This window comes from Chlorocebus sabaeus, chromosome 16 (genome assembly GCF_047675955.1).
Source record: "Chlorocebus sabaeus isolate Y175 chromosome 16, mChlSab1.0.hap1, whole genome shotgun sequence".
Classification (NCBI taxonomy): domain Eukaryota; kingdom Metazoa; phylum Chordata; class Mammalia; order Primates; family Cercopithecidae; genus Chlorocebus; species Chlorocebus sabaeus.
Window position 1 is genome coordinate 71,695,154 of NC_132919.1, and position 69,381 is coordinate 71,764,534.

General features: G+C 50.4%; 3 protein-coding genes across 3 annotated transcripts; all 3 read right to left on the bottom strand.

Annotated features, from left to right (window-relative positions):
- Positions 1-9,443: 9,443 nt before the first annotated feature.
- PSMD3 (proteasome 26S subunit, non-ATPase 3) lies at positions 9,444-26,429 on the bottom strand. The gene is made up of 12 exons (XM_008012824.3): positions 26,041-26,429; positions 23,054-23,244; positions 20,995-21,132; positions 18,877-19,013; positions 17,778-17,968; positions 17,513-17,616; positions 12,384-12,498; positions 12,157-12,276; positions 11,925-12,028; positions 11,111-11,266; positions 10,022-10,072; positions 9,444-9,896 (listed from the first exon to the last, which is right to left on the bottom strand). The coding sequence occupies exons 1-12, from the start codon at positions 26,258-26,260 to the stop codon at positions 9,819-9,821; spliced, it is 1,605 nt and encodes a 534-aa protein (XP_008011015.1). The 5' UTR covers positions 26,261-26,429; the 3' UTR covers positions 9,444-9,818.
- A 3,643-nt stretch (positions 26,430-30,072) lies between these two features.
- Positions 30,073-43,140, bottom strand: GSDMA (gasdermin A). Its single transcript, XM_073005339.1, has 12 exons — positions 41,945-43,140; positions 41,420-41,597; positions 40,790-40,792; positions 37,243-37,408; positions 36,302-36,398; positions 35,765-35,812; positions 35,333-35,359; positions 34,086-34,106; positions 33,488-33,642; positions 32,826-32,940; positions 31,844-31,917; positions 30,073-31,024 (listed from the first exon to the last, which is right to left on the bottom strand). The coding sequence occupies exons 1-12, from the start codon at positions 42,156-42,158 to the stop codon at positions 30,782-30,784; spliced, it is 1,341 nt and encodes a 446-aa protein (XP_072861440.1). The 5' UTR covers positions 42,159-43,140; the 3' UTR covers positions 30,073-30,781.
- Positions 43,141-61,808: 18,668 nt separating this feature from the next.
- On the bottom strand, positions 61,809-64,174 carry LRRC3C (leucine rich repeat containing 3C). The gene is made up of 2 exons (XM_008012826.3): positions 63,976-64,174; positions 61,809-63,375 (listed from the first exon to the last, which is right to left on the bottom strand). The coding sequence occupies exons 1-2, from the start codon at positions 64,172-64,174 to the stop codon at positions 62,546-62,548; spliced, it is 1,029 nt and encodes a 342-aa protein (XP_008011017.3). The 3' UTR covers positions 61,809-62,545.
- Positions 64,175-69,381: the final 5,207 nt, after the last annotated feature.

Consider the following 69,381-nt stretch of genomic DNA (forward strand, 5'->3'; position numbering starts at 1 on the left):
GCTGAGTGGGGTCTCCCTCTGCTCTGGCAGACTTGCAGGGGCAGTGTCCTTTGCCTCTCTCCTTTGGGATTCTCAAGCCTGCCCCCGAAGCCCCCACATTCTAAGAGAGAAAGAAACTGGTTTCCCCCATTCCTGCCCCCAAACTCTCCAGAGGCTACCTGTCTGGGTGACCTCCTGAGGGCCCCTACCTGAGATAAGGACATTGGGTCTTGGCTGCAGTGCCCACCCCACACTTGGATAGGCACCATCGAAAGTTCCAGGCTGTCCTGACCCAAGCTGATTAGCTGGGAACTCCCCCAGAAACCCCCCTGACCCCATGACTCATTCAGTTAAGCCCCTGGAATCCCGGTAGAGCCCAGAGGAAACCGGATGTCTGTCCCAAATGAGGCAAGACCCTTCGAGGCGATTTTTTCACCTGACCTTCACCTCCTCGTGCACCACCCGACAGCAGGGTCCCCAAGGGCTTTGGAACTGGGGGGTTGGGACACGTGACTTCCCTGGCCATTCACCTTGAAGTGGACACGGGTTGGGCTGAGAGAGGGGAAACTGTCCCCATCGTCTCATCCTAGAACCATGCAACATTCATGCTGGAAGGGACCTTGGAGTTGGTTCCAGCCCTGTGAACTGTGCCAGGGAAGGAAGTAGCTTTGCCCAAGGTCATGGTAAGTGACAGAATTACAGCCCGGGCCCCTGGCTCAGGCCTGAACATTTTCTTTTTCATTTTTTTTTTGTTTCCAGATGGAGTCTCGCTGTCGCCTAGGCTGGAGTGCAGTGGTACAATCTCGGCTCACTGCAAGCTCCGCCTCCCGGGTTCACGCCATTCTCCTGCCTCAGCCTCCCGAGAGGCTGGGACTACAGGCGCCTGCCACCACACCCGGCTAATTTGTATTTTTAGTAGAGACAGGGTTTCACCGTGTTAGCCAGGATGGTCTCGATCTGCTGACCTCGTGATCCGCCCGTCTCGGCCTCCCAAAGTGCTGGGATTACAGGCTTGAGCCACCGTGCCCGGCCTAGGCCTGAACATTTTCTACAGGCCACGGGGCCTGCCTGGGACAGTCTGACTGACCACACCCAAGACTGTCACTTTCTGTCCTAATTTACCTCAGCCTGCCAAGAAACAGACATCTCTGGATGGTGGACGTGGTGACTAGGTGGGGCCATCTCTGGTGCTTGGGGGCCCCCTGGTGGTCACCACTGGCAGGGACATCACCTGCTGATCTGCTCACACGCTGTCATCTGGTCCCCTGTCCTGCAGCTCCGCCTCAGCTCCGTGGCTCAGCACCTTGCAGTGATGGGGCCCAGTTCAGTGCCCAGCTCCCTGGGAGCAGAGGATGGGATTTTGTTGTTGTTGTTGTTTTTATTGTTTGTTTGTTTTTTTGAGACTGAGTTTTGCTCGTTGCCCAGGCTGGAGTGCAATGGCACGATCTCGGCTCACTACAACCTCTGCCTCCCTGGTTCAAGTGATTTTCCTGCCTCAGCCTCCCAAGTAGCTGGGATTACAGGCATGCACCACCATGCTCATCTAATTTTGTATTTTTAGTAGAGGTGGGATTTCACCATGTTGGTCAGGCTGATCTCAAACTCCTGACCTCGGGTGATCCACCCACCTCAACCTCCCAAAGTGTTGGGATTACAGGCATGAGCCACGGCCCCTGGCCTTGAGGGTGGGTTTTTTAACAGGACCATGGAAGGCAGAAGCTCCACATTCTTAAACATGTTGCCTGGCAACTATTGCATCGCATACCTCTTATACGTCAGGCACTTTTTTTTCTTTTTCTTTTCTTTTTTTTTTTTAAGACAGAGTTTGGCTCTTGTTGCCCAGGCTGGAGTGGCTGGAGTGCAATGGCATGATCTCGGCTCACTGCAACCTCCACCCCCGGGTTCAAGCGATTCTCCTGCCTCAGCCTCCTGAGTAGCTTGGATTACAGGCATGTGCCACCACCGCCACCACAGCTGGCTAATTTTGCATTTTTAGTAGAGATGGGATTTCTCCATGTTGGTCAGGCTGGTCTCGAACTCCTGACTTTAGGTGATCCACCTGCTTCGGCCTCCCAAAGTGCTGGGATTACAGTCATGAGCCACTGTGTCAGGCACGTTTTATTACACTTTTGTCCATTTTATTTGTGGGGGGAAACAGGGTCTCACTCTGTCCCCCAGCCTGGAGTGCTGCGATGCAATCACAGCTCACCGAAGTCTCCACCTCCTGGGCTCCAGTGATCCTCCCACTTTAGCCTCCTGAGTAGCTGGGACCACAGGCACGGACCACCACGCTCGGCTAATTTTTGTATTTTTTTTTTTTTTTTTTTTGCAGAGAGGGGGTTTCACCAGGTTGCCCAGGCTGGTCTCAAACTCCTGGGCTCAAGCCATCCACCCGCCTTGACCTCCCAAAGTGCTAGGATTACAGGTGTACAACCAACTGGTGGATTGTAACCAAGGGAGGGCCTCGGAGAAGTGAAAAAACTTGTTCAAGATCACAGAACTAGCAGGTGGCTGAGCCAGGTAGGATTTGCAGTTAGATCATCTTCTCAAGCCCCTGCTGTTTCTGTGATACTACTTTCCTGTCAAGAAAGCTGTATATCTTGAGGCCGGGCGCGGTGGCTCAAGCCTGTAATCCCAGCACTTTGGGAGGCCGAGACGGGCGGATCACGAGGTCAGAAGATCGAGACCATCCTGGCTAACACAGTGAAACCCCGTCTCTACTAAAACTACAAAAAAACTAGCCGGGCGAGGTGGCAGGCGCCTGTAGTCCCAGCTACTCGGGAGGCTGAGGCAGGAGAATGGCATGAACTCGGGAGGCGGAGCTTGCAGTGAGCTGAGATCCGGCCACTGCACTCCAGCCTGGGCGACAGAGCGAGTCTCCGTCTCAAAAAAAAAAAAAAAAAAAAAAAAAAAAAAGAAAGCTGTACATCTTGAATAACGGCTCAATCCAGACTTCAGCCCCACACGGGGGAGAATAAAGACCAAACAGAGCAAGGGCTCATTACCACCGGCCATGGTACGTGGGACTGAGCTGGACTGGAGGCTCAGAAGCCACAGTGATCTGACAGGGGGCAGGCTCCAAAGACCCCCGTTAGTCATCCTTCCAGCATCCAGAAGGCTCTCCCAGGTATTTCTTCATGGTTAGAAGTGGCTGGCAGCTTCCCCTCCCACTTCCTGTTTTCATCTGGTACTGGGTTTATAGCATCTTTGTAAAAGATCTGGAGTAACTCTCATTTGTTGCTGGGGGGAGTGTAGATTGTTAAAAAAACCTCCTTGGATGGCAACTTGGTAGTGTCTAGTTAAGGTGGAAACGTCTATGCCCCGTGACCAAGCAACTCTACTTCTCAGGTATGCCTCCGAGCAGGAGTACACAGACCTGAGTATGTACACTGAGTTAGAAATGGCTTTTACAACTTTTTTTGTTGTTGTTGTGTTTTTTTGAGACCGAGTCTTGCTCTGTCGCCCAGGCTGGAGTGCAGTGACACGATCTTGGCTCACTGCAACCTCCGCCTCTTGGGTTCAAGCGATTCTCCTGCCTCAGCCTCCCTCCCAAGTAGCTGGGACTACAGGTGTGCACCACCACGCCCGGCTAATTTTTTTATTTTTAGTAGAGATGGGGTTTTGCCACGTTGGCCAGGCTGGTCTCGAACTGTTGGTCTCAAGTGGTCTGCCCGCCTCAGCCTTCCAAAGTGCTGGGATTACAGGTGTGAGCCATGGCGCCCGGCTGGCTTTTACACTTTTAAATGGTTAGGGGAAATTTTTTTTTTTTTTTTTTTTTTTTTTGAGACGGAGTCTCGCTCTGTCACCCCGACTGGAGTGCAGTGGCGCGATCTCAGCTCACTGCAAGCTCCGCCTCCAGGGTTTACGCCATTCTCCTGCCTCAGCCTCCCGAGTAGCTGGGACTGCAGGCGCCCGCCACCTTGCCCGGCTAGTTTTTCGTATTTTTTAAGTAGAGATGGGGTTTCACCGTGTTAGCCAGGATGGTCTCGATCTCCTGACCTCGTGATCTGCCCACCTCGGCCTCCCAAAGTGCTGGGATTACAGGCTTGAGCCACCACGCCAGGCCGGTTAGGGGAAATTTTTTACAAAGATGATTTTATAAAATGTAAAAATCGGCCGGGTGCGATGGCTCACGCCTGTAATCCCAGCACTTTGGGGAGGCCGAGGCGGGCGGATCACGAGGTCAGGAGATCAAGACCATCCTGGCTAACATGGTAAAACCCGGTCTCTACTAAAAATACAGAAAATTAGCTGGGCGTGGTGGTGGGCGCCTGTAGTCCCAGTTACTCGGGAGGCTGAGGCAGGAGAATGGCGTGAACCCGGGAGGCGGAGCTTGCAGTGAGCCGAGATTATACCATTGCACTCCAGCCTGGGCAAGGAACAAGACTCCATCTCAAAAAAAAAAAAAAAAAAAGTAAAAATCATATGAAATTCAAATCTCCATGTCTATAAAAAATTCACACATGTATTGTTTATAGCTGCTTTTGTGCTAGAAAGACAAGGGAGAGTAGTTGTGACAGACACCGTATGGCCCACAAGCCTAAAAAATTGACTATCTGGACCTCTGAGTTTGCAAACTATATACATAGTATATACGTACCAGGAGACATATACAGAGCTGTTTTTTTCTGTATTATTATTTTTTTAAACACAGGTTCTCTTTCTGTTGCCTAGGCTGGAGTGCAGTGGCATGATCTTGGCTCACTGCAGCCTCGACTGCCCAGGCTCAAGCGATCCTCCCACCTCAGCCTCCTGAGTAGCTGAGAGTACAGGTGTGCACCACCATGCCTGGCTAATTTTTTTTTTTTTTTTTTTTTGAGATGGAGTCTGGCTCTGTCACCCAGGCTGGAGTTCAGTGGTGTGATCTCAGCTCACTGCAACCTCTGCCTCCTGGGTTCAAGCAATTCTCCTGCCTCAGCCTCCTGAGTAACTGGGATTACAGGTGCCTGCCACCATGCCTGGCTAATTTTTGTATTTTTAGTGGAGCTAGGGTTTCACCATATTGGCCAGGCTGGTCTCGAACTCCTGACCTCAAGCGATCCACCTGCCTTGACGTCCCAAAGTGCAGAGATTACAGGCATGAGCCACCATGCCCAGCCATAATTTTTTGATTTTTCATAGAGACAGGGTCTCCCTATGTTGCCCAGACTGGTCTTGAACTACTGGCCTCAAGTGATCCTCCTGCCTTGGCCTCCTGAAAAGTGTTAGGATTACAGGTATGAGCCACTGCACCTGGCCAGAGATGTTCTTTGGAATGTTGTTATAGTAAACCAATGGAAATGCATTTGCAATGCCCATCAGCTGGGAATAGCTAGATAGATACTGGTCCCTTTATGCTATGTATGCCTCCTAACCTGTCCAGAGACAAGACTCTGTGAGGAAAGGGACTTTGCTTTATTTGGTTGTATTCTCAGTGCCCAGAACAGTGCTCGGCATGGGCATCAACATGATTAGGTCTCAAAAACGATATTGAGTGAAAACAGAGCAAATTACATTCCTGCAATATACTAGGTACAAGAATTTTAAAATTCAATACTGACCGGGCATGGTGATTCATGCCTGTAATCCTAGCATGTAGGGAGCCTGAGATAGGAGGATTGCTTGTGAGCCCAGTTTATGATCAGCTGGGCAACATAAGGAGATCCAGTCTCTACAAAAAAAAAAATTAAAGAATGAGCCAGGCATGGTGGTGCAAGCCCTGTAGTTCTAGCTACTTGGGAGGCTAAGTTGGGAGGATCACTTGGGCCAGGGAGGTTGAGGCTGCAGTCAGCTGTGATCACCCCGCTGCAGTCCAGCCTGGATGACAGAGTGAGACCCTGTACAGGCACCACCACCACACACAGCTAATTTTTGTATTTTTAGTAGAGACGGGGTTTCATCATGTTGATCAAGGATAGTCTCAATCTCCTGACCATGTGATCTGCCCACCTCGGCCTCCCAAAATGCTGGGATTACAGGCGTGAGCCACCGCGCCCAGCCGTCATGAATGTTCTTAATGGCATCTAGAATGATGAATGCTTTCCAGGTTTTCAGTTTACCCAGATCCATCAGGGGAATCACTATGGCAGCTCTAGCCTTACAAAATGTATTTCTTAAATAAGACTTGAAAGTTGAAATTACTTCTTCATCCATGGGCTGCAGAATGGATGTGTTAGCAGGCATGAAAACAATATTATTTCCCTGGTATTCCTCCATCAGAGCCCTTGGGTAATCAGGTGCATCGTCAATCAGCAGTAATAACTTCTAAAAAAATCTTTTTTTCTGGCCGGGCGTGGTGGCTCATGCCTGTAATCCCAGCTACTCAGGAGGCTGAGGCAGGAAAATCGCTTGAACACAGAAGGCAGAGGTTGCAGTGAGCTGAGATCGCGCCACTGCACTCCAGCCTGGCCGACAGAGCGAGGCTCTGTCTCAAAAAAAAAAAAAAAAAAAAAAGACTTTTTTTTTTTTTCTGAGCAATCGGTCTCAACAGTGGCTTAAAATGTTCGGTAAACCATGCTGGGGACAGATGGGCTGTCATACAGCCTTTGTTGTTCCATCCATAGAGCACAGGCAGAGTAGATTTAGTATCATTCTTAAGAGCCCTGGGATTTTTGGAATGGTAAATGAGCATTGGCTTCAACTTAAAGTCGCCAGCTGCATTAGCCCTAACAAGAGAGTCAGCCTGTCCTTCCAAGCTTTGAAGCCAGGTATTGACTTCTCTTTTCTAGCTATGAAAGTCCTAGGTGGCATCTTATTCCAACAGAAGGCTGTTTGTCTACATTGGAAGTCTGTTGTTGAGTGCAGCCACCTTCATCAGTGATCTGAGCTAGATCTGATGGATAACTTACTGCAGCTTCTCCATCAGCACTTGCTGCTTCACCTTGCACTTTTATGTCACAGAGACAGCTTCTTTCTTTCAACCTCACAAACCAATCTCTGTTAGCTTCTGAGTTTTCTTCTGCAACTTTCTCACTTCTCTCTACCTTCAGGGGATTGAAGAGAGTGAGGGCCTTGCTCCACATTAGGCTTTGGCTTAAAGGAATGTTGTGGCTGGTTTGATCTTTCCAGACTCAAACTGTCTCCATATCAGCAATAATGCTGTTCTGCTTTCATATCATTCATGTGTCCACCAGAGCAGCACTTTTTTTTTTTTTTTTTTTTTTTTTTTTTTTTTTTTTTGAGATGGAGTCTCGCTCTGTTGCCCAGGCTGGAGTGCAGTGGCCGGATCTCGGCTCACTGCAAGCTCTGCCTCCTGGGTTTACGCCATTCTCCTGCCTCAGCCTCCCGAGTAGCTGGGACTACAGGCGCCCGCCACCTCGCCCGGCTATTTTTTTGTATTTTTTAGTAGAGATGGGGTTTCACCGTGTTAGCCAGGATGGTCTCGATCTCCTGATCTTGTGATCCACCCGTCTCGGCCTCCCAAAGTGCTGGGATTACAGGCTTGAGCCACCACGCCCGGCCCAGAGCAGCACTTTTAATTTTATTTACTATTTTTATTTATTTATTTATTTATTTGAGACGGAGTTTCGCTCTTTTTGCCCAGGCTGGAGTGCAATGGCGCAATCTCGGCTCACCACAACCTCTGCCTCCTGAGTTCAAGTGATTCTGCCTCAGCCTCCCAAGTAGCTGGGATTACAGGCATGCGCCACCACGCCTGGCTAATTTTGTATTTTTAGTAGAGACGGGGTTTCTCCATGTTGGTCAGGCTGGTCTTGAACTCCCGACCTCAGGTGATCCACCCACCTCGGCCTCTCAAAGTGCTGGGATTACAGGTGTGAGCCACTGCACCCAGCCTTTATTTTTTATTTTTTTGAGACAGAATTTCACTCTGTCACCCAGGTTGGAGTGTAGTGGTGCGATCCTGACTCATTGCAACCTCCGCCTCCCCACTTCAAGCGATTCTCCTGTCTCAGCCTCCTAAGTAGCTGGGATTACAGGTGTGCACCACCACGTCCAGCTAATTTTTTGCATTTTTAGCAAAGGTGGGGTTTTACCATGTTGGCCAGGCTGGTCTTGAACTCTTTCAAAAAAAAAATTTTTTTGAGACAGAGTTTTGCTCTTGTTGCCCAGGCTGAAGTGCAATGGCATGATCTCAGCTCACCACAACCTCTGCCTTCCAGTTTCAAGGATTCTCCTGTCTCAGCCTCCCGAGTAGCTGGGATTACAGGTGCCCATTGCTATGCCTAATTTTTGTATTTGTAGTAGAGATGGGGTTTCACCATGTTGGCCAGGCTGGTCTCGAACTCCTGACCTTGTGATCTGTCAGCCTCAGCCTCCCAAAGTGCTGGGATTACAGGCGTGAGCCACCGTGCATGGCCGGCTAAGTTCACCATCTTTTTTTTTTTTTTTTTTTGAGACGGAGTCTCGCTCTGTCTTCCGGCTGGAGTGCAGTGGCCGGATCTCAGCTCACTGCAAGCTCCGCCTCCCGGGTTTACGCCATTCTCCTGCCTCAGCCTCCCGAGTAGCTGGGACTACAGGCGCCCGCCAACTCACCCGGCTAGTTTTTTGTATTTTTTAGTAGAGACGGGGTTTCACCATGTTAGCCAGGATGGTCTCGATCTCCTGACCTCATGATCCACCTGTCTCGGCCTCCCAAAGTGCTGGGATTACAGGCTTGAGCAACCACACCCGGCAAGTTCACCATCTTATATGGGTGCGATTTGTGGTGCCCCAACAATGACAATAGTAACATTAAAGATCATTGATCCCACATCACCAGAACAGATACACTCATGACAAAGTTTGAGATATTGAGAGGATTTACCAAAATGTGACCCAGAGGTGCTAAGTGAGCATATGCTGTTGGGAAAATGGCACCCACAGATTTGCTTGATGCAGGGTTGCCACAAACCTTCAATTTGTCCTTTTCTTTTTCTTTTTTTGAGACACGGTCTCACTCTGTCTCCCAGGCTACAGTGCAGTGGCGAGATCTCGGCTCACTGCAAGCTCCGCCTTCCGGGTTCAAGCAATTCTCCTGCTTCAGCCTCCCAAGTAGCTGGGATTACAGGCGCCCACCACAATGCTCAGCTAATTTATTTTTAGTAGAGACGGGGTTTTGCCATGTTGGCCAGGCTGGTCTCAAAACTCCTGACCTCAAGTGATCCGCCCACCTCAGCCTCCCAAAGTTTTGGGATTACAGGCATGAGCCACCATGCCCGGCCAAACCTTCAATTTGTAAAAACCATAATATCCATGAAGCACCACCGGATGCCTGTATTGGGATGTGAAGGTCTGCAGCTGGTGATGGACGCATGGTACACCTTCCCTAACAAGACCTTACCAAAGCCACACAGGTGCGAAACAGAGTAAACCTAGGCCCCTGACCCCAGCTCAGGATCCCTTCATCCTGCCCTGGGCACCTCCCCATCTGCAGACCCATCAGGCCCTCAGATTACACACCTGGGGCTAGTACTCTAAGGCCAAAAAACCCAAAATCTGAGCCTGCCAATATTGCAGTGAAGTATAGTAACTGATGCACAAAGCGCTTTGGATAACTTTTTATTGTTTAAAAATCATAATCGAAGCTTCAAAAAACATACAAGCCAAGACATCCCAGTTCCAGTCCCCTACTCCCAAGAGGAGTACACAGAACTATCCTTCCCCTCCTGCTCCCACACCACTGGCCAGGACCCTGCCCGGGGAGGTCACCTGCCCACCCTCCTGCCCGCTGTACGGTAAGTCACCGGCTGGGGAGGAGCCCTGGGGGAGGTCAGGGTGGCTGGCTCCCAGCACCCCCACCCCCTGCACGAGTGCAGCCTATGAGCTGTGTGTGGGAAAATGGGGACAGTGCTCTGGGCAGGGGACCCCCAAGGGGGAAAAAGCCTGTCCCCATTTCCCCTACCCCTCCCCAGCCCCCCAGCTCAAGGGAAGCTGTCATCATCATCTTCTGCCATCTCCTTGGCAAACTCCAAGTCCTGCTGTTCTCGCTCACGCCGTTCCTGGGCAGAGAGGCAAGTGAGGCCAAAGCTTCAGAGCAACTCCCAGCCCTTTCAGACACTTCCCCACCTCCCCTTCTGTGTGGAAGTTTGACCTTTCAGTCTCACCCAGAAAGCAGAGAGCTTACCTCTGCAGACTCCAAGTCCTTGTTGTATGATTTGGGAGGAAACCTCATGGCCTGGCGCACAGGAAAGAGAGGAGATAAGGGAGGGAAGGACGCAGGTGAGGCAGTCATGCAACCTGTACTCCCTGCATCCCCTCTGTGAGCTAGTCACCGGGCAGGAGACAGCGGCCCTCCAGTTACTCTAATGGGGGCTAGGCGTCACCGGGCAGGAGACAGCGGCCCTCCAGTTACTCTAATGGGGAGCTGGGCATCAAAGGAATTATTACAGTGCCCTGTGGGAAATGCTGAAAAAACGAATAAATGACCAACTCTCTCGATTGGGCAGGGAGGAGGAAAAGGAGGAACACAGTGGATGTGGGAATGGGGAGAGGCCTTCCCAGTGGAGGATTCCATGTGGGAGGGGCCTGGCCTGCACTCACTGGGGCTGGCTGCTGGGTGGTGGGGCAGGAGCGGGAGGGGAGGCGAGACCTAAGGGACCAGGTCACAAAGGGCCTTGCATGTCACATGGAGTAGGGCTTAGCCAAATTTTAAGCAAGGCAGCAATATCCTAGTTTCCTGGGAGGAGACCAGAAAAAAACATGGCAACCAAATAGTAACAGCACCAAACTCAGTGCTTAACTGAGAACGAGGGCTCACCCTTTTGTGGAGCTAGATACCAGCGCCATCTTTTTTACAATTTAAACTTCGCTAAGTGCCTCAATACAGGGACTTCTTTTAATCTTACCAACCCTGTGAAGCGAACAAGACAGGTAACACCTCCCTACCAGCTTCAGAGATGGAGAAACAGAGCTCTGAGAAGTCAAATGACTCAAATTTGGAACCAAATGTAGAACCCAAACCTCTGAATCCCTGCCTGGTCCTCCCTGGTGACCACATCCTCCCTTAAACGCAATAGGAGAAGGCAACTGGCTATGGAACTATGGCCAAGTCCCCTTCCCATTCTGGGCCCCCTGTGCCGCAGCTCAGTGATTATTACAGAGACTGGATGGAACCTGGGCCACAAATAAAGCCAGTCTTCTCTGAGGAATCCATGAGTGTGGAGGGAGGGGCGTGCTGCTGCCAGGTGTGACTCTGCAGCCACAGGCTTCTCACCTTGACAGACATGTTGTGGATATCTAGGCAGAAGGAGATGCGCTGGTGGAAGGCCAGCTGGGGCTCTCGGGTGGAATAGATGTCAATCATCTCCTTGGATTGGACATAGCCCTTCTCGTGGTTGATGCTGGCCTCAATGACACCATCCCGGATGGCCTGCAGGCCCCCAAAGAGGAAAGTTCACCAGCATGCCCATCTTCTTCTTCTTTTTTTTTTTTTTTTTGAGATGGAGTCTCGCTCTCTCACTCAGGCAAGAGAGTGCAGTGGTGCGATCTCGGCTCACTGCAGCCTTTACTTCCTGGGTTCAAGCGATTCTCCTGCCTCAGCCTCCCGAGTAGCCAGGATTACAGGCACCCGCCACCAGGTCTGGCTGTTTTGTATTTTTAGTGGAGACAGGGTTTCACCAAATTGGCCAGGTTTGTCTCGAACTCCTGACCTCAGGTGATCCACCCTCCCCGGCCTCACAAAGTGCTGGGATTACAGGCATGAGCCACCGCGCCTGGCCCAGCATGCCCATCTTCTAAACCAGAGAAAATCTTGTTCCTTCCCATTCCTCTGCCCTCCTTATATTCTCACACTCACAAGCACTATCATAAACTCAACATGTGCACACACCTACACTCACACACTCACATGTGCATCCGTTCTCTCTCTGGCAACTTCTTGGCTTCACTGCAAACGAAAGGCCCTCCCTGAAATGACTATGCCATTGCTTTACCTATTCCCCTCCTTGGCCAAACTCCTCCCACTCCTGCCTCCTGAGATTGGCAGGAAAGTGACAACCTGGTCACTGTGGTTCCTGAACCAGCCCCACCTTGGCAACAATGAACTCTGCATCTTCGGGGCTATCCAACTGCAGCTTCTGGGCGATGTCGGCCAAGGAGATTCGGGAATAGGAGAGGCTGATCATGCGTACACCTGGGAGAGGAAGGAGCGATGGGGTGGGCAGGGCGGGCACAGACCCTTCACTTGCCCAAGGATACCCACTAGGTTTGCCCCGGCCTGGCTTCTGCTCCTCCAACAGCCCCTCAGATCCTGATCCACACCTGTCTTAATCACGTTGTGCCGCAGCCGGATGATTAGGGTGTAGGTCCCATCTGCTTGAAACTTCTCCCCAAACTGATCCAAGACCTGGTTGAACTTGGCTAGGTTTCCTGTCCTGACAGCTGCAGGGAGAACAGGAGTAGACTGGATGATGCAAATGGGCACAGGCACGTAAGAGGCCCCAGTGAAGGGGGCCTAGTGGCTGCTGGGGTCGGGAAGCCAGCCTTACCTTGAGTCAGAAGGAAATAGGGCATGAGTGAGCGCTTGAGGGAGGGCTGGCGAAACTGCAGCCGGTCAGGGATCTCCCCCAGCAACAGCTCCACCACGATGAGAAGCTTGTGCACCTGGACAGAGTGACAGGGGAACACAGTGGGCAGGGAGCCCCATGGGCGGAAGAAGAAAATGAAATGTGGCCTGAATTCTGCCAGATGTAGTGGGAAACAGGGAAAGGGATCGTTGTTTAGGCCCAGAGAGAGGAGGAAGCCCTGAAAACCTGTGCTGGGCATGGAATCCAAGCCCAGTTGCCTTTGGAGCTGGTTGCTGGGAATGTGGCCCTTTGGTCACATTTGGTCGCAGAGCCCTCAGTTGCATTTCACCTGGCCACCCTGCACACAGTCTGCTCTGAAATGACAGTGCTCTAAAGTGAGGCCAGAAGGGCAGGTGCTGTGGTTCAGCAACAGCGAGGGACCAGGGCTTGCAGGCCTGGAGAACGGAACATGCGTCAGCCAGAGATGCTCACTAGAGAGGCAGACTGTTACTGGAGGAGAGGAGGTCATCAGTGGGTAGAATTCGTTATCTGGGTAGAGGCAGAAGTGCAGGAAGGGGCCTGGCTTCCGTGAATGAGCAGAGTATCCAGACATAGAAAGGTGGCTGGAAACCCGGGCCTGTCTTCCTCCACAGGACTGTGAGGTATTTCTGAGTGGTGCATTTCAGTGGAGTATTTCAGCACCACGCAAGAGAACTAGAGTGCAGGGCATGATGGCCCCCAACTCAGGAATTCACCAGGCGCGTAACACAAAGCAGTTAAATTGTGGGGCAGCAAGTTTCACGGGGAGGCAGGGGTTACAACGGGAGTGTGTGATCACACCCACAGCCAGGCCCACCCTTCACCTTCCACAGGCACCCACGAGGCTGCCCTGTCCCTTGGAGTAACCCATGCATGAGGGGAAATCCCTGGAAATGGTAATTTATGAAGTGCCCTAAGGAGTCTGACAAAGCAGAAAAAGGAGGAGGGTCAAGGGTACAGATTGAAAAAGAGGCAGAAACGTGTGTGTGCCTGGGGAGCTGTTAGGAAAGAGACAGTTGGGACCACGGTCTGGGGACTATGCCATTGCCATTTTGCATGCCAGGCTGAGCAGTTTGAAGTCTGCATGTAGAACACTTGGTGTCTAGTCTCTATTCACTAGCTAGGAAACACTGAGCAACTGGGTCCTTGCTTCCTCATCTCTAAAACTACCAAATAACAATATCAACACCTAGCCTGTCTACCTCACAAGACCGTTATGATGCCCTCCAGCAGTGGGGAGCAATGGAAGCTTCCCAGGCCAGAGAAGGACAGAGTTGGAGCTCTGCTTAGTAAGGCAAGTGAGTGTAAGCTGGGCTGGTGGAGAGGAAGATGACCAGGCAGAAGTGTCTGGAAACGTTACTGGCTCGAACCACGGTGCTGGCAATATCAAGGAACAGGCAAACACAGAAGACGTGCAGATAATTTAACAGACGACCCAGTGACGGGAAGGACGGTGGGGGAGAGTCAGAGATGATTGCAAGGCCCTGATCTCCACTGGGAAAGCAGGAGGAAGGAATGGTAAGAGGGCCAGGAGGGGTCTCTTTGGGACATGTTGTAGAGAGAGATATGGGGGGTGGGAGGGGGAGCTGGATCTGCAGGCCTGATGCTCGTGAGAGGGGTCAGAGTTAGTGTGATGGGCTAAACTGTGTCCCCCTCAAGTTCATGTTATAGACCTAAATCCCAGTACCTCAGAACGGGACTGTATTTGGACACAGGGCCTTTAAAGAAGTAATTATGGTAAAACAAGGTCATATGGGTGTACCCTAATCCTACATGACTATTGTCCTTCTAAGACAAGAGCAGGACACAGACACACACAGAGGGCAGACCATGTGAAAGCACCAGGAGACGGCCATCGGCAAGCAGACGAGAGAGGCCCTCAGAAGAAATCAATCGTGTCACACTTTGCTCTTGGACTTAGAGCCTCCAGAATTGTGATGAAATCAATTTTGGCTGTTTAAGCCGCCAAGTCTGTGGAAGCCTGCAGTAGCAGTCCCAGCAGAGTAACGGAGTTAGTAATGTACAGGCTGAAGAGCATCATGCAGGCGAGAGCTGAAGCTGGGAAAGCAAACAAGGTCACTCAACGAGAGAATGAGGGTTTTACTATCGACAGAGAAGCTCTCAGAGTGCTCTGCTGAGGCCCAGGTGGTGAGAAGGAGCAGACAGAACCCTGGAGGGAAGGGGCTGGCCAGTGCACTGTTGGGGAGGGAGCCAGGGGAGACAGGAATGGCCGCTTGAGAGGGGAAGCAGCAGGGGTGGGGGTTTTCCTCCGGGAGACTGAAGCAAACAGGTGATGGGCCAAGCCTGGAAGAGAGAGGAAGGAGTGCGATGGAAAACACAGGTAGCGAAGCTGGCATTAAGTAAAGACAAGGAGGGTGAAAATGGGTGGAGAGAGACATTCAAGTTTACAGGAGACAAGGCAGCTGCAGGAACGAATGCTAGCCGGCCTCCAGCCCTGAACAGGATGAGCCAGCACTGCCCTCCTCAGAGCGCTCTGTGCACCAGCAGCGCTGGCATCACCCAGGGCCCGTTAGGAATGCAGACCCTCCGAATCGGAATCTACAGCTTCATCAGACCCCCAGCTGATTCTGTAAGCTGGGTGGTGACAGGGGTGTGTGAGGGCAGAGGGCCGGTTGCAGGCCTTCTCCCAAACATGCCTTCACTTCCGCCCTCTCTCTCCCTGTGCTCCCTCACCAACAGCGCCCTAGCCCAAGGCCTCTCTTCCAGCTCTCTCTACGCCTTCCTGCCACTGAGAAAATTTAAATGCCTGAAATCCTCTCTCATGGTACATGACACATTCTATATATGTTAATTACTTGTATTTTTAGTGATTTTCAAAAGAAACTTTAGTCTCTCTCACATTGTAAGCAATCTAACATTTTGCTCACGTGCCCAGTGTGTCTGAAAAGCCTTCACTTTTTGTGAAAATCCTACCCATCTCTGAAAGACCAGTTCAATTCTAATGTTTCTTTTTTTTTGAGAGAGTCTTGCTCTGTCACCCAGGCTGCAGTGCAGTGGCACGATCATGGCTCACTGCAGCCTCGACCTCCTGGGCCCAAGTGATCCTTGCACTTCAGCCTCCCAAGTGGCTGGGACTACAGGTGCAAGCCATCACGCCCAGCTACGTCTTTTATTTCTACAGAGGCGGTGTCTCCATATGCTGCTCAGGTTGGTCTCAAGCAATCCTCTTGCCACAGCCTCCCAAGTGCTGGGATTACAGGTGTGCCCTGTACCTAGCCAACTTTTTCTTTAAGATCCTTTCTCTTTCATTATTTGATCAAAAACAAATCTTTCTCTGAACTTCTGAACACAAATAAAATGAATCTCCTACTACATTGACCTAATCAACGTACATGTCTCCTGTTCCCTATCAAGGCACTACGGAAGTGGATGTTGTGTGAAGGTAGGAGGAGAGGTTTAAATTTGGGAAGACTAGGTCTACATCCTGGCTACTGGGCTCTGTAACTTCACACACACCCTCAAGCTTTCTGAGTCAACATTCTTTATCTCTTTGAAATACTCTAATAATAAGAAATACCTGGCCTGGAGCGGTGGCTCATGCCTGTAATCCCACCCCTGGCCAACATGGTGAAACCCCATCTCTACTAAAAATACAAAAAATTAGCTGGGTTGGCCGGGCACGGTGGCTCACACCTGTAATCCCAGCACTTTGGGAGGCTGAGGTGGGCGGATCACGAGGGCAGGAGATTGAAACCATCCTGGCTAACACGGTGAAACCCCATCTCTACCAAACATACAAAAAATTAGCCGGGAGTGGTGGCAAAAATGCCTGTAGTCCCAGCTACTCGGGAGGCTGAGGCAGGAGAATGGCATCAACCCGGGAGGCGGAGCTTATAGTGAGCCAAGATTGTGCCACTGCACTCCAGCCTGGGTGACAGAGTGAGACTCGTCTCAAAAAAAAATATAGCTGGGCGTGGTGGCAGGCGCCTGTAATCCCAATTACTCGGGAGGCTGAGGCAGGAGAATCCCTTGAACCCCAAAGACAGGGGGTGCAGTGAGCTGAGATGGTACCACTGCACTCCAGCCTGGGAGACAGAGCAAGACTCCATTTCAAAAAAAAGAAAAAAAAAAAAAATTAGTTGGGTGTAGTGGCGGGCACCTGCCCAGCTACTCAGGAAGCTGAAGCAGGAGAATCGCTTGAACTCGGGAGGCAGAGGTTGCAGTGAGACAAGATTATACCACTGCACTCCAGCCTGGGTGACAGAGAGAGACTCTGTCTCAAAAAAAAAAGAAAGATAGAAAAGAAAGAAAGACCACTTATTATCCTCCCTTCCTATCCCATACAATGCCTAATACCAGGGTTGATGCTTAAATACTTGCTGACTGACAGTTCTTAAGTGGCCAAGTTTTATGTTTACTTGAGCCACTCAGCCTTATGGAGATTTTCTGGATTTCTCTGCCACAGACAATACAGTTTCCAAATGTGAACATGAAGGACCAGATAAGAACCTGGGGTTTATATCAACACAATCTAGGTCCATGCCTGGAATGGCTGTCAGGCATGCTGGGGAATCAGGAATATTCTAAACCTATCTGCCAAGGAGAACACTGTGAATGAACATCCACTGCCAGAGGTGCAGGTAGTGTCTGCTTTGTGACACCCACAAATGGATGTGAAGCAACCTTTTGCAGACATGGCGGCTCACACCTGCAATCCCAGCATTTAGGGAGGCAGAGGCGGAAGGATTGCTTGAGCCCAGAAGTTCTCACCTGAGCAACAGTGAGACCCCTGTCTCCACACACAAAAAAAAAAAAAAAAAAAAAAAGAAAAAGAAAAAAGTTTGAAGCTCTTCTGGATAGGAAGGTTAAGGATGCCTTTCCTAGCCCCTAGCATAGGGAAGAGAACTGAAGTGGTAGGGAATGAGTAAGAGGCAAAGAGGCCAGGCATGGTGGCTTACACCTGTGATCCCAGCACTTTGGGAAGCTAAGGTGGGAGGACTTCTTGAGTCCAGGAGTTCAAGACCAGCCTGGATAAGATAGTGAGACACCATTCTTAATAAAAAAAAGAGAAAAAAAAAAGAGGCAAAGGGATGATGGTGTCTGTGGCTCACCGTCTGTTTGAAGCCGACAGCTGTGTGCTGAGGGGCCTTGCGAAGGGCATTGGTCATTGTTCTCCGGGCCTCTGAGTACTCCAGCTGGATGGCTTTGATTCGCCCTGGGAGTGGAGGAGAGGAGAGTTGGTCAACAGAGTGGGGTCATCCAAACCCCGGACAAGCCAGAGGGCCAAATGGGCCTCTTATGCACCACCCCTTGGAAAATTTGCACCAGGCAGGCCTGAGACACCTACTGATGTGTGGGTTGGGCCCCTCTGCTCACCTGTATAGTAGAGGTACCTGGCCCACTCATTGTTGTTGGCCTGCTCTGGGAACACGGACTTGGACACCAGTTTTTCAGCCTGGTCGTACAAGCTGTAGTGTAGGTAATTCCGCAGCAGGAGGTTCAGCAGGGTGGCCTGCCCATCTGCGTCATGCCGAAGCGTCGCTGTCCGGAGCCGAGCATGCAAGAAGCTTCAAGAAGGAAAGAAGAAAGATATCAAAGGCTTCAAATCACAACTCTCTGAACTGCCTTTGACTCTTCACTCATTCTCAATTCCTTAAAAAAGTTATACAAATCGCTTTTCTGGTTATTTGCTGAGTACTGAACTATCGAGTGCCTAAGGTGTAGAGTACTATTCTAGCTGCACAAAAAGGACAAAACCCTGCCCTTAGGGAATGCAGCCCAGTGGGGGAGGCCATGGTCATGAGGAAGAAGCACAGTGTGCAGTGTGGCAGAAGATGGGAGGTCTGTGAGGCCAGGGGAACTGCAATGGGGAATGTAGGAGGTGAGAAAGATGAGTTAACTTTTCAATAGCTTGGCCAAGGCAGGACTCACTAACAAGGGATCAGTTAAGGGAAGGCTTGAAGGAGGCGGAGAGACGAGTGTTCTGGATGGAGGGGCAGCCAGTGCAAAGGCTCTAAAGAAGAGGGTGCCGGGCACACCAGAGGAAAGGCAGGCCAGTGGGGCTGAGGAACAGGAGGAGGTGAAGTCTGGGAGGTCAAAATGGAGCAGATTATGTCAGGCCTTATTAGGTAGTGTGAGGACTTTGCCTTTCCTTTAGCCACTACAGGTTTTGAGCAAAGAAGTAAAATATTTTCTAGCCTGTCCCTCCACCCCTAACCCACCCTCAGTCCTACCTTGATGTGGGGTGAAGGGAAGAACCTGGGGACAGTTCTTTATAGTCCAGCAGTGACCCACTTCATCTAGCATCAGTCTCTCTCCCACATCCCTCACATGGCACAGGGTATGGGAACCACTGCCCCTCTTTCCTGCTTGCTTCTACTGGTTCATTGCCCTCTGCAGGTCCAAAGTTGTGTGCTTGTGACTGACCAAGTCTCTGACCCTGAGGGCCCCAAGTGAGATCCCTGGTTGCCTGTACCTGCGCACCACATCCAGCTTGTCCAGGAACTCATAGACCCGGGCGTGATAATAGTAACACTTTGCGGCCACAAGGTCTAACGCCCGGCGATTCTGAGTACTGATCTTCTGCATCAGGTCGTCAGAGATCTTCTGTGCCTGGGGAGGAAGCCAAAAGATAATTAAGTGGCAGCTCCTCAAAAGGATAAACATGGAGTTGTCATTTGAGCCAGCAATTCCTATCCTAGGTATGCAGCCAAGAGAACTGGAAACTTATGTTCACATAAAAGCATGTACACGAATGTCCACAGAAGCATTATTCATAACCAAAAAGCAGAAATGACCTAAGTGCCCATCAGCTGATGAACAGATAAACAAAATGTGGCATATCCACATGAGGGAATATTACTCAGCCTTGAAAAGGAATGAAGTACTGACGCACACTACAACATGGGTCAACCTTGAAAACATGATGTGAAGTGAAAAAAGGCAGAAACCTAGGGCACGTGGTGTATAATTCCATTTACATGAAATGTCCAGAGTAAGTAAATCCTCAATAGAGACAGGGCAGATTAATAGCTCCAGGGGCTGGGTAAGGGGAAAATGAAAAGTGACCACTAATATGTATAGTGTTTCTTTTTGGGGTGATAAAAATGTTCTGGAATTAGGGGTGGATATACAACTTTGGGAATATACTAAAACCCACTAAATTGTGGTACACTTTATTTATTTTATTTGTTTGTTTGACAGAGTCTCGCTCTATCACCAGGCTGGAGTACAGTGGCGCAATCTTGGCTCACCACAACCTCTGCCTCCTGGTTCAAGTGACTCCCCTGCCGCAGTCTCCTTAGTAGCTGGGGCTGCAGGCACGTGCCACCATGCCCGTCTAATTTTTTGTATTTTTAGTAAAGATGGGGTTTCACCATGTTGGTCAGGATGGTCTTGATTGACCTCATGATCCACCCGCCTTGGCCTCCCAAAGTGCTGGGATTACAGGCAAGCACCACCGCACCTGGCCTGTAGTATACTTTAAAGGGCTGAACTATATCTCAAAAACAAACAGCCAAGTACAGTGGCGCGTGCCTATAATCCCAGCTACATGAGAGGCTGAGGAGGGAGGATTACCTGAGCCCAGGAGTTCAAGACCAGCATGGTTAACATAGCAAGACCCCATCCAATAAAAACAAAACAGTGGGCCAGGCGTAGTGGCTCACGTCTGCAACCCTAGCACTTTGGGAGGCAGAAGACAGGAAATCACTTGAGCCCAGGGGTTGGAGACCAGCTTGGCAAGAATGTGAAATCCTGTCTCTACAAAAAAATACAAAATTTAGCTGGGCATAGTGGCGCATGCCTGTAATCCCAGCTACTCAAGAGGCTGAGGTGGAAGGATCACTTAAGCTGGGGAGGTCAAAGCTGCAGTGAACTGTGATTGCACCACTGCATTCCAGCATGGGCAACAAAGTGAGACCAACCCCCAAAAACCGACCAACCAACCAACCAACAACCAAAAACAGTGTGGGAAGGAAAGGAAACAAACCAGGGAATTAAGGAGTGGGACTTATTTCCTCAGTGTGCTCCTGTGACAGTGGCTATAATGAACAAAGAAGCTGGCCCTAGCTGGGGGAGTGGTGGAAGTGCAGTATGCAAAATGGAGCTATTAGTCCATAATAACAGCTACCATTTATGAAAATATCATGAAAGCTTACTATGTGCAGATCATTGTGCTAAGTATTTCTGAACAAATTATTTTATGTAATGCTAACCATCTTGTAAGGCAGGAACTATTATCTCCATTTTACATACAGCTGGGAGAAATTAATTTGCCTAGGGTACAGCTGGGATTGGAACCCAGGTCTTTCTGTCTCCAAATGCCCCTAATTTTCCCCAAAGAATGTACTACGCTGGTATCCCCCACAGACCGGTACAGCAGGACCACTGCGAGCCCTGTCCCACAGTGCCCAGAGCAGGAGTGGGTTCTCCTGGGATGTGGGATCAAACACATACCTCTATGGGGAAAGAGTGTGGGGGACAGTTCTTAAAAATCAGTGATTATTTCCATTTCGTCACCAGGGACGCTCTCCCTGCCAAACCCCTTGCATCACTTGGGGTTTATGAATCGCTCTCACTGCATTCTGGATACCTCTTTGTAGCGCTTGCTGTTCATCATGAAGATGACCATGAGAAGTTGGAGATAGGCTTCCACTTCAGGCAGGAGGGGTGCCGATGCAGCTTTTCCTGTGCGGGGACGGAACTGTAAATCAGCCTCTGTGTCCATGGGCTAGGAGAGGACAGAAGGTACCATGGAAAAGCTCAGTCAGATCAAGTAACCAAGAATTTATTGAGCATCCACTATGTATTTCAACATATTTATTGAGTGTCTACCATGTGCCAAGATTTTGTTAGGTGCTAGGGATAAAAAAAGAAAGATGACAGTCTTTCCCAAAGAAATCAAGGAGGAGTTGGGTGTGGTGGCTCACGCCAGTAGTGCCAGCTACCTGGGAGGCTGAGGCAGAAGAATGCTTGAGGCCAGGAGTTTGAGACCAGTCTGGGCAACACAGCGAGACCCCATCTCTCAAAAAATAAAAAAGAACTAGCCAGGCATGATGGCAGGCACCTGTATTCCCAGCTATTCAGGAGGCTGAGGGAGGAGGATCGCCTGATCCCAGGACTTTGAGGCTGCACTGGGCCATAATTGTGCCACTGTGCTTTAGCCTGGGTGACAGAGCAAGACCCTATCTCAAAAAAACAAAGAAAACAAGTCAAGGAGGCTGGCAATAGAATATTAATAAGCACAATAAAGTGTTACAGGAGAATAATAAACTTCTTTACAGAACATAATGGGGACATAAAGGACAATGTAAGGAACCTTCAAAGAGGCTACAACCTAAGTGGACACATGAAACCACCACACCTGGAAGCACTGCAAATACTACTGGACAGGGCTTAATGAAATAATTCTAGAGATGAAATCAGAATAATGAGACCAAAAAATTGTTTCTTGTGGGAACAAAGAAAATTTGGGGAAAGTCAACATATACACAAAACTTATTTTCAGATTTCGTCACTGACACTGGAAAAATTAAAGTGTTACAGTCACCCACCAAAATAATCATGTTTCACGAGTTTAGAGATGTGAAGGTCAGAAAACATCCAAGGTGGAGTTGGGGGAACAGTACATTTTTCCCCTTTCCCAGACAATAAACTCTTCACTGCCCTACCTTCAGGGATGTTATGAGTTTCCCCATCCACGGAGCTGACTGAGTATACAGGATTTTAAGCAAATGCAGGTGCTGGAAGGTCAGTGGAATTGGAGAAGGCTGAGATCTGGACCATGCCATGAATAATGAGGGAGAGTTTATAGTTACAGAGGATAAGGAGAGGTCTCTTCTGGCACAGAGGCCATCATCAGCACTAAACTGACTCCGTCTGCATTCACTATGTGCCAGGCACTGTTCTAGGAGCTTTACACTCCCTTCTCTCCAATCCGTTCATCACATTTAACAAATGAAGAAAATGAGGCACAGCAAGATGAAGTCACTTGCCCAAGTCCCACAGGTACTAACTGTCAGAGTTTGGATTCAAATTCAACTCTACCTCTAAAATCTGTGCTTTTTTTTTTGAGGTAAGGGGTCACTCTGTCACCCAGGCTGGAGTGCGATAGTGCGATCTTGGTTCATTACAACCTTCACTTCCTGGGTTCAAGCGATTCTCCTGCCTCAGCCTCCCAAAGTGCTGGGATGACAGGCGTTAGCCACCGTGCCCGCCTCAGCCTCCTAAAGTGCTGGGATGACAGGTGTGAGCCACTATGCCTGGCCCTGACACCTGTGTTCCTCCTAACCACTGTTCTCTGCCTCCTCCATGGTGAAGCTTCAGAGGAAAGAGGCAGCAGCACCTTCTCTCTCCTAGAACAACAGAGAGGTCACCCAACGCAACCTCAACTGGAGTAGGGGGTACAGGTTGCAGGGTAGTGGCAAATGAGTTTGGCTAGGAACGTCCTGATCCCCTGACTCGGAAGAATGACACTACAGGGCAGTGGACGGTTCCTTTTTCACTGTGCAGATGAGTATTAAAATGGGCTGCTTTGGCTTCTCTCCTCATGCTACCACAGGTAATAAGACAGGACTTTAGGATGGAAAACAACGCTATTCCTGGGGGTTGAGACCAGGCCTGCACCCTTTAAGTTGGCCTGATTCACTCACCTCTTCCAGGAAGGGGAGCAAGAAGTCTCGAGTGGCATTATTTGAAGTAAAGAAGCCCTGCACAGCCTTATACAGAACATAGTGGTTGAGGCGGCGTGATGTGGAAGGCAGCATCCGCAGGGCCCGCAGCACGAATCTCGGTTCCTTGCCTGAAACCGCTTTCTCCAGCTGTTTCACGTGCTCCTTGATGTCTGAAGAGGAGCAGAGAAGAAAATGATGTCACTTCCATTCCTAGTCCCCTACCACTCCAGGCAAGGAGTTCTAAGGAGCCTCTCATGGAGGGGCAAAATGCGACTAATAACCTTTTCTGCCCTAATGGGGTACACAATATTTACAGAGTCCACACATTGATTTTAAGACATAACCAAGTGGCAAGAAGAAAAATACAGTGGGGGTGCAGAATGGGGTAGAGGATGACAGAGGAAGAAAAGAAAAACCAATTAACTAAAGAAACCTGGAGATTTATCAGATCTTAATGGAAAAGACTTTCTAAATGTAAACAATGGGAGAAATCACATACGCACAAAAGATTAATGAGCTTGACTTCATTTAAAAAACCCTTTTAGATAACTGTGTATACAAAAGAAAAATATTTTCAACAAATGTGATCAAAGATTCATATTTTTATTCTATAAAGAGCTTGTATAAATGGTTAAGAGATATAATGGTATAACGATTATATTGCCACAATTTCAAAACAAAAATGGAGATGAACTAATACACAAAGAGGAAAAATAGCTAACAGACAAAAATTATATTTCATTAGTATTTGAGCAATTGCAAATGGAAACATTTTTAAACTACCAAATTAGTAACATTAAAAAAATTATAGGCGGGGCGCGGTGGCTCATGCCTGTAATCTCAGCACTTTGGAAGGCTGAGGAGGGCAGATCATAAGGGTAGCAGTTCAAGACCAGCCTGGCCAACATGGTGAATCCCGTCTCTACTAAATATAAAAAGATTAGCCAGGCATGGTGGTGGGCACCTGTAATCCCAGCTACTTGGGAAACTGAGGCAGGAGAATCGCTTGAACCTGGGAGGCGGAGGTGGCAGTAAGCTGAGATCACACCATTGCACTCCAGCCTGGGCAACAGAGTAAGACTCTGTCTCAAAAAAAAAAAAAAAAAAAAATTACAGAGTACAGTGAAAACTACCTTTCTCCTGGTATAATGTAAATCAGCACAGTTTTTCTGGATGATAACTATCAAAAACCTTTAAAATGTTCAGCCTTTTTAACTCAGGTATATAGGTTTTGGTGGGAATCTGTACTGAAGAAATAATTATAAAAGTAGATTTTTTTAAGTTGGGCACAAAGATGATTGCTTCAAAGTTATTTATGATAGCAAGAAACTAGAAACAGTTTAAATGCAAAGCAGTAAGGGAATGCAATCAATGAGTAGTTTCTTAGGCACTTCTGTATAGTTAGCACTTAGCACAGGGTATCTGGGCCACACTAAGATATAATAATAACAGCTGATATTTATGTGCTAGGCACAGTTTTAAGCATTTTAATGTTCACAACAACCCAATAAAGTATTGTACTATTACTCATATTTACACACATGAGGGAATGAATTCCAGAACTTGTACTACTCTTAACCATTATATTGGGTATTCAATAAATGTTTCTGGAATAAATTGCTGATTATGTTTACGAATGTTAATGAAAACACATAAAATTCAAAATTTATATTTAGTTATGCCTTGATACAAACTGTATACATAACTTGCTCTCAATTATAGGAGAGTAGCTCAAAAATTCATAAGAAAAAATGTTAACCATGTTTTCTTCCCCCTGCTTTTAACTTCTCATACATTCCAAAATCTCTGCAATGAATATGAATTACTTTACAACAAGAAAATGAAGTGCCTGTAATAAACACACCCAGTAGGCAATGCTGAGTGGCAGCTTTGACACTGGCTGTCACTACTTTAGGTAAAAGGATCTCTATCAGATATTGATCCTGTTGCTCAACTTTACCGTAAGAGCTGTAGTCAACAGCATTACATCCTCAAAAGCACCACTTAGGAGGATAACTTTCCTTATCTCAATGTTTTTGAGCTAGTTTCTCACGCATTTTAGTGAAAAGAAAACCTAGTAAGTAGTCTGGTCCCACTTGATCCAGAACCACGAAAATGGCACCAGGATCACAGTGGGAAGCTCTCACTTTACCCACTTGAAATGGAGACAGGATGCTCTAAGTGGGAAAAGTAAAACATGAACTTGGAGGAACAAGAGGACTACAGATACTCGAAACAGGAACCTTGGAGAAAAGAAATAGGAGACACTGGTGTACAGCAGTTTAGGCCAAAGGTGAGTATTACAAAACCAAACAAAGATGACACCCAAAAAGTTTTAAGTGTGTGTGTACTTAGACCCTTTAGAAACAGAGGGGCAGTAGGGACCCGAAGGGAGAAGGAGACAGCAAAGGGACTGTTGGGACACTTCAGTTAGAGAAATAGGAAACAAGATACTAGGTCGAAATGGTTCATTCGGGGGAGTGTGCTAAAGGCAGCTAGGACAACAAAAATCTGCTGTACAGTTTTAAAAATCAGGAGTCGATATTCTAGGTCATCCCGGCCCTGTTTACACACGTAGACACAAACACTGGTTTCCAGTGGGATCAGTCATATATTGGAGGCGCTAAAACCAGTCGGGTGGGATATAAATGGAATAGGTCAGAGGGGAGGGGTTAAAAAGGGGAGGACTTAGAAGAAGGAGTCCCCAGGCCCAGTGGAACCTAGATATAGATGCAACCCCAGATATGGGGATGGAGGGGATGGGAGGGGAGTGGTTCCCAGCCTGGAGAGAAGGTTCAGTCATTGGGCCGGGAGTCGGAAGTGTCAGGGCAGCGGGGGCAGGTATCTGGGGGTAATCCCAAGGAACTGAGGGTTGTGGAGGCTGCTCTGGCTTCCAGCGAGAAGCCGAATCACAGGGGTCGCTGTCACCCGTGATCGCGGCACGTTCCCGGCTTGGGCTCCCGTACCCTCCAAGGTGACAGTGTCCAGCTCTCGCTGGGAGTGCTCAGCTGCTGCCGCCGCCGTCTTGCCGTCTGCCTCCCCCGTTGACCCGCCACCCGTCGCCGCCTCCTCTTTCATCTCCACATCCTGGGGGGCCGGGGGCAGTGGGGGTTCTTGTTCTCCTCCGCCGGGCGGCGGTTTCGCCTTGTCCGCGCCGCGGCGCCGCGCCGAGCCCTCCTGCTTCATGGCACCCGGGGTCACGGCCTAGTCCGGGGACCGAGGCCGGGGCCTCGCGTGAACCCTAGCACCCGGGACCAGGAGCCGAGCCGGGCCTACACACCAGCGCGGGCTACCGTCGGGCCGCACGATGACGGAGCAGCTGCAAACCCCTTCCCGGCGCTGGGCCTTCTGGGAAAGGCCAGGCACGGCAGGCCGATGGCCGAGTCAACAAAGGGGAAATAAATCAACAGCCGAGGTGCAGGATGAAGGAGGAGCTTCGAGGAAGGAGCGGGGAGGAGCCTGTATGGGTTCCTGATGCTTTCTTTCTAGCGCTTAAGTGTGATGCTTTTATGTTCCTCTCGAGTGCATTTCTGTGGGCGTCCACGAGAGGTCCCCTCAGGCTCCAATCTGGGTTACAAAGGACTTTAAGAGCATCTCAACCAACGTGGAGTGAGTACAGTCCATCCGAGCGCGGGGCGAGATGACGTCACGAGTTGCAGGGCGGGTTTTGCGCCCAAGTTCGCTGCATTTTCCCCGATGGGGGGGGTCTCCTTCCAGATCCGCGGGCCTTGTGCTCAACGGCTGCTGGGCGCATCCGGCAGGAGGGAAGGAAAGAAGGCTGCGAAGGAGGGACGTGAAGCTAGGGCTGTTGGGCTTAAAATAAACCGAACTGGAGAGTAGGAAGAATCCTATGGGATCCGGACTTCCTTGATTAGATTTTAGTTTAGTGCTGAAGATAAGGCATACAATTCTCTTTAGGGTGAGCGTGCATTTGCGTAGAATCACTCCAGTTTAACAAAATATAGGGGCCCACCCTATGTGTGGCCCAGGGCTAGCAAATAGGGGGGTGAAAAACAGCTCAAGAATGTAGTATACGGGGGAGTCAGATGGTTAGATAACCAGACACAGTGCTCTGGGCTGCGGTGGATTGGGAGTGTTGAGGAAAGAGGGTGGGAGCCACTACTGGCAGACGCTTTAGGGAGCCCGTTGAGAGGGCTTTTATACATCCAGACAGACATTGTGAAATGGCGAACAGAATAATAGTGTGCCTAAGGAGAGAATGATGGTTTACCTAGTGGTGTGCCTAAGGGGAAGCAAATTGGACAAGAAACCCTACCCACTTAGTTTTCAAAGGACTCCCCCACTGGTTCTGCAGGGAAGGTGGAACAAGGTGAAGGATATAGCTCCCCATTTCTTAGAACACAAAACAAAAACTCTCTCCCTACCTTGAAACTTTTCTCTCTCCCATAAGTGGAAGTCCTGAGTTTTAACCTTTCAGGGACCCTGCAAGAAAATCTAGCCCTGTTGTAAGGACTTAGAAGGCAGGAAATATGTTTTGACCTCCTCCTCCTTTACATATATAAAGGGTATCCTACATATCTTTTGCGTCCTCTTTCGTAGGATTGCAGGATGTTCCTTGCATTAAACAGCCACTTGCTAACTGGAAAGATATGTGCTCTAGTTTTAGGGAACATGCCTTGACCAGTTCCTCCTCAACTGTCCTCTCACCCTCCAGGGCTGGGGGATGGATAACAGGATTTTTGAATCATCATTGGAATAAACTCATTAGAACCTCTTCATAACACCGTATCTGCAACTGAAGGTGGGCGAGAATGGTAAGGAAGAAAACAGATGAGTTATGTTCATCCTTAACAATCAAAGGAGTTACTCTTCTGGATAGTTAGGGGGTTAGCTCATCTCTCTGTTAAGTTTACATCACAAGGAGAAAACAACCAAGTCAGCAGATAACAACCCAGTATATCCATGAGCAATAGAGTGAGGCTTTGGAAGGTGCTCAGGATCAGGGAGGATGGCGGCATAACACAAAGCTTCTGGCAGTTGGTCATAAATTCTTGGTGGTTGAGGGAACCAGGCTGGGCATCGGGCGACTAAGACGCTGGGGGAGAGTCTGACTCCAGGGACTAAAATCCTTAGAGAAATTCTTCCACTCATAAAACTTTTTTTTTTTTTTTAAACGGAATCTCATTCTGTTGCCCAGGTTAGGGAGTGCAGTGGTGTGATCTTGGCTCACTGCAACCTCCCCTTCTGGGGTTCAAGCGATTCTCCTGCCTCCTTCTTCCGAGTAGCTGGGACTACAGTTGTGAGCCACCACATCCAGCTAATTTTTAAATTTTTTTATTTTTATTTTTAGTAGAGACAGGGCTTCACCATGTTGGTTAGGCTGGTCTTGAACTCCTGACCTCAGATGATCCTCCTGCCTCGGCCTTGCAAAGTGCTGGGATTACAGCCATGCGCTGCACGCATAGAACTACTTTTTTTTGTTTGTTTGTTTTTGAGACAGAGTCTCAAACCATGTTGGTTAGGCTGGAGTGCAGTGGCGCGATCTCGGCTCACTGTAAGCTCCGCCTCCCGGGTTCGCGCCATTCTCCTGCCTCAGCCTCCTGAGTAGCTGGGACTACAAGCGCCCGCCGCCGCGCCCGGCTAGTTTTTTGTATTTTTAGTAGAGACGGGGTTTCACCGTGGTCTCGATCTCCTGACCTTGTGATCCGCCCGCCTCGGCCTCCCAAAGTGCTGGGATTACAGGCGTGAGCCACCGCGCCCGGCAGAACTACTTTTTTAAAAATTATTTTTAATTTTTGAGACAGGATCTCGCTGTGTCACCCAAGCTGGAGTGCAGTGGTGCTATCTTGGCTAACTGCAGCCTCAGCCTCCCAGGCTCAAGTGATTCTCCCATCTCAGCCTCCTGAGTAGCTGGGACCACAGACACATGCCACCATGCCTGGCTAATTTTTTTGTATATTTTGTAGAGATGGGGTTTCATCCTGAACTCCTTGATTCAAGCGATCTGCCCGCATTAGCCTCCCAAAGTGCTGGGATTACAGGCCTGAGCTACTGTGTATGGTCCTAAGACTGCTTTAAAAGAGATTGGTGAAAGATGTTCAAACCCAACTTTTAGGCAGAGGAGGATAATATAAACCCAGCAGTTTGATGAGATTGTAATATCCATATTAGTAGTAGGTCCATATGCCAAGCCTACCCACACTACTTCTACCTACAAGAACCCTAAATTTCAGGGCAGAACAGAGAAAGGTGAAACAATATCACAATTTAGTTTAGTTTTTTTTTTTTTTTTTGAGACGGAATCTCTCTCTGTCGCCCAGGCTGGAGTGAAGTGGCCGGATCTCAGCTCACTGCAAGCTCCACCTCCCGGGTTTACCCCATTCTCCTGCCTCAGCCTCCGGAGTAGCTGGGACTACAGGCGCCCGGCACCTCGCCCGGCTAGTTTTTTGTATTTTTTAGTAGAGATGGGGTTTCACCGTGTTAGCCAGGATGGTCTCGATCTCCTGGCCTCGTGATCCGCCCGTCTTGGCCTCCCAAAGTGCTGGGATTACAGGCTTGAGCCACCACGCCTGGCCCTCCACCATTTAGTTTTTAAAGTTTTGGGTTAGTCTTATTCTTGGCTCCCCCTGCCTTTTTTTTTTTTTTTTTTTCTAAAGGCCCATCTGCATTTTCTGTTCAATAAATTTGAAATTTGTCTTATTTTTGTTTCGGGCTTCTACTGCATCTCTCTAGGTCTTTCCCTCAACCCAGAGCTAGGGGACCCCCAAATGCTCTTCTTTGAAGACAAACTGCTTTGATATCTTTTCACTTGAAAATCTAGACTCCATTAAAGAAAACTAATTGAACAGAAAAAAAAAAGAATCTAGATTCCACATTCTGTACCCTCTGAGCATTTTCCAGCTTGCCTGAGGACAGTACAGCATCATATTCGTGTACATATGATCTATATGCAGTATGATAATAATTTATTTTTCTGGCACAAATTAAGAATTTCTGTATGATAAATTCTTTAAAGAAAAACACCAAAAGACATATTATCCTAAGATTGATATAATATTTTCCATTAATTCCAGTAAAGCTTGTTTTTTGGGGAAGTATAAGTAGGAGGGATTAGGATAGGAAATTAATTAATCTTTTTTTTTTTTTTTTTTTTCAGTTTTGCTGAAGTGACTCATAGTTTTAAAAGTCTGAGTGCTTCTACTTCTAGAACATTTAAGCATAGGCTGGGCACAGTGGCTTATGCTTGTAATCCCAGCACTTTGGGAGGCCGAGGTGGACAGATCACTTGAGGCCAGGAGTTCGAGACCAACCTGGACAACATGGTGAAACCGTCTCTACTAAAAGTACAAAAATTAGCCGGGTGTCATGGCACGTGCCTGTAATTCCAGCTGCTCGAGAGGCTGAGACATGAGAATTTCTTGAACCCGTGAGGCGGAGGTTGCAGTGAGCCAAGATCATGCCACTGCACTCCAGCCTGGGCGATAGAGTGAGACTCCATCTCAAAAAAAAAAAAAAAAGAAAAGAAAAGAAAATTTAGGCATCAGCAGATGGGCTTAGTGGGTTGCGGAGCTGGAGGGGTAGGGGGTGATGCATGATTGGACAGGTGGAAATTGGTTATCATGGGTCACCAGCTGCGATTTCAGATGTCGTCAGCTGATGGCTCTGAAATGCCCTTAGGTGGTAAGGACACAGCACCACAAGGTTGGGAAGGCATTAGGGAGTCATGAAGCAGACGTAAAAGGCAAATTAGGAGGCCTTGGTCAGCTGCTGAAGGAGAGAGAGGCCAGCATAAAGAGCACAGAGGCGAGGGAGGGTGTCTGGGTCCCACATATATTGGGGGCCCGATCTCTGCACTTCCAGGCCGCTCAGCCCAACTAGGGCCTCTGTGAGGGTCAGCTCCTCCTCCCCAAGGGAGGAGAGCAGCTCAGGATGCAGGGGGAAAACGCCTTCTTTATCCTGCAGGAAGTTCTGTTCCATCGTGCTCTCCACCTGGAGGGAACCAAAACAACATGAAAAGAAAGAACTGGAAACCTCTCTCCTCTCCTAACTCACAAAAATCACAAGAAGGTTACATTCCCCTTACTAGAATTTCTTACTTTACCTTACATTACAACCCCATCTGAGTCTTTGAACAGCCCTATACGTGCGCTGCACATTGATTTTTAGCCCCATTTTACAGAGGAATAAATTGAGACAGACTCAAACACATTAAAAAATTTGCTTACAGGCCAGGCGCGGTGGCTCATGCCTGTAATCCCAGCACTTTGGGAGGCTGAGGCGGGTGGATCACCTGAGGTTAGGAGTTCGAGATGAGCCTGGCCAATGTGGTGAAACCTTGTCTCTACTAAAAATACAAAATTAGCAAGCCATGATGGCGGGCGCCTGTAATCCCAGCTACTTGGGAGGCTGAGGCAGGAGAATCGCTTGAACCCAGGAGGCCGAGGTGTGGTGAGCCGAGATTGTACCATTGCACTCCAGCCTGGGCAACAAGAGCGAAACTCCGCCTCAAAAAAAAAAAAAAAAAAAAAAAAAAAAATTGCTTACAACATTTGGCTAGGAATAAGCAAGGCCAGAGTTTCTGTCTCTTCTCCCTAGATCAGGCTGATAAACCCAGATCATTGCCCAGAAATTCAGTCTTCTACTTCTTGTGAAATAACAAAAAAGGAGAAATAGAAAGGAGGACTGAGCATAAGCCCCTGTGATAAGACGGGGATCCTCCAGAATGGCTCCATCCTTAGGTGAAATCTGCATCTCCACTGGCTGCAGCTACTCCCAGACTCTCCCCAGCATCTGCTGTTTTTCCCTTACCAGCTTTAGCTGCACGGGTAGGATCTTTTTCTCCATGGATTTCACCAGCAGCTTCTGTTGAACTTCACTTAGCTCTGGAGAAAAAAAGCAGAGAAAGATGTGTGTTGCTGGTGCAGAGGGGACTACAGACTCCAAATAGCGCACTTCCAGAATTTCAGCTCCATTCATTGGATGTAATTACAACACAGGTGTTAAGGGAGCCGTAGCTGAGGGGTTCACTTTGGTCTTGGAGTCAGAGGGCAGGCTTCTTAAGGAAACAAACATTTTAGCTTACACCTGAAGGACCACAGAGTTTTTCTAAGTGGAAAACTAGAAAATGTGGAGGGAAGAAGAGCTTTTAGGGGCAAGATCAGAAAATGTTACTCCCTGAAGTTAAAGCTACCAGGTATCAGGATGGAAGTGATGAGCTTAGCTATATGCAGAAATTTTAAGTATGTTGCTGATAAAGCTAGGGTTATTCAACCTCTATTAGCAAGACTAGGCTGTCTTCTTAGATCACCCATTGTGACCAAGTGAATCCTTAGGATTGAAACCAGTTTTTTTTTTTTTTTTGATGGAGTCTCGCTCTGTTGCCTAGGCTGGAGTGCAGTGGAGTGATCTTGGCTCACTGCAACCTACCCCTCCCAGGTTCAAGCGATTCTCCTTCGGAGTAACTGGGATTACAGGCACCAGCCACCATGCCTGGCTAATTTTTGTATTTTTGGAAAAGGTGGGGTTTCACCATGTTGGCCAGGCTGGTCTTGAACTCTTGACCTCAGGTGATCTACCCGCCTTGGCCTCCCAAAGTGCTGGAATTACAGTCATGAGCCACCGTGCCCAACCATGAAACCAATTTATAAAAATGTACATATAAACTACTTAACTATGGTATAATTTGTCATTCATTCATTCATTCATTTATTCATCCATTTGGGAATTGATTCAAGCGATTCACTCCTATTACTGAAAAGGTCTATAAATGAAGACCTTATTCCCCACTTACCTGTTAGGGCTCCAACGAAATAGAGGATGGCGCCCACGACCTCCTTTGACAGCAGGACATCTTTTGGGAGTGCCTCCAGGGTCACTTCATGTCCCTTGTCTAGAGCCCCTTCAAGCTGTGGGGGAAGGTGGATGACTATTGAAGATAACATAGGAAAGGGCCCAACCCAAGGCCCAGCACATAATGATCCCTTGACACACGGGAACTCTCTCCCATTTCCTGATTTCTTTTTCGAGACCTCAAGTCCTGAAGAGTACTGGACTCCTGGGTTCCTTGGTCCCTAAGTTTTGGACTCTGGAAAGGGAAGGTTCCAGCCCCTCCAGCAGATGGCCCTTCTGGCCTGAGGGTTGGGGCGAGAAGGTGGGCCAGGATACATGTTGTTATCTAACCCAACAGTTAATCTTCCCAAGATCCCAGGTGTCATCTGATGTGCCTTGGGGGAACCCAGTGTTTGCCCTTTCCCAGGGGACAAAGGGAGGAGCAGTGGCCTGGCAGCCTGGGGGCACGTGGCCAGCCTTGGGGAAGGTATCTAAGATGGACTCCGCTGGCCACGCACCTCCTGCCCCAGTCAGATCTCCCCACCTGCTGCAATACCCGCCCCCACCAAACCTTCACTGAAACATGCCTTCTCCCACCCTTCCCCACTTCCACTAGGTCCTCACCGCGAGCTCAAGGTCTTGAAGCTCCTTTTTCTTCCCCAGAAGTTTGCTGAGGGAGCTGAGCAGGGAGCTTTGCCCTGCTTGGCTCAGCCTCTCCACTTGTTGGGTCTCTCTCTGAACTTCTTCTTTTAGTGTCCCGAAGCCTTCGTGTACGTCCCCTGTGGGGACAATAATGGGACACACAGCCCTCCATCGGGCACTTTCCCCTCTAATCAGCATCCCCCTGCAGGGCTCCTACACTCAGCCCCTTTAGGTACCCATGCTCTACCCCCCAGTTTGAGCCTGGCCCCATTTTTCTTTACCAAGGAATGCAGTAACAGAACTATCCACCAAAACCCTAACCTGAGGGTTGGGGCGAGAAGGTGGGCCAAGATACATGTTGTCATCTAACCCAACAGTTAATCTTCCCGAGATCCCAGGTGTCATCCCATATCAATACACCCTTGACTTTTCTTTGAGACTCTAGCAAAAAGTGGAGAAAGAAGGTCTGTTTTCCCTTCTCATGAGTTAGTTGACAAAGAAGAATGACTGCCTTCTCCTCTCTCTACCCTACTGCTACCTCCATGCCAAAGTCTTGGGAGAAACTCACAAAGTTCCTTACCAACATCAGATGCCTGGATAACTGAGGGAAAAAAAAAAAAAAAAAGGATAAGAATGCAATCCTTCAGAATGGCAGCCATACCCAGGGGATGAGACACTAAGGAAGATAAGGAAATACATCCTGCCTGTCTCCTGGGGAGAGCCCAGCTACCTTGTTCCTGGTGTTACTGTGACTCAATGGCTCTGGCCCCCGTTGCTGGGCGGCTGAGTTGCAGATGTGTGTGTAGCAGGTTATAGCTACTAAGACTCTTAAATTTTTTTTTTTTTTTTTTTTTTTTGTTAGGCCAGGTGCAGTGGCTGACACCTGTAATCCCAGCACTTTGGGAGACCAAGGCGGGAGGATCACCTGAGGTCAGGAGTTTGAGACCAGCCTGGGCAACATGGTGAAATCCCATCTATACTAAAAATTAGCCAAACGTGGTGGCCCGTGCCTGTTATCCTAGCAACTTGGGAGGCTGAAGCACGAGAATTTCTTGAACCCCGGAGGTGGAGGTTGCAGTGAGCTGAGATCTCACCATTGCACTCCAGTCTGCACAACAGAATGAGACTCTGTCTCAAGAAAAGAAAGAAAAAAAGGCCAGGCGCCGTGGCTCACGCCTGTAATCCCAGCCCTTTGGGAGGCTGAGGTGGGTGGATCACCTGAGGTCAGGAGTTCGAGACCTGCCTGGCCAACATAGTGAAACCCTGTCTCTACTAAAAATAAAAAAAATTAGCAGGCCATGGTGGCGGGTGCCTGTAATCCCAGCTACTCAGGAGGCTGAGGCAGGAGAATCACTTGAATCGGGGAGGTGGAGGTTGCAGTGGGCTGAGACTGCGCCACTACATTCCAGCCTGGGCAACAAAAGTGAAACTCCATCTCAAAAAAAAAAAAAATTTTTTTTTTTTTAATAAGAGACAGTGTCTCACTATGTTCCCCAGACTGGTCTCGAACTCCTGAGCTCAAGGGATCCTCCTGCCTCAGCCTCCCAAAGTGCTGGGATTATAGGCGTGAGTCACTGTACCTGGCTGCTACTAAGGCTCTTGAGGACAAAGGTCTCAGGCATCAGACCACCTGGGCATCTTGTCCAAAGACTCCCCCTTTCCACTGCTTTTTCCCAAGCTATTGGAATTTCTACCATGTTTTGGGGACAATTGTTTGCTAAGACACTCTGCCATTTCCCTGTCAGTCCTGTGAGAAGGAAAGAAAAAGACTGGAGTTTTAAAATTCTGAGTCAAGAAAGTTTCAGTGGAATGAAAGGAAACACTTACGGATGACCTTCTCCTCTCCTGACTTTTCTGAAGACAGAAAAAATGCACATCTGTCAGCACAAAACCCATTTTTGCCTTTTCATCTAAAACAGTCTTCAAGGCAGTTTCATCAGTGATCATTATGAAAACACAGAGATTATGCTAGCTCATCCACCCCCACGACTCGGGAACACACTCTGTCTCCAAGTCTTACTTCTGCTTCTGACTGTGCCTTCCGGTCTCTGTCGGTTTCTGTATCTCTCTGGGACAGTATGTATACGCCTCTATCTGTCTTTCCTAAAGTTGAGGCTAGGTATTCTTAGGGACTTGGGAAACAAAATCAGAGGCTCCTTGGGGGATTATAGTATAAGCTAGGAGAAGGTGGAGGATTTTAGCAGATAATGTCAGGGGTGGGGCGGAAGATGTGGGAAATCCGTAAGCAATTTCACTTACCTCCAGGAGGGAAGGTTTGCATGTTATCATTGCAGATATGTGGAATATCTGTGAAGGGCAAGGGAGGCAGGGCAGGAGGGCACTTAGCAGCTGCCCCATGTTCCCTTCTTCAGTCTCAAGTCAAAGGGCTCTGCTAAGGGCTATGACTTTGCACCCCAAGCGCTTCATCTAATTCCCTGCTTCAACCTCCATTGCTGGAAGCAATCTTTTCTTCCTTGATAAATTTTATACTATGAGAACACCACTTTCTACCTTCCATTCCAGTCTCTGTCTGTTTCCTCCTTTGGCCACAGACTTCTTGTTCGTCTTTGTACCCCCTCCCCCAATGACCACAATGCCCAGCACCCAGAAAGTGCTCAGAATCCAGGAGCCTCTTCACCCTTCTCTCCAGAGCAGCCTCCATGGGTGCAGTTGGATCACAGTGCAATACACCTCCCTGCTCATGCTCTGACACTGCCACAGGAGGAGACCAGGGTGCCTCAGTATTGGTGCCCGTAATTCTCATCCTGTGGGGAGAACATGCGGGTCTCTGCTCACCCCACTCATCTTTGCCTTTGACCATCAGCTGTCTCACTCGAAAGGCCAGGACGCAGCCCTTGGGGATGGCTATAGCCTCCTTGTGGTTTATGGATCCCTAGAATTAGACAATGAGAATTTGTGAATCTCTGGACATCTTAAGTATGAGATATTGGGAGTGCGAGTTGGGGGAGGTGCAGGGTCAGGGCTGAGAGCCTTCAGGGAGATAAGAAGTTGGAAGCCTTCAGTGGTGTCCCTGGTCTGGACTCTGAGGAAGGACTTCAAAGTCCTTGCGCTCATTTCTGCTGATTTTCCCTCCAGTGACCTGTATCTGTCTTCCTGGTTCAGATGTATGAAGGGAACCGGGCAGACCTGCTCCATCTCCTGCCTATACATCACCCTAGAGCTTCCATCCAAGCCCTGGCTCCTTCCTTCTCTTCGTCATCTGTCCCATGCTTACCTCTTTCAGGACGCCTTCCATGACTAACCCCTACTCCCGGCTCCACATCCCAAATCATCCCTTGAATATTTAGATGCAATAGATAGAGGTATGGAGAGCATTCCTTATTTCCATTGGTTTTTCCAAGCGTGTGTTCTCTGGGCTTTAGCCTCTGTGTCTCCTGTATAAACCTGAGGACTTTCTGAGAGTAAGGATGTCTCCTCTTTGGATTGGGAGCACCATGAGGGAAAACCCATGAATGTGACTTCCCCCTTCCCCAGTAGTTCCCTGTGGCATCTGGCGCAGGGATCTGCCCTCACTGGGTGCCACTGACCAGGAAGGGGGCCTGTGTCTGGGGTTCGGATCTTGAAGAGGTAGGGGAAGAAGTGGCCCTTTTCAGCATCCTGGGTTGGCACTGATCCAGCAAAGCTAATGAAGCCTCCAGGGAGGGGCTGAATGTAAATGTGCATGTGTGAGTGTGAGTGTGGGTGTGAGAGTGTGTGTGTGTGTGTTTGAATCAAACCTGTAGCCCCAGTGGGGCGAAGAAGGGGAGGGAGAAGCAGGCCTCTGCCTTGCCGGCTCGCTCCAGTGTGACCTCCCGCACCGTCTCCACCACCTCCATCACCACATACAGGTTCTCCCCTTGATCTTGCATCTCCTTCAGGAATGGGTGATCCGCTGCCAGCTTCCTGTGACAGGAGAAACATAAGGAAACCATTCAGAGCTCCTTCCTGCCTGTGCCACACCCTCCTCGTTCCTTCTGTCATTCCCAGGAGCTAGACATTGTGGGTGGCAGGGAAGGAGCAAGGACTCTGGACTAGGGCTGAGGTTGAAACCCAGATCTCTTGCTCACTGGCAGGGCAGCTTCTCTGAGTCTTAGTTGCCTCATCTATGAAATGAATGTAATGATGCTGACCTCCTGGGTTGCTCAGAGATAAACTCAGTAATTATCTGGGCCAGCACCTGGCCGGTAACAGGGCCTCTCAGGTGCTTCTTACTCCCTTTTCCTCCAGTTCAGGGGTAGATGCACCCCCCTTTCCTCCCCACTCATCTCTTTGGGATCCTTTCTCTCCATGTCTTATGCTCTCTCACTGTTGACGCCAGTTCCTCCTCTCCACTTGCTCCTTCTGTCTGCTTCCATATATAAATGTGTCCCTAATCCTAAAAATTTGTTTGCTTTGATCATGCTACTCCCTCAAATTACTACCCTATTTTTTTCCTTCATTTCATTGGCAAATATATCAAAAGATATGCTCACCTCCAGTGTCCACTTCCTGCCCACTCCTAAATTCTTTTTTTTTTTTTTTGAAACGGAGTCTTACTTACTCTGTCACCCGAGCTGGAGTGCAGTGGCGTGATCTTGGCTCACTGCAACCTCTGCCTCCTGGGTTCAAGCGATTCTCCTGCCTCAGCCTCCCAAATAGCTGAGAATACAGATGTGAGCCCCTGCGCCTGGTCCACCTAAATTCTTTATAATTTGCCTTCTATTTCCACTACTCAGCTGAAATTACAATGATCTCTTACCTCTCAGTCCCAATGACCTTGCCTAACTCTGTGCAATACTCGATCCTGCTGTCGAAACCCATCATGCAACGCTGGCTTCTCTTGGCTTCCAGTCACACTGTACCACCCTGGCTCAACTCCCGTGCTTCTAGTTTCTAAATCTTATCCATTCTGTCTGCACCTCATTTTCCAGTTTCTGTGGTTCTCTAACATTTTATGTTCTGTAAGATTCTGTTCTCAGTCCTGTTTTCTCAACTCCCTCCAAAAGCTCCCCCCACCCAACTCACTCCTACAGTTTTTTCTTTTCTTTTTTTTTTTTTTTTTAAGGTCTTACTCTGTTGCCCAGGCTGAAGTGCAGTGGCTCGATCATAACTCACTGCAGCCTTGAGCTCTTGAGCTTAAGCGATCCTCTTGCCTCAACCTCCTGAGTAACTGGGACTCTAGGTGCACCACCGTGCCCTGCTAATATTTGCATTTTTTGTAGAGAAGGGGGTTTCACTATCTTGCCCAGGCTGGTTTGAACTCCTGGGCTCAAGCAATCCTGCCTTGGCTTCCCAAAGTGCTGGGCTTACAGGAGTGAGACTCCTACCCTGGCTCCTACAGTTGTAATCTTTATATTGCTGATTACCTTGTGTATATCTTCACTTTGACCTCTCTCCTGAACTCCAGGCCCTTATTTCCAACCACCTGTTAAACATTCTCAGCTGATGTCTCAGCAGAACCAGAAACTCAAAACATACAAAAGGAACTCACAATCTCCAAATCTACCTCTAACCTCTGTCTTCCTGTTTGTCACCCATAATGGTACCTTTAATGTCCTATAATGTCACAACCTGGGTGAAATCTCACAGTCACCTTTGACAAAACCGTTTCCCTCATCCTGCAATCAGTCACCAAGCCCAGGCCATTCTATTACCCCTGGCAATGGGCCGTGCATCCATTCCTCCCTCTTCACTCCTATTGCCCTGAGCTCGGGTCCTCAGTTTATATCGCTCATGGGATAGAAGAGCAGTGTCTTGGCTGGGCACAGTGGCTCATGCCTGTAATCCCAGCACTTTGGGAGGCTGAGGTGGGCAGATCACCTGAGGTCAGGAGTTTGAGACCAGCCTGGCCAATATGGTGAAACCCCATCTCTTCCAAAAATATGAAAATTAGCTGGGTGTGGTGGTGTGCACCTGCAATCCCAGCTACACGGGAGGCTGAGGCAGGATGATTGCTTGAACCTGGGAGGCGGGGGTTGTAGTGACTGGGTATCGGGTCACTGCACTCCAGCCTGTGCGACAGAGACTCTGTCTCAAAAAAAAAAAAAAAAAAAAAAAAAAAAAAAAAGGATGGGTGCGTGGTGGCTCACACCTGTAATCCCAGCACTTTGGGAGGCCAAGGCAGGCAGATCACGTGAGGTCAGGAGTTTGAGACCAGCCTGACTAACATGGCGAAACCCCGTATCTACTAAAAATACAAAAATTAGCCAGTCGCAGTGGCTCACACCTGTAATCCCAGAACTTTGGGAGGCCGAGGCAGGCGGATCACAAGGTCAGGGGTTCGAGATTAGCCTGGCCAATATGGTGAAACCCCATCTCTACTAAAAATATAAAAAATTAGCCGGGCATGGTGGCAGGCACCTGTAGTCCCAGCTACTTGGGAGGCTGAGGCAGGATAATCGCTTGAACCCAGGAGGTGGAGGTTGCAGTGAGCTGAGATCGCGCCACTGCACTCCAGCCTGGGCGACAGAGCGAAACTCGGTCTCAAAAATAAAAAATAAAAACAATAAAAACATAAAAAAATTAGCTGGGTGTAGTGGCGGGTACCTGTAGTCCCAGCTACTCGTGAGGCTGAGGCAGGAGAATCGCTTGAACCCAGGAGGCGGAGGTTACAGTGAGCCAAGATCGCACCACTGCAGTCAAGCTCGGGCAAAAAGAGCGAAAAACCGTTTCAAACAAAAACAAGAAGAAAACTGTCTTGCCTTGTCTGACTGCTTCAAATCCCTGTTCTCCTTCCCCTATCTGACACACTTCCTCCGTTCAGCTGGATTAGTCATGGGACACATCAGAGCATTTTCAGGATCTTCCTGGTGCCTACAATTCAGTCTCCTGGAGCTGTCACTTGCCTCTCCGGGGTTTGGGTTCACCTGCATTTCCTGCTCGTTCTACTCACACCTCTTCTGCCCCTGCCGTGTGGCTGTTCCTGGCCCCTGGTGGCTTTGAGATTGCTTACCTGTGTGCCTTCATAATACCCTTCTCCCAGCCCTGCAGGCCCAATTTCTACTCATCTTTCAAGGCCCAGAACAGAGGCTGCCATGGCTGTGAGATCTTCCCTTATTTTCCCAGCCAGAAGTCCCTTTGACCTGCCACAAGACTCAGTCAAACCATCCCTACAGCACTTAGCAGCTCTTGGCTTTGATTATAATTACTGTTGCACAGGTTTTTAAAATTTTCACCTTCCTAGACTGCAAGGTTCTTGGACAAAGATGTTCTAGGCACACCCCAGCCCATAGCAGAGTGCTTTACTATATACATGCTTGCTGGATGACTACCCTGGCCCTTCCTTCTGGCCTTCCCAGTCCTTACCTCCTTCTTTCAACCACTACTTAACTACTTAAAAGTCAGTTCCCGTGTCAAGCCAAACATCCATGGAGCCCAGCATCCATGTGGCGCCTGCCACACCCTTTGTGCTGTGGGGCAGCATTCCCGAGGGCATGCGGAGTGTGTATTGGGGTCAGGCAGGAGGCTTCATTTACGGGAGCAGAACACAGTGCTCAGGCCTCAGCTGTGGGCAGTTAAGACCCATCCCTCCTTTTTCTAGTGTATTGCATAGTCTCAGAGTTAGAAGGAGCCTTAGAGATGATCATCCAATCCTGTCATTTTGCAGAAAAGAAAACTGAAATCCCAAGAGAAGTGACTTTTCCAAGATCACACAGCAAGCTGGTGTGGACATCGTCCTCCCTGTGCATGTGTGACAGTGGGGAGTTGGTCCTGGAGACGGTGGCAGCACTGGGAGCTGTGACTAGGAAATGGCCTGGATGCAGCCATAGGCCAGAAGGGTTGCCTTCAAGAGCTCCCCTGTGGTGACCACATTGGCAAAGGTCAGTGCAAGGGTCCTATCTTTCAACTTGTGTTTTTAACTTGAGGCCCTAAGCACTCTTTCCATGCACTGCCCCACCCACATCCCGGGCAACCCTCGGTCCTGCCCGCTCTCACCTCTCCTGCAAGGTCTCCAGGGCCTTGGGAGCCACACTGAGTGTCTGGACCTCCAGAGTGCTGTTCTGCGAGAGCCCTGCTGTTCCCTTCACCTTCACCGTCTTTGGTACATCCACATCTCCCTCCACTCGGGTATCCAGCATGTTCTTAAAGCCAAAATTCCCAGTATCTGTTGGATCTGCAGGAGGGAAAAGATGAAAGGGTGTGGGCGCAGTAACTCACGCCTGTAATCCCAGCATTTTGGGAGGCCAAGGTGGAAGGATTTTTTGAGCCCAGAAGTTTGAAACCAGCCTGGGGAACAAAGCAAGACCCCGTCTCTACAAAACAAATGAGTAAATAAAGAAAAGAGGCTGAGCTGAGAGGTATCGCCTGACCCCCAGCCTCCTCAGCTCCTGACGATGACTTTGGGCTAGATGACATCTAATCACCTCTGGCCAGAGGGAGCTCTGAGGTCCTCCTTGCAGGCCAGGTGCCCAGCCCCCGTCCCTCAGTATCCCTCAGTTCCCAGCCCTGCTCAAGGCTGACCTGAAGGTGAGCTGCCTGGCTCAAGCACATCCAGCAGTGTGTAGTCGGTGCGGACGTACCGGGCCCCCCAGAAGAGCGTGCTCTTCCTCTTCCTCAGCACCAGGCAGAAGGGATGGAAGCGCTTGAAGTCGATGAGGCTGTCAAGAGGTGTCAGGTCCCCTCGAGGGTTTAGCTGTCTGACCAGGGCCCGGGTGACATTTTCAAACATGGTCATGGTCTCTGTGGAGATGGGGAGACAGGAGAGTGTCAAGGTGGTTGCCAAGGAACCCGGGATATGGGCTGGGCCCCTGCAGAGAGGGTTCGCCCGACTCTGGGGCAGGGAGAGCTCTTAGAGATGCCTGGATTGTCTGATGTCACAGCTGGAAAGAACCAACGGAGTCTGCATTTTATGATGAGGAACCTAGTTAAAGAGTTGCCCCAAAGTCCCACAGATGGTCAGCAAAGCCTCACCTCCCTTTTCCTTGTCAAGTTTCTTTTTCTCTCTCCACACTCATTTTCTTCACTGCCACTGAGCCCAACTGGACTTGACTTTTCTTTTCTTTTCTTTTCTTTTGTTTTCCTTTCTTTCTTTCTTTCTTTCTTTCTTTCTTTCTTTCTTTCTTTCTTTCTTTCTTTCTTTCTTTCTTTCTTTCTTTCTCTTTCTTTCTTTTCTTCCTTCCTTCCTTCCTTCCTTTCTTTCTTCTTTCCTTCCTTCCTTCCTTCGTATTTCCTTCCTCCCTTCCTTCGTCTTTCCTTCCTCCCTTCCTTCCTCCCTCCCTCCCTTCCTTTCTCCCTCCCTCCCTTCCTTCCTCCCTCCCTCCCTTCCTTCCTCTCCTTCCTTCCATCCTTCCTTCCTCTTTTTCCTTCCTTCCTCTCCTTCCTTCCTTCTTTCCTCTCCTTCCTTCCTTCCTCTCCTTCCTCTCTTTCCTCTCCTTCCTTCCTTCCTTCCTTCTTTCCTTCTTTCCCTTCCTTCCTTCCCTCCACCTCGCCTCACCTTGCCTTGCTTCACTTTCTTCTGTTTTCTTCCGAGACAGGGTCTTACTCTGTTGCCCAGGATGGAGTGCAGTGGCATGATTACAGCTCACTGCAGCCTTGACCACCAAGGCTTGATTGAGCCTCCCACTTCAGCCTCCTGAGTAGCTGGGACTGCAGTCATGCACTTGGCTAATTTTTAAATCTTTTTGTAGAGACAGAGTCTCACTATGTTTCCCAGGCTGGTCTCAAACTCCTGGCTCAAGTAATCCTCCCACCCCAGACTCCCGAAGTGCTGGGATTACAGGTGTGAGCCACTGCGCCTGGTCTAGAGCATTTATTTAGCAATGGAAGTAAAGCTTTCTCTCACACCAGAGACTAGCAATAGCCAGGGTCTGAGGACACCAGGGGAGGGAAGGAGTTGCTGCTGGCACCAAGGGCTGGGGTGGTCAAGCTGTTCACCTGCCCCAGTCGTCCTTTCCGTGTGTGGGGTACACTTCCCTGCACCCTATTCTTCCCTTGTGCGTGCCTCCCAGCTCACAGGTATCAGTAGACCCACTCCCCTCTCATAGCCCCTGGGGGATGCCTGGATCCAGACTTTTGTTTTTTCTTTTTGAGATGGAGTCTTACTCTGTTGCTCAGGGTGGAGTGCAGTGGTGCCATCTCAGCTCCCTGCAATCTCCACCTCTCGGATTCAAGCGATTTTCCTGCCTCAGCCTCATGAGTAGCTGGGACTACAGGTGTGTGCCACCACACCTGGCAAATTTTTGTATTTTTAATGGAGACAGGGTTTCACCATGTTGGCCAGGCTGGTCTCGAACTCTTGACCTCAGGTGATCCGCCCTCCTTGACCTCCCGAAGTGCTGGGATTACAGGCGTGAGCCTCTGTGCCCAGCCAGGATCCAGGCATTTTGATGCGCCTCACCTTTGCCCCCTCTGCTTACAATACCCCTTTGAGATCTGAAGACTCCCTGGTCCTCTTCTAACACTCAATTCAGGTCACCTCCTGGGACCTTGTCCCTCAGTCCTCCAGGCAGCTGGTGACTGTATCTGTGTTTCCAAAGCGCTCTTCTGATGCACCTTCCTGTTACGATCTGCTCACCTGACCCTCTCAGCTCCTCGTCTGTGACTTCCCAGAGGGCAGGAAATGGGTCTTAGTCACCTCTGCAGCAGCAAGTACCACACCTGGGACAGAGTTGGAGCTTGGCAAATGTGTGTGGAAAGAACCAATGAATGTGGCCCCGAGAGATGTGCGCTAGGGTGAGAGGGCCCTGGATAATGTGGGGCCCATGGGAGCCTGAGAGGCAACATCTTTTTTTTTTTTTTTCTTTTTGACCTGGAGCTTCATTCTTGTTGCCCAGGCTGGAGTGCAATGGCACGATCTCGGCTCACTGCCACCTCCACCTCCTGGGTTCAAGTGATTCTCCTGCCTCAGCTTCCCAAGTAGCTGGGATTACAGACGCCTGCCACTATGCCCAGCTGATTTTTGTATTTTTAGTAGAGACGGTGTTTTCCCATTTTGGCCAGGCTGGTCTTAAACTCCTGACCTCAGGTGATCCGCCCACCTCACCCTCCCGAAGTGCTGGGACTACAGGCGTGAGCCACCGCGCCTGACCTGAGGGTCAACATCTTAAGTCTCTGTCTTTGAAGTTTGAGTCCAGGTGCTCTGGCTGGGTGGCCGATCGGCACACCCCAATTATCCCCGTGGGTGGAAGAGGCCACAGCAGCTGGCGTGGAAGCACCCCACATCCACCACGGGCACTTCACAGCGGCAGGGGGCAGGAAGCACGGCACAGATGTGTAGGGCTGTTCTGCCAGACAACCTCCTGGTGCCACCTGGGTGCACCTGGGAAGGGCTTGGGCAACGGCAGCCTCCTCTTCACTGGAGAGATGCCCACAGGCCTGCCTCTCCCTTCCCTCCCCAAGGCCTATCGGGATACTTATCCCACTGGACTGTAGGGGAGTTCCATGCCCTTCTTGGTCTACCCATCTCCCTGTGTCCCCAGAGCACCCCTGCCTTCCCTGCTGTCACCAAGTTCTTACCTGGGAGCGGGGCTCGGTCCTGTCCAGCAGCTGGGTCTGGGGTGAGGGCCTGGGGCTTGCTGGGTCTGTAGGTTGAGAGGATGACCGTCCCTTGCCAGGACAGCCTGCTTTATGCAGGACCAGAGGCTTCCAGGGACCCCGCCTGCCCTAGTGACCCCACCCCCCTCCTGCTCCACTTCCGGGAGAACAGCATCAACCTGTTCCACGTGTGCCCTGGCCTCCTGAGGGCTGAGGGGGTGGATAGGGAGCTGCCAGGCAGGTGCCAGCGTGGGTGGGGGTAGCCAAGGCTGATAGAGAGGTGGCAGCTGGAGGATGGCTTGTGGACTGAGAGGAGAGGAAGGCAAGTGCCTTTGGAAGGAGTGCAGAGGGAGGCAGTGGGAGTGTGTGTGTGTGTATGTGTGTGAGTGACCAGGGATGGCATCTGTGTTCTGTCATCATCACCGTCATTGGGGAGCATCTTGGATTCATGGGGGGTCTGCAGGTGTCCTGGGATAGGGAGTCCTGTATGTCCACACATTCCAGCAGAGAGCAGAGCATCTGCAGCACTGCCCTCCATCCTGGGGTCGTCAGCCTGTGTGCATCGCTGCCTAACTCCATTTGTTTTAGCTACATAGACATCTCTGATACCGCTAGAAGCAGATGTCTGAGTAGGCAGAGATGGAGTTAGACCAAATGGGTTTCTGTTATTTAGTGTTCAGCGTTTCTGCTCCTCACGGAATATTGTATACACACATGAGCATATCGGTAGGTAGGGGCACAGCTATATTCGTAGAAAAGCCCAGGAGGCTTGTCATGGGCTTTCAGATGTCGCACTGAGGTCACTCAGGTCCTCCTCTTAGCTTAAATCTCTGCCTAGAAGGAATTTTAAAGGAATTCCAAAATTTGCCCATGTGGTCACATTGCTAGAGGACAGAATAAGGGACTTACAAGCAAGGCCCGTATAGTGTTGGGCTATGTGACCATGCATGTGTGCAGGTATAACCTGACACAGCTGAGCCTGCCTGCTCCCACCCTGAGGCTCTTCTCAGTACCACTCATCGAAAAAGAAACGCAACCCTGAATGCTGTGAAGAGTAAATCCCATGTGTTTTGTTTTTTTTTTTTTTTTTAAGAAGGAATCTCGCTCTGTCCTCCAGGCTGGAGTGCAGTGGCGTGATCTCAGCTCACTGCAACCTCCACCTCCCGGGTTCAAGCAATTCTCTGCCTCAGCCTCCCAAGTAGCTGGGATTACAGGCGTGTGCCACCATGCCTGGCTAATTTTGTATTTTTAGTAGAGACGGAGTTTCACCATGCTGACCAGGAGGGTCTCGATCTCCTGACCTTGTGATCCGCCCGCCTCAGCCTCCCAAAGGGCTGGAATTACAGGATGAGCCACTGTGCCAGGCCAATTCCATCTTTACTGAAGGTTTCCTTGAGGGGCTGATGGTGAATGAGACTAGACCATTCCATACTCAGGAAAACTCCCTAGTAAACATCATTCCACTTGTGTCCCCAAAGTCTCATTCAATATGACAGATGCTCCCAAATATCTCTTCTCTATGTCTTGAAACAGAACAAAGCTAAGTCTTGCCCCTGCCTCTCTGGTCCCTGCTCACTCTGTTTTTCTTTACATCCCTTCCCATCCACCCTATGCCTTTTTGAGACAGGGCCTCGCTCTGTCACCCAGGCTGGAGTGCAGTGGCTCAATCACGACTTACTGCAGCCACCCAATACTTCATCCTCCTTCCACAGCTCCAGCCATTCCAGCAATCAAACGTCCCTTCTCCTTAGGAGAGGCAGAGTTCGGGGCTTGAGTGTGTGGGAAGGTTGTCATTAGGCCGCGTGCGGTGGCTCACGGCTGTAATTCCAGCACTTTGGGAGGCCGAAGTGGGTGGATTACCTGAGGTCAGGAGTTAGAGACCAGCCTGGCCAACATGGGGGAAACACCATCTCTACCCAAACCACAAAAATTAGCTGGGCGTGGTGGCAGGCGCCTGTAATCCCAGCTACTTGGGAGACTGAGGCAGGAGAATTGCTTGAACCCAGGAGGCGGAGGTTGCAGTGAGCCGAGATCGCACCACTGCATGCCAGGCTGGGCGACAGAGCAAGACTCTGTCTCAAAAAAAAAAAAAAAAAGAAGGTTGTCGTTAGTCATCTGGTCCCTATCACAAGCACATATTTAAATAGAAACCTGTTGTATGTGTTATAGTCTTTTCATCTCTGTCTGTTTTCCTGGTTCTTCCTGGATTTCCACCTCTTCCTCCCTGTAACTCCCACTACAGTGACGTGATGCCTGCATGTCTAGTGCTGAGGCTGTGCAGTCTCCGATGCTTTATTCAGCTCCAGGGAAGGTGGTCCCACTCCCACCCTCTCACCAGCATAGCATTGCCTCAGTCAGACTTTTGGGAGTTTCTTCCCAGTGACTACCCTTCTCCCACTGGCTGCAGGCCAAGGTTCCTAGTCTAGTGGATTCTGCAAAGATCTAGAGAACAGTGGCATCTAAAAGCCACACGTGGCTCTGCTCTCCCTGAGGACCCGCAAAGCCCATCTAGTCAGCTTTTTCTCCTCTGACTGGGAAGTCTTGCTTCTCTCATTTCTTCCGCCTTCGCTCTGATCTCGGAGCACTCTGCCCGGCCTGTGCTCACACTCCTGGTGTTGTCCCGACCCTGCCTGCACCGCATTGCGCCGTTCCCGCAGACTGCCTACTGGTATTATTCCAAGCAGGGGACTTGGTGGGTTCAAGGCAGGGAGGGGATATATGGGCTTGCGGGGTCAGCCAGATTGAAGTTCTTGTGCTTTTGGAATGAAAAGATCCACATTTAGGCTTGTCTTGGTGGTGCTCCTTCCTCCCATCCAGGGTGCCCTGCCTCTTTTTCTTTCTTATTTATTTATTTATTTGAGATGGAGTCTCACTCTGTCTCACAGGCTGGAGTGGGGTGGCGTGATCTCAGCTCACTGCAACCTCTGCCTCCTGGCTTCAAGCAATTCTTCTACCTCAGCCTCCCTAGTAGCTGGGATTACAGGCACATGCCACCGCTCCCAACTAATTTTTGTATTTTTAGTAGAGGCGGGGTTTCACCATGTTGGCCAGGCTGGTCTCGAACTCCTGACCTCAGGTGATCCACCCACCTCGGCGTCTGAAAGTGCTGGGATTACAGGCGTGAGCCACCGCGCCTGGCTGCGTCTTTTTCTTTTCTTTTCTTTTCTTTTCTTTTTCTTTCTTTCTTTCTTTCTTTTTTTTTTTTTTTGAGACAGGTTCTCACTCTGTTGCCCAGACTGGAGTGCAGTGGTGCAATCATGGCTCACTGCAGCCTTGGCTTAGAGATTCTCTTGTCTCAGCGCCCGCTCCCTTCTCCCAGTACCTGGGACTATAGGCATGTGACACCATGCCTGGCTTTTTTTTTTTTTTGAGATGGAGTCTCGCTATTGTTGCCCAGGCTGCAGTGCAATGGCGCAATCTTGGCTCACTGCAACCTCCACCTCCTGGCTTCAAGCGATTTTCCTACCTCAGCCTCCCAAATAGCTGGGATTACAGGCATGCAGCACCACGCTCAGCTAATCTTTTGTATTTTTAGTAGAGACAGGGTTTCACCATGTTGGCCAGGCTGGTCTCGAACTCCTGACCTCAGGTGATCTGCCTGCCTCGGCCTCCCAAAGTGCTGGAATTAAGGCGTGAGCCACCGCCCCCGGCCATGCCTGGCTAACTTTTTAATTTTTTGTGGAGAAGAGAGTCTCCCTATGTTGCTCAGGCTGGTCTTCAACTCCTGGGCTCAAGCAGTCCTCCTGCCTCAGTCCCCCAAAGTGCTGAGGTTACAGGCGCGCTGCGCCCGGCCTGGGGCAGAATTTAAATTGTACTGGCGGATATTTAAGTTAGACTGCCTTGTAAGGACGCTTCAGGTCAATTAAAAGAGACTTAATGCCGAAGCAGGAGGTCATGTGGTGATTGCTGCTCAGGCAGGCGGTAAGCTTTGCTCTCTATCTCCCTCTGGTGGTCAATCAAGGTAGTGATGGACAATGATCACCTCTGATTTAGAGACCAAGCTTGTGACTATGTAGGGTTGCTAGGAGATGGGGATCAGGAGAGGGAATTGACTTAGGAGAGGAAGCCCCAGGCACCTGCCCGGTGGGACCCTTTCTGTCTCTCTGACCTATACAGTGCACTGCAGACAGACACAGACATTGGGATAGGGCGTTATTTCCTTACTCATTTTCCCTTTTATTATTGTTTTTGTTGTTTTTTCAGACAGCCTCACTCTGTTGCTGGCTGGAGTGCAGTGGCACAATCTCGGTTCACTGCAACCTCCACCTCCTGGGCTCAAGTGATTCTCCTTTCTCAGCCTCCCGAGTAGCTGGGACTACCGGTGCACACCACCACACCTGGCTATTTTTTGTGTTTTTAGTAGATATGAGGTTTCACCACATTGGCCAGGCTGGTCTCAAACTCCTGGCCTCAAGTGATGCGCCCGCCTTGGTCTCCCAAATTTCTGGGATTACAGGTGTGATCCACTGTGCCTGGCCTCCTTTTTGTTATTGTTGATTTTCCCCTCAGCAAGGGGCCAGAGGAAACAGAGAAAAGTAGATTATTGGCGTTCATGGAAGTCACAAACTCTGGCCAGAATGGGAAGAAGCTGGCACTCTGGGAGTTGGGAGGGCAGGGAGAACGTTGTAGGATTTGGAGCCTACTTGAAGGGTGCAGGATAACTGGAGCATTTGCAAGAAGTGACCCCTCACACGAACATATTCCCAGACCTGCCCTGAGCAAAAGGAGGTGGAATGGTAATGGTTAGGGATGAAGACAGGCTGGGCCAGGGCACGACTGCCTGGTGGAGGCGCAGGAAGAATGCTTCCCAGGGATGCTGTGTTTTCTCTCTCACATGGGAGGCTGGATGTTTGGGGGTGCAGATTACAGATTGTGAGCTATACTTCCATAAATTCTCCTTTCTGAGCAGAGTAAAGCTCCCAGACTCTTTCCTTATTCTCTAAAAAGCTTTAACATTTCTTCCCAAATTCCCAGATCAGCTTTGGAGTTCAAGACCTCCCCAACCTCTGACTGAGCAGACATCAGTGTTCAGCTCTAAGTGTGTCAAACGCAGCATCCAGGTTCAAGGTGTCAGACCTCACTGCCCCCCATCCCTCCACTACCAGTCCCCCTACCCATCAGCCTGGTCTGGGCAAGGAGGCCGCTGCCAGCCTCCAGCCCACACCCAGAGAAGTTTCCTCTGTTGGGTGATCCTCCCAGCAACCCACCTCTTCCTGAGCCCCTGCTGATGCACGGGAGCACGTGTTGGAGCTTCTCTGTATTTTCTTTTTCTCTCTCTTTCTTCCCTTCCTTTCCCTTCTTTTTGAGATAGAGTTTCGCTCTCGTTGTTAAGGCTGGAGTGCAATCTTGGCTTACTGCAACCTCCGCCTCCCAGGTTCAAGTGATTCTCCTGCCTCAGCCTCCCGAGTAGCTGGGATTACAAACGTGCGACACCACACCCGAATAATTGTTGCATTTTCAGTAGAGATGAGGTTTCACCATGTTGGCCAGGCTGGTCTTGAACTCCTGACCTCAGGTGATCCACCCACCTCGGCCTTTCAAAGTGCTGGGATTACAGGCATGAGCCACTGTGCCCGGCCACTTCTCTGTATTATCACCAGCTCCCCAGGCTTGTCCTCAAGCCCCAGCCTGCCTTCCCTAGCCATGGGCAGGCAGGGCTGGGGATCCCTGATGAATAAAATATCTGGAGAGCCAGGTGTTGTTGGTTAGCACCGGAAAGATGGAGAGGCTGGCTTACAGGACACAGAGCCGTGTCAAGGCATTTGGCTCCCAGGTGTAAGGAGGGTCTGTCTCCTTGGTCTCCTTGTATGTCAAGGCCAGAGTCCCATCAGGGCCTGACCACTTTCAGCTCCTCACCTCAGAACCCCCTCAGCAGCTCAAAGTAAAGACAGAAGGGCTCCACCTCCCTCTGGAAGAAATTCTGGTCCAGAATGGTTTCCATCTGCACAGTGGAGAAGAAACATCACAGGATGCTTTGCATTTAGAGAGCCACCAACTTCAGAAGTGGTCTGCGGTAAAATTGTGTATTATTATCAGTACACATACTGGTGTGTAGTGACAATACACATTATCACTGTGTATTATCACAGTGATAAGTGAGGAGGCCACTGCCAGCCTCCAGCCCAAACCCAGAGAAGTTTTCTCTGTGAGGTGGGGCAGGAGATGCTGGGGCAGGAGAATCACTTGAACCCAGGAGGCAGAGTTGCAGTGAGCTGAGATCACCTATCTATCTATCTGTCTGTCTGTCTATCTATCTATCTATCTATCTATCTACCTACCTACCTACCTACCTATCTTTGAGGCAGAGTCTTCCTCTATCGCCCAGGCTGGAGTGCAGTGGCACGATCTCGGCTCACTGCAGCCTCTGCCTCCCAGATTCAAGCATGTCTCCTGACTCAGCCTCCCGAGTAGCTGGGAGTACAGGCACATACCACCATGCCCAGCTAATTTTTGTATTTTTAGTAGAGATGGGATTTCACCAGGTTGGGCCTTGAACTCCTGACCTCAAGTGATTTGTCTGCCTCGGCCTCCCAAAGTGCTGGGATTACAGGTGTGAGCCACCGTGCCCAGCCTGCAGTAAAATTTTAAATTTTAATTTTCAGTAAAAATTTAAATTTCAGCCCCTGTCCCTGTTCTGCAGTGAGCAGATATCTGCAAACCTACCCCCAAAGGCCAAGGGAATTGAAAGACCAAAGAAAGAGGCTGACAGGCCAGGCGCAGTGGCTCACGCCTGTAATTCCAGCACTTTGGGAGGCTGAGGCGGGCGGATTATCTGAGATCAGGAGTTCGAGACCAGCCTGGCCAACATGGTGAAATACCGTCTCTACTAAAAATACAAAAATTAGCTGGTCATGGTGGCTCATACTGGTAATCCCAGCTATTCGGGATGCTGGGGCAGGAGAATCGCTTGAACCCAGGAGGCAGAGTTGCAGTGAGCCGAGATCACGCCATTGCACTCCAGCCTGGGGGACAAGAGCAAGACTTCGTCTCAGAAAGAAAAGAAAGAAAGAAAGAAAGAGGCTGACAAAGCCAGCTTCTTAGAAAGAAAGAAACACTTAATAGGGACTTACGAACAAAAGTGGTTCACCACACCTGCTGTCCAGAAAATATCTTTTCTATAACAAGCTTTTAGAGTAAAACAGGTGCAGCCAGTCATGGCTCAGACTGCCTTGCAAAAGTCATGACCACTGGGGAGGTTAGATACACATCTGTATGAGGGATTATCTGTGTTACAGGCATTGTTGCTTTATGAGGGGTTGGTGTGGTTTGGCTGTGTCCCCCACCCAAAATCTCATCTTCAATTACAATCCCCATAATCCCCCTGTGTTGGGGGTGGGACCGGGTGGAGGTAATTGGGTGATGGGGGTGGTTACCCCCATGCTGTTTTCATGATAATGAGTGAGTCTCATGAGATCTGATGGTTTTATAAGTGTCTGGCATTTCCCCTGCTTGCACTCACTCTGTCCTGCTGCTCTGTGAAGTGTCTGCTTCTCTTTTCCCTTCCACCATAATTGTAAGTTTCCTGAGGCCTCCCCAGCAATGTGGAACTGTGAGTCAATTAAATGTCTTTCCCTTATAAATTACCCAGTCTCAGGTATTTTTTCATAGCAGTGTGAGAATGGACTAATACAGGGGTTATCTATGCTACAGGCATTGTTTAAAGACTTTGCTGCAGGAATCAGGAATCCAATGGCAGTCACCATGGCAGTTTTGCTTCAAGATGGCATCACTCTGCCATTCTTTTACTTTTTATGTTTTATTACCTCTTATATTAAATAGAGACGGGGTCTGGCTATGTTGCCCAAGCTGGTCTGGAACTCTTGGCCTCAAGCAATCCTCCTGCCTCGGCCTCCCAAAGTTCTAGGATTATAGGTGTGAGCCACTGCACCCAGCCTCTCTTGTTATTCAACAAGCTATTTTACTACAGTCCCCATCCTTGATCCTCCCTCTGCCTGTTAATGCTAGAGTGAAGCAGAGATGGGCAAGGATTAAGAATCTGGAGACCTAAGTTCTGTAGAGAGTTCTGCTAAGAGCCTGCTGTGTGGCCGTAATGTCTTGTATGCTCTCCGGGCCTCCGAGTATCCATCCACAAGTGTGGGGGTGGAGCTGGATGAGCTCAAACTCAATTTTCTCCTGGTTGTCATTCCCCCAGGCCCCTCTCCAGCTCCATCTACTGGGAAAGGATCCCCTTCTCCCTGGACATGGCCAGCAGCTGCTGTTGCACCTCCCTCAGCTCTGCAGAGGGTAAAGGAGAGGAGAGGGCATGAGGGACAGGGTATGCTCTCCCTCCCTCTGTGGGCAGGGCATTGTAAAGTGGCTCTGGGGGCCGGGTGTGGTGGTTCACACCTGTAATCCCAGAACTTTGGGAAGCTGAGGGGAGCGGATCACTTGAGGTCAGGAGTTCGAGACCAACCTGGTCATCATGGGGAAATCCCGTCTCTACTAAAAATACAAAAATCAGCTGGGTGTGGTGGTACATGCCTGTAATCCCAGCTACTTGGGAGGCTGAGGCAGGAGAATTGCTTGAGCCCGGGAGGCAGAAGTTGCAGTGAGCTGAGATCTCACCGCTGTACTCCAGCCTGGGCAACAGAGAGAGACTCTGTCTCAAAAAAAAAAAAAAAAAATGTTGCTCTGGGTACTGGGGTTAGCTCCCATGTGTGTCCGTGGAGGGGAAGTGGGCTGCAGATTCATTTATTTCTGGAATGGTATGTTCCCTTTTCTTTTGGGAAAAATGAGCTGGGGTAGGGATGGTAGGTGGGCTTGCCCCTCTTGCCTTTTCCTTGGAAGAGGGGACAACAGGGTCTGCACCCTGCCCACTCTGCTGGTAGCTTGGTATCAGGACTGGCTTCATGGGCATGCAACCTGTGCAGTTGTACACGGCCCCATGCTTGGTTTAATGCTCTGCTGCTGCTGTCTTGAATATAATTCTTTGCTCTTGTTGCCCAGGCTGGAGTGCAATGGCAAGGTCTCGACTCACTGCAAACTCCGCCTCCCGTGTTCCAGCAATTCTCCTGCCTCAGCCTCCCAAGTAGCTGGGATTACAGGCGTGTGCCACCATGCCTGGCTAATTTCGTATTTTTAATAGAGACGAGGTTTCATCATGTTGGCCAGATTGGTCTTGAACTCCTGACCTCAGGTGATCCGCCCCCACCTTGGCCTCCCAAAGTGCTGGGATTATAGGCGTGAGCCACCACGTCCTGTCAAATATAATTCTTAATACCTTTTGTAGCAAGGAGTCCTGCATTTTCATTTTGCACTGGAACCCTTAACTTTTGTGGTAGGTCTTGCTTGGTACCATCGGGCCTAACCTAGTAGGCCTGGCACATCAGGGATGGCCCTCACCCTCATTCCTGATCCTTACCACACAGAGCCCCCAGCAGGTACAGAATGTTCTCTAACATGGAGCTGAGGTTGCTGGAAGTCTCCTGCAGTCCCGCAGTCATTCAAATACCTCGTTCCTACCCCGGGTCCTCCCTCCCAGAACTGGCTCCTGTAGATCCAGAACTCGATCAGCCTGGCAGAGAGATGGGAAGTGATGATCCCCCTGAAATTAGAGAGACAGGGAGCTTCCTGAAGGGAGGGGGACGCAGGTCTTTACGATCAGAATGGCCATTCCATCAGGGGCCAGGGCCCAGTCTCTCTTTCGGCCGGAAGAAGCCTCCTCAGGTGGGCTGAGATCTTCCAGGAGGAGGCCGATCACGCCCCATCCAGCCCATCTCTGGCCCTACCAACTTGTATCCCCCGCCCTCAACCATTTTAAGCCCAGTTTATCACCCTCCACCATCCACTCTCCTACCCGCTAGCCGGGCTTGGGCTTCCGGCGCAAGTCTGGTTCTCAGCACTTGAGCCCCGTCACCCCGCCCCAGCCCCGCCTCCACCCTAGCCCGTCCTCCGCCCCGCCCTCACCGCACCAGCCACGCCTCCGCACTAGCCCCGCCCTCACTGCTCAAACCCCGCCTCTGCCCCGGCCCCGCCCTCACCGCCCCCACCCCGCCTCCGCACCAGCCCCGCCTCCGCACCCGCCACCTCCTCAAAACTCCGGCCCCGCCCTCACCACCCAAAACCCGCCTCTGCCCCAGTCCCGCCCTCACTGCGTAAGCCTACCACATCAGCCCCGCCTCCCCAGCCACGCCCACACCGCCCCCGTCCCACCTTCCCCCCAGCGGGTCGTTCTCTCTGAAGGCGATCTGCCTCCCGGGTCTGTCCCTTCCGCATCGCAGCTCGTCCTTCACCTCCACCTGCAGCGCCCGAAACCCCCTGTGCTCCTGTGGGGCCATCTTGGGCCCGGACGGAGCTGTGGGTTCAGGACAGTGGTGACTGGGACCCTACCCCTCTCCACCCTGTTCGACCTCACTTTACTCAGCGAGGCCCTCACTCCCAGGCACAAAGGTTTCTTTCTGGGGCGTGGCGCCCTGCTCCCCCGTGCAGACTCTCCTCGCCAGGAAAAGATGGTCAGAGCAGAGTCTTGTGGTGAGGGGGCGTCGGGGCTCAACGCCTTACAACGTTTTCCGATGGGCATTGAGGATCCTGTTTAGGGAAAAGGGACACACCCTGTCACCATGGATGACTGTCAGATGGAGAGCGAAATCATGCGGACGGAAAGCCCAAACGGAAGAGGTGTCCTGCGCCGCGGTGCAGCCCAGGGTGGGCCTAGCCTCAATCTACCTAGAACAGCATGGTGGAGGCTTGCGGGGAGGATGTACCGAAAAGGCCCAAGAAACCCGTGGCTGCCATCGCAGTCGGCACTACGTCCCGCCAGTGTCCAGGGGACCCCTCTGCACCCCACCCGCCATCACCCCCAAAGTCTTAACTTTGGGAAGGGGCTCTGGGCTTGGGCTGCTGACTTGACAGGTTTCTTTCCTTTGCTTAGGAAAGGGGTCTCTGTGTCCCTCTTACCTTCTAAGCCTTTGTCCACCCTTGGGGTGGGGAAGGGGAGAAGAGCCCTCTGCTTCTCTGACCTTCTGAGGGCATTTTCAGCTTCTTGTTCTTGGATGGGGGATGTCTGTGAAGGTCAGAAATGGGGCACTGTGGCCGGGTGTGGTGGCTCACGCCTGTAATCCCAATACTTTGGGAGGCTGAGGCAGGCGGATCACATGAGGCGGAGTTTGAGACCAGCCTGGCCAACATGCTGAAACCGTCTCTCCCTATCTCTCCATTATTTCATTACCCTGGAAGGGGAGTACATGTGTGTCCCAGAGGGACAGGGCCCTGTGGATTCTAGGCCTGGTTCTTTCCTTCCCTCCCTGTGTGACCTTGGATAACTTGCTGCCCCTCTTTGGGCCCTTTTGTAAAATAGAGATCCCTGCCAGCTTGAATAGTCTGTGCAGTTCTGGGTGGGTCCTGCTCCTCTGTGTCAGCCCCTAGCATCTGGCCTGGAATCCTCAACCTGCCTCCTCACCCCACTCTGCAAGCTCACCTCTTCCTCAGGTTTTCCAGATCATTCACGATGATGACTGAGGTTTTGGATGTTTGGTTTGGAGTTTTGACATTTGCCCTCAACAGTGACAGAGGCATTCACCAGGACACCTGTGACTGCAGTCTTGGTGATCTTAAGTCTTTTCTTAGTTCTACAGGACAGACGTGCCCTGTGCTTGTTCCCACACACCCTCTGCCGGAAGCATTCCCTGATAAATTGACTTGGCCCCAAAAGTGAATGAGAATTGAGGACGGACCTTACACATTAGTATTAGTGTGGGGGCTTAAGTTTTGTTTGGTGTTCTAAAAGAGGAAGATGGCAATTGTCGTAAGTGTAGAAACATATATATATATATATATATATTTTTTTTTTTTTTTAAATTAATTAATTTTTTTTTTTGGAGACGGAGTCTCACTCTGTCCCCCAGGCTGGAGTGCAACAGCGTGATCTCGGCTCACTGCAACCTCTGCCTCCCAGGTTCAAGTGAACCTCTGCTTCAGCCTCCTGAGTAGCTGGGGTTACAGGCGCCTGCCACCACATCCAGCTAATTTTTGTATTTTTAGTAGAAATAGGGTTTCGCCAGGTTGGCCAAGCTGGTCTAGAACTCCTGACCTCAGGTGATCCACCCACCTCGGCCTCCCAAAGTGCTGGGATTACAGTCATGAGCCACTGGGTCTGGCCAAAATGTGTATTATGATTGGGGAAGATCAGCTGGATTCCAGGGGCCCGAGGCAGGCACATGTGTGTGTGCACACATGTGCATGTGTGGTGGTAGCGGGACATAAAAGCTGTGTTGGTGCCAGTGCACTCCAGCCTGGGAGAAAGAGTGAGACCCTGTCTCTAAATTAAAACAAAAAGAAAGAAAGGAAAAAAAAAGTTTGGGCTTTTAGGCTGGTTTGTTTTTCATGGCCCCAGGGGCAGATCTTCAACCAGTGGGAAGAAGGAACAAGGAAGTAGTTGAGGTTGAAGTAGCATTTTCCAATAGTCATTCTGCATTATTTACTTCAGTCCTGATAAGATGGAAATTCTTTCTCAAGTGCATCACCAGCTCCCTGCTTCTGAGAATGGACACTTCAAAATTTGACCTTCTCTGCAGGTAACTCAAAGTCAATGTGACTGATCTCGTGCATTTTGCCAATGCCCATAGGCCCCTTTGAGGCAGGGGGAGTCAGTTTTCCACACAGGGCTGTTTAAGAGACACTAAAATGCCCTACTACAATGCCTTTTGAGTTCTTAGACTTTTAATCATGTCCCTCCCTGCCGTTAGGCTGTACTTTCTCACTGCTGTTATTCTGCCCCTCTGTAATATAATTTTTGCTACCTCAAAAATACTGTTTCTAACTTGTTATAAGCAGGAAGCCACAGTTCTGAAATTATTAGTACTCTCGTAAACTAAGAATAAATGAGTTCTGAGCGCGGGTTCCTGTGAGCCAAGTACATGACCCTTTGTCAGTGTTTGATTGAGATGTCCCCTTATGGGTTCACATGGCCCCTGTGCACAGCCCTGTCTTCCTGGATTGTCATCACTGATACACTAGCCTGTCAGGTCCCCAGGGTCAGGCACAACTTCCTGATATTTGTAGCTGCAGCGTCTGCCATGCGGTAGGAACTCAACAGATGGTGTTTGTTTGTTTGTTTTGAGACAGAGTCTCATTCTGTCACCCAGGCTGGAATGTAGTGGCGTCGTCTTGGCTCACTGCAACCTCTGCCTCCTGGGTTCAAGCGATTCTCCTGCATCAGCCTCTTGAGTGGGTAGGATTACAGGCCCGTGCCACCACCCCCAGCTAATGTTTGTATTTTTAGTAGAGACGGGGTTTCACCATCTTGGCCAGGTTAGTCTCGAACTCCTGAGCTCAGGGCCCACCTTGAGTGCTGGGATTACAGGCTCTAGCCACTGCGCCCAACCAACAGATGCTTATCAAATGAAGGGGTGGGCTTGTGGTGGCATCCATTTGGCAGCTTGGGGGTCTTGTTCTACTTTCCCTTTGCCTTCCTGGTTTGGGGTGACTGTTCCTTGGAGATAAGAGAAGTTGATGATGGCAGATTCTCAGAGAGCTAAGGCGAAACCATTTCTAGCAGTTTGAACTCCCTTTAGTCCAATGGGGGAGACAGTCCCTCCCTTTGGAATAAGCTCCCCGGGATGCCTCTGGCTTCGATGCCTCTCACTCTGGAGGAGACCTCAGTCTTAGGGTTGCGCTCTCAAAGCCTCTGTTTGTGAGCCCAATTCAGGAAGGGGTGGGGCTTCACTCCCCCTCAGCTGGGGGCTCCCTCAGGGTACCCTTGGCTTTCTCTCCCTCTCCAGGCCTCCGCTCCGTAGGGCAGGAAGAAGGTGGTGGCGGAAGGGCTGTGTGGGCCTGTAATCGTCCATGGGGTTCACGTTGTGTGCTGCCTAGACAGAGCCAATTTATCAAGATGGGAATTGCAATAGAGAAAGAGTAATTCATGCAGAGCTGGCTGTGTGGAAGACCAGAGCTTTATTATTACTTAAATTAGTCTCTCTGAGCATGTGGGGATCAGAGTTTTTAAGGACAACTTGGTGGGTGGGGGGAAGTCAGTGAGCCAGGAGTGCTGATTGGTCAGGGATGAAATCATAGAGAGTCGAAGCTGTCCTCTTGCGCTCAATCAGTTCCTGAGTGGGGGCCCCAAGATCAGATGAGCCAGTTAATCGATCTGGGTGGGGCCAGCTGATCCATCAAGTGTAGGGTCTGCAAAATATCTCAAGCACTGATCTTAGGAGCAGTTTAGGGAGCCTCCGGTGGCATGGCTCCTAAAGCACAATTTCTAATCTTGTGGCTAATGTTAGTTCTACAAAGGCAATCTATTCTCCAGGCAAGAATGAGGTCTGCTTTGGGAAAGGGCTGTTACTATCTTGGTTTAACTATAAACTAAGTTTTCCCCAAAGTTAGTTCAGCCTATGCCTAATGAGCATAGGAATGAGCGGGGACAGTTTGGAGGTTAAAAGCAAGATGGAGTCAGTTAAGTTAAATCTCTTTCACTGTCTCAGTCATCATTTTGCAAAGGCAGTTTTAGGCCTCTCCCTCTCCTCCCATCACAGCCCACTGGCTCCCTGATGCTGCATGTGGTGACAAGCTGGGACCTGGGTCCAGGCCCCAGTGATTCTTGCCTCAGGCCTGGGCCGGCAGTAGGCTGGGCTGTCTTGGTTCCTGAGCCAGACTCCAGCATTTCCTGGTGGGAGAGTTTGGGACTGACATAGTGTGTCTCCCAGAAGAGTGTGCCTTTTCTCTCCCTCTGTCCCAGGCAGAAAGGCAGAAGCAGGTAACATCACTGAGGCTGTCCAGCTGCCTCACCAGGCTTCTGTGGTTTCTCAGAACCCAGGGTCTTATGATCCCTGGTCCATGGCAGAGGTGAGGATGGGAGTGAAGCCAGTTACACCACCCTCTCCTGCCTGCCCAGTGGACAAGCACAAGCCCGACGTCAGGACGCTGAGGGAGCAGCCTGGGATTCTAGGGCAGTCGTTCCGGGCAGGAGCCTCTCTGAGTGTGTCGGCACAGCCCTGGCCAGTCTAGCAGATGGACTCCGGTGGCAGGGGCTGGGGAGCAGAAGGGGAGAGGGGAAGCTGGCCTCCAGCCCAGCAGAAGCACCCCCACCAAAGGGGTGGTGGAGGGCTGAAGATAAGCTCAGCACCCGTTCTCGTCACCAACAGGCCATAGGTGCCCAGGAAAACGAGCAATCAGAGACCAGAGCATTGATAAAAGTGACTTTATTGAGTTGTCCAGGGATGTTCTGCGGTCTCCTCACTTCTCCCACCCAGCTCTCCAGTCACCTGTCCCCAGCTCAGTCGTAGAGACCACCTTTCCCCCACGAGAAGGAGCTCAGGAAACTCAGCAGTGTATAAAGGAGAAGACGGAGAGAGATTGGGACTCTCTGGATAGGGACCCTGAGCCGGAGGAGGGGATCCCCAATAGAGGGCACAGGAACAGGAGGAACCTGGGGACAAGAGAAGCAAGAAGCCAGGGGAGGCTCTCAGTGGATGCTCTCAGTAGAGGCAGAGGGAGAAGAGAGGAGGAGCCCACAGTGTCCTTTTTTTTTTTTTTTGAGACGGAGTCTCGCTCTGTCGCCCAGGCTGGAGTGCAGTGGCGCGATCTCGGCTCACTGCAAGCTCCGCCTCCCGGGTTCACGCCATTCTCCTGCCTCAGTCTCCCAAGTAGCTTGGACTACAGGCACCCGCCACCACGCCTGGCCAATTATTTGTATTTTTAGTAGAGACAGGGTTTCACCATGTTAGCTGGGATGGTCTCGATCTTCTGACCTCGTGATCTGCCTGCCTTGGCCTCCCAAAGTGCTGGGATTACAGGTGTGAACCACCACACCCGGCCCACAGTGTCATTTTAAATCTGGCCACAGCCTGGCTTTTGACCTCCCCTCCAGTTTGGTCCCACCCACCCTTCCCTTGCACCTCTTTGCACCCTCTCTTCCAGCCCCAGGATGAGTCTTGCTGCTGCCCAGACATTCTGAGTTGTTTCACATCTTCCTTACCTTGTTCACACCTTTCATCTAGGGACCCTCTCTCCTCTCTTTTCTGTCCAAAACTCTCCCTTTTTTTTTTTTTTTTTTTTTTAGAGAAGGTCTTGATCTGTGGCCCAGGTTGGAGTGCAGTGGCATGATCTTGGCTCACTGCAGCCTCCACCTCCTGGGATCAAGTGATTCTCCTGCCTCAGCCTCATGAGTAGCTGGGGTTACAGATGCCTGCCACCACGCCCGGCTAATTTTTTGTATTTTTAGTAGAGACGGGTTCCTTGGAGGTGAGAGAGGTTGATGATGTCAGATTCTTAGAGAGCTAAGGCGAAATCATTTCTAGCAGTTTGAACTCCCTTTAGTCCAATGGGGGAAGCAGTCCCTCTCTTTGGAATAAGCTCCCTGGGATGCCTCTGGCTTTGATGCCCCTCACTCTGTAGGAGACCTCAGTCTTTTTTTTTTTTTTTTTTTTTTTTTTTTGAGACAGAGTCTCGCTCTGTCGCCCAGGCTGGAGTGCAGTGGCCGGATCTCAGCTCACTGCAAGCTCCGCCTCCCAGGTTCACGCCATTCTCCTGCCTCAGCCTCCCGAGTAGCTGGGACTACAGGCGCCCGCCACCTCGCCCGGCTGGTTTTTTGTATTTTTTAGTAGAGACGGGGTTTCACCGTGTTATCCAGGATGGTCTCGATCTCCTGACCTCGTGATCCACCCGTCTTGGCCTCCCAAAGTGCTGGGATTACAGGCGTGAGCCACCGCGCCCGGCCTGAGACCTCAGTATTAGGATTGCGCTTTTGAAGCCTCTGTTTGTGAGTCCAGTTCAGGAAGGGGTGGGGCTTCACTCCCCCTCAGCTGGGGGCTCCCTCAGGGTACCCTTGGCTTTCTCTCCCTCTCCAGGCCTCCGCTCCGTAGGGCAGGAAGAAGGTGGTGGCGGAAGGGCTGTGTAGGCCTGTAATGATCTGAGGGGTTCATGTTGCATGCTGCCTTGGGTGATCCACCCACCTGAGTCAGTTCAGGCCGGGCGCGGTGTCTCACGCCTGTAATCCCAGCACTTTGGGAGGCCAAGGCGGGCAGATCACGAGGTCAAGAGATCGAGACCATCCTGGCCAACATGGTGAAACCTCAACTCTACTAAAAAGTACAAAAATTAGCTGGGTGTGGTGGCGCACGCCTGTAGTCCCAGCTACTGGGGAGGCTGAGGCGGAGAATCACTTGAACCTGGGAGGCAGAGGTTGCAGTGAGCCGAGATCCTACCACTGCATTCCAGTCTGGCGACACAGCAAGACTCCATCTCAAAGAAAAAAAGAAAGAGAAAAAAAGAATCAGTTCAAACATCCTACAGCGAAGCCTTTGAAATTGCCCGGGGCCAGGTGCAGGCTCCCTCCTCAACCTGCCCCCCACAGCCCCTCCTCTCTTGCTCCCACCCCACCTGCTGGCATTCTCTGTTCTGGGGAGTCTAGCACAATCCAGGCACAGAGTAGGCACAAAAAAACTCCAGGCACCAAAGATGGTGTTGGTTAAGATGACACAGAGAGAGAGAGAGAGAGAGAGAGCGCCAGCGCAGGTATTTAGGGGGAATAAAGGAGGGAGGGGTGGGATGGGCTTGGGGGCAGGGGTGAAGCTGCACAGGAGGCAGAGGGGGCCAGAGGAGAGGGCACAGGGGTAGGAGTGTGGGGTGTGGCTGGAGGAGCATCCTGGGTCATCAGACCACTGTGCTGAGGATGGAGGAATCCTCAGAACGCACGGGCAGCACTGGGGCCTGCTTGAGGGAGCGCCGGGTCTCATCTCGGTTCTGCCACACATAACGCACCAGATAAGCCACCACGAGTGTCAGCCAGCCCCCCATGGTGACCAGCAGGGTCACATCGGTGCTCCTCCGGGCCCCGCCCCGCCCTGCCTGACACAGCTCTTCCTCCCCTGCCAGCAGCAGGAACTCCTGCCCCACGAGGTCCGGTCGGGCTCCTGGGCCACACACGATGCCTGTCCCAGTGCCTGGCGCCAGCCTCACCTGCCGGAGCACTTCCTGGAGGGCGCAGTCGCAGTGCCATGGGTTGGCGGATAGGTTCACTTGGATCTGTAGTCCCACAAAGGCCTCCACGGGCACCGAGGCCAGCTGGTTGGCAGAGAGGTCGAGGTGGCGCAGCGTGCCCTCCAGGCCCTGGAAAGCCGCCCCTGAGAGGTGGGCAAGGGCATTATGGGACAGATCCAGCTCCTCCAGGACAGGCAGGTTCTGGAAGGCACCAGCAGGCACAGATGCCAGCTGGTTGGCATCGAGGTAGAGCTTGCGGGTGTTGTTGGGGATGCCAGAGGGCACAGACCTCAGACCTGCCTGGCTGCAGCGGAACGTCTGTTCACCTGCTTCCTTTGCCACATAGCAGCCCCGGGGAGGCACCAGGGGGCTGGGCACAGTACCCCCTGTGCCTATCATCAGCAGGAGGGACAGGAGGTGACCTGCTGTTGGGAGCATGGCCATAAATTGGCATAGTCCTGGAGTGGAGTAGGATCTGGGGAAGAAGAGGCCACATAAAAGAAGAGTGAGTCAAGAGAATCGCATGCCCCACTGCCAGCTTTCTCCTCCTGAGGTCCCTCTGGGGAGTGTCTTTGGGCTGGGGCCTCTTCTCTGGGGGCTTCTCTCAAGCCTGGGTGACTTTTTCACTTCCTTCTTGGGGTCTCTCTTGATTTAAGGCTCCTCAATAGGGTCTTTTGGGTAAAGGGTCTTTTGCGCTTGAAACTCTTTTAGGGGCTGTTGATTCTAGAAGGTTAATCTATGAGGCCTTGTTGGCCATTCTGGGTCTTTGGGTTTCTAAGTTTCTGCCTCTGTCCATGTATTGATTCCTGTCATCGGAATAAAGTCTTCTTCCCCTACCTACCTGGGAGGCTGCCAAGTGGGCTAGGTAGACACCAGAAGGTCTAGTTGGCACTTGTGTGATGGAGACAAGGGGGACAGATGAGCGATAGGGTGTCAGGGCGTCCAGCTAGGCCAGGTGACTAGGTAAAATGGACCTCTGACCCCACCTTCTATGCCCTTCTACCCCTTTTCTGGGAGCATCCACCCCTCTGCCTGCCCCAGCTCTGTCCTCTCTGCTCTGCACTTTTTCCCTCCTCCTCCCCGTCCTCCTCCATTCTTCTCACCCCTGTTGGTGGCAGAGCCTTCTCGAGTGCGGGTGCCCTCTCCCTGGATGGAGGCTCCCTGCTGCTGGGCTCTGGAGACCCACTTCCTCCTCCAGAAGCCCTGTTTGCTCGCAGCTGCTGGAAGTTGGGGGCTGGGACCCAAGAGTGTTGGGTTTCCTGGCATGTGACTCCGGGCCCAGGTGTCGGATACCTGAGCCATGGTGTGGCCAGGCAATGCCAAGAGAGGGCAGATCCTGGACCCTGATGAACTCTGTCGTGGGGAGACCAGGCCCCAGTTCCATTCCCTGCACCAGGCTCCCCTCCCAAGGTCTTGATGCTGCCATCTTCCATCACTCCTCAAGGCTGAAACTCTGCTTCCCAGAACCCTTCTTCCTTACCCAGAACCTGACTGGGCAGAAGGATCCCTTCGTGGCACGCCTGGCAGGCAGAACTGGGTGGGCCCCATCTCACATCCACTGTCTCCAGCAACCAGTATCCCCCCAACTCCATTCCTCCCCCTATCCCCTTCTGCCCTTCTTCCACGCTCAGTGGCCCCTTCTTCCTTGGTGAGCAAACTTCCCCTAGCCTTTCCTTGGAAAACATGTCTGTCTGGGGTTCCTCATCTCCTGGCTCCTCACCGTGCCCAGCCCTCTTGCCTGCCAGAGGTGCTGTAGTTCAACTTTAGTTTGTTCTCTGTGTGGTGGATTGATTGCCTCTCTAGGAGTTGGAAGTTCTTTAAGGCACCTGAAGACTGATGTGGTTGTCTCTGAGTTTTCCTGCTGATTTTATGATCTGGATGAGAACTGACTCAGGTTCTCTCAGTTTGCTGGAGCCCCGGACTCTCAGGTTGGCACTTTGAATTCTCCCTCAGGCCTGGGCACCAAAGAAGGCTTGGATGACTTGATCCTCCAGGGCGTCCCTACCCCAGGCATCATTTGCAGGCCATGCCACTCCTTGATACCACCCTCTCCTAATGTTCACTGGGTAGTGGGAAAGAAGGATTTCAAGGCAGAAGATGAGATTCATGTGTGACTGTAGGGTTGGGAGGACCCGCCAGGGTTGAGTTGATGTGAAGGTACTTTGTGAAGTGCTGTGCAAAGGCTAGTTGTTAGGATTACTGACTTCCAGAACACATCATGGTCTTCCTCCATGATTTCATTACCCACGCCAGGCTCTTCCCCTCCACTTCCTCTCCTATGCTATGCAGGGGCAGGGATGACAAGGGGTCATAGATGTGATCCATGTGGATGACCCATCTCATTTCTTAGCCCATGGTGGCTTATCCCCTGCAACTCCCTTGACCCTCAAGTCCAACCACATGATGCCTCCTGTGGCACCATCCTACCTACAGTATCTCCAGTTCGGTGCTGGGATTCAGAGCCTCAATGATTGATAGAGCTCAAAGGAAGGGACCAGCCAGTTGAACCCTCCTTAGTTTGCAGACAGGTAAACTGAGGCCCAGAATGTGACCCGAGTTACACAGTGTCAGTACCACAGCCCAGTTTTCTGACTCCTTGTCCAACCACTTTTCATTGCCTGCTAGCAGCTGTTACCTCTGTGCCACGCTTACCAATACCCTACATCCTTGCATGTTGAGCCTGATGGTACCCACGGTATTGTATTGTATGGAACCTGGAAGCCCTCCTGCCAGGTCAAAGAGGTGGAAGAGAACGGGAGAGTGGGGTGTCACAAAGACTAGGAAGGATATACTTATGCCAAGGAAGATGAGGTCACACGCATTGGAGATCTTTCTGAGAAGGATTTTTCTTGCTGGATTTTGCAAGACTATGGGTGACCAGGACTGGACATGGAATTGTAGAGCTCAGTCCAAAATAAAAATGGGGCGTGTGTGTGGGGGGTCCCTTGTTTCAAAAGCCTGTTAAGAATTTCTTCCTTTTTTTTTTTTTTTTTTTTTTTAAGATAGAGTCTCACTCTGTGGCCCAGGCTGGAGTGCAGTGCTATAACCTCGGCTCCCTGCAACCTCTGCCTCCCAGGTTAAAACGATTCTCCTGCTTCAGGCACCCAAGTAGCTAAGACTACAGGTGCCTGCCACCATACCCAGCTAATTTTTGTATTTTTAGTAGAGACAGGGATTCACCATATTGACCAGGCTGGTCTCAAACTCCTGACCTCAAGTGATCCACCCACCTTGGCCTCAAAAAGTGCTGGGATTACAGGTGTGAGCCACCACGCCCAGGTGAAAGCTGTTAAGAATTTCAAGGCCTTGCCAGGTGTGGTGGCTCACGCCTGTAATCCTAGCTCTTTGGGAGGCCAAAGTGGGTGGATCACTTGAGGCCAAGAGTTTGAGACCAGCCTGACCAACATGGCGAAACACCATCTCTACTAAAAATACAAAAAATTAACTGGGCTGCGGTGGTGCACACCTGTAATCCCAGCTATTTGGGAGGCTGAGGCACGAGAATCACTTGAACCCAGGAGGCAGAGGTTTCATTGAGCTAAGATTGCGCCTCTTCACCACAGCCTAGGTGACGCATCAAGGCCCTGTCTCAAAAAAAAAAAAAAAAAAAAGAATTTCAAGGCTGGGTGCAGTGGCTCATGCCTATAATCTCAGCACTTTGGGTGGCCAAGGATCAAGGAGCCTCACGAGTTTGAGACTGGCCTGTGCAACATAGTAAAACCTCATCTCTACCAAAACAAACAAACAAAAAATTGTCCAAATACAGTTTCTACGAAAAGAAAAAATAAATCAACGGACCATGGTGGCACATAGGCACATACTTGTATTCCTAGCTACTCGGGAGGCTGAGGTGGGAGGATGGCTTGAGCCTGGGAAGTGGAGGCTACAGTGAGCTGTGATTGCACCACTGCACTCTAGCCTGGGTGACAGTGTGCGACTCTGTCTCTAAAAAATAAAAATAAAAAAGAATTTCAAGATGACGACAGCAGCACAGTGTAAAACCAAGTTGCAGGGCTCTTCTGAGCACAGGGCATGAGGTCTTGTGGGACCTCGTCGGCTGCATGCCTGTGAGGCTGGCCCTGCAGGTTACCTTTGAACAAGCAGTTTTAGAAGCGTGATGGGGACTAGATCAGATGGTAGGATACCAGATGATATCATCTCTGAGGATGTACTCACCACAGACTCATTTCTGTGATATCAACAGGGGCATTTTGCAGACTCATATTTGTCTAAGGAATCAGATAACTTCCTACACTTAGGCAGGAGAAGCAACAAGCAATCCTTTTCTCTGAGGGTTACTTGTCAATAAGGCCAGACACTCTGCTGCTGGCTACTTGGGTGTCCATTTTGGGACTGTCGCTGAATGTGGGACAGAAAGCTGATCAATCCTCCCTTTCCCCCTGTTCCTCTCTCACACTGGGCAGGGGATTTAACTGAGGCGCGAGAATTCAGCCTGGCTGTTGATGGAAGGTTATTTCCTTCTAAGACTAGGGCAGCTTCCAGGAAAACAGTGGGACTAGGGTGTCCAGCACAGCAGCTGTGGGAGAAGCAGGAGCCCAGCTGGAGCTGTGGATATGGCTAATTAAGGAAGGCTGAGTGCAGACTCAGTAAAGGAGGGAGATCTGAGGCGAGGGAGGAACCACACTTAGGACAGTGCACACTGCAGACTAGGGACTGCAGAGTTGGAGCAGAAATTCTCTGCCATTCATTTATTTGTTTATTCATTCAGTGAGGATTTCCTGTGAGCCTTGTATGCTAGTCGAAGGAAACATAGACAGGGTTCTTAAGGTGCTGGGTCTATGTCAGGGTTCTCAAAACACCCTGCACATTCAAATCACTTGGGGAGCTTTTACAAATTAGTTATGCTGGGGTTTCATCTGGACCAATTACATTAAAATCGCTGTGCATGGGGTCTAGGCACTGGTTTCTTTCAAAAGCTCCCCAGATATGTCTAACGTGCAGCCTGGGTTGAGAATTGTTGGTCTGGAGGGAGACACAGACATGTCTCCACAATGCTTTGATGTGATGCCTGCATTAATTGATGTTTCTACAAGGAGCTGTGAAGCATAGAGAGAATAAGTATTAATAACATGGCAGAACTATCCCTTCCCTCCTACTACCAGATAACACACATGGCTTTGGGAGTGGCAATGCACTCAGTCCTTGACAATTCAACCTGATTGATCTTCTCAGCCATCAGAAATCGTGTTGCCTACTTCTCCAATCTCCTTTGCAGCTGAGGGCGGCCCAATTCTGGTCAATGGCATCTAAGCAGAAGTTTGCAGAATAGGTTTGTGGGACAGTCTTTGATTTGCTGGTAAGAGAGGATGGGGCTGGGGTTCTGCTCTTCTCCGTACTTTTTTTTTTTTTTTTTTTTTTTTTTTTTTGAGATGGAGTCTCTGTCACCCAGGCTGGAGTGCAATAGTGCGATCTCGGTTCACTACAACCTTCACTTCCCGGATTCAAGCAATTCTCCTGCCTCAGCCTCCTGAATAGCTGGGATTACAGGCCTGCACCACCACACCTAGGTAATTTTTGTATTTTTAGAAGAGATGAGGTTTCGTCATGTTGGCCAGGCTGGTCTTGAACACCTAACCTCAGGTGATCTACCTTCCATGGCCTCCCAAAGTGTGGGATTACAGGCATGAGCCACTGCACTGGCCTTTTTTTTTTTTTTTGACAGAGGGTGTCACTGTGTTGCCCAGGCTGGAGTGCAATGGTACAAACACAGCTCACTGCAGCCTTGACCCCCACCAAACTCAATTAATCCTCCTGCCTCAGCCTCCTGTGTAGCTGGGACCACAGACATGTGCCACCACAATGAGACAATTTTTGTTTTTGTTTTTGTAGAGATGAGGGTGTCACTTTGTTGCCCAGGCTGGTCTCAAACTCCTAGGGTTCCTGCCTCAGCCCCCACAAAAGTGCTGGTGATTACAGGCATAAGCCACCATGCCTGGCCCCTACTTTGAACAAGAAAGGGTCAACTCAGGCCATCTCGTGGCCATGAGACAACAAAGCATAAAGGGAAGGTTGAATATTATTGAGATGTTGGCCTGGAAATCACTGAGCTACTCAACCAACACCAGCAACCGCCACCTCTAGACTCAATACGTGAGAAAGAGAACCCCCTAATTTCAGTGCTTCTCAATTTGGCTGCATACTGGAATACAGGCAGTTTTGAAAACTCCTCATGCCTGGGTACACCCACGGAGATTTTGATTGAGTTAATCTGGCATGTGTCTGGTGATGGAGATCTTTTTTCTTTTTGAGACAGTCTCACTCTGTCACCCAGGCTGGACTACAGTGGCACCATCTCGGCTCACTGTAGCCTCTACCTCCTGGGTTCAAGAGATTCTCCTGCCTCAGCCTCCCAAGTAGCTGGGATTACAGGCACACGCCACCATGCCCAGCTAATTTTTGTATTTTTAGTAGAGATGGGTTTTCTCCATGTTGGCCAGGCTAGTCTCAAACTCCTGACCTCAGGTGATCCACCTGCCTCAGCCTCCCAA

Excerpts from the sequence above, each read along its gene's own strand:
- PSMD3 (XM_008012824.3), bottom strand. The coding sequence starts at position 26,260 with ATGAAGCAGGAGGGCTCGGCGCGGCGCCGCGGCGCGGACAAGGCGAAA. Across the intron at positions 11,267-11,924 it reads CAGAGTTCATTGTTGCCAAG|GCCATCCGGGATGGTGTCAT; the intron begins GTGGGGCTGGTT and ends GGGGGCCTGCAG. Across the intron at positions 10,073-11,110 it reads TCCACAACATGTCTGTCAAG|GCCATGAGGTTTCCTCCCAA; the intron begins GTGAGAAGCCTG and ends CCTGTGCGCCAG.
- GSDMA (XM_073005339.1), bottom strand. The coding sequence starts at position 42,158 with ATGACCATGTTTGAAAATGTCACCCGGGCCCTGGTCAGACAGCTAAAC. Across the intron at positions 36,399-37,242 it reads TCGCCCCACTGGGGCTACAG|GGATCCATAAACCACAAGGA; the intron begins GTTTGATTCAAA and ends GTCTAATTCTAG. Across the intron at positions 31,025-31,843 it reads TACCCGTGCAGCTAAAGCTG|GTGGAGAGCACGATGGAACA; the intron begins GTAAGGGAAAAA and ends GGTTCCCTCCAG.
- LRRC3C (XM_008012826.3), bottom strand. The coding sequence starts at position 64,174 with ATGGCTCAGGTATCCGACACCTGGGCCCGGAGTCACATGCCAGGAAAC. Across the intron at positions 63,376-63,975 it reads AGGCTCTGCCACCAACAGGG|TTCTTTTATGTGGCCTCTTC; the intron begins GTGAGAAGAATG and ends CTTGACTCACTC.